The 72,089-nt window shown below is 43.1% G+C and overlaps 2 protein-coding genes across 2 annotated transcripts in view; one reads left to right on the top strand and one right to left on the bottom strand.

Annotated features, from left to right (window-relative positions):
• The first annotated feature begins 6,518 nt into the window (after window positions 1-6,518).
• LOC311230984 (natural resistance-associated macrophage protein 2-like) lies at window positions 6,519-57,128 on the top strand. The gene is made up of 17 exons (XM_084317444.1): window positions 6,519-6,651; window positions 21,919-22,014; window positions 30,530-30,669; window positions 31,106-31,225; window positions 34,054-34,173; window positions 34,724-34,830; window positions 35,764-35,834; window positions 36,097-36,164; window positions 36,809-36,964; window positions 38,150-38,308; window positions 38,872-38,958; window positions 41,985-42,104; window positions 42,783-42,932; window positions 43,589-43,662; window positions 44,387-44,540; window positions 45,357-45,410; window positions 56,870-57,128. The coding sequence occupies exons 2-17, from the start codon at window positions 21,981-21,983 to the stop codon at window positions 56,945-56,947; spliced, it is 1,692 nt and encodes a 563-aa protein (XP_084173570.1). The 5' UTR covers window positions 6,519-6,651; window positions 21,919-21,980; the 3' UTR covers window positions 56,948-57,128.
• A 12,442-nt stretch (window positions 57,129-69,570) lies between these two features.
• LOC311231138 (HIG1 domain family member 1A, mitochondrial-like) overlaps window positions 69,571-72,089 on the bottom strand; it is an 8,923-nt gene continuing 6,404 nt past the window's right edge. Inside the window, exons 3-4 of the mRNA XM_084317641.1 lie at window positions 71,909-72,043; window positions 69,571-71,736 (exon numbers count right to left, since the gene is read on the bottom strand). Of these exons, the coding sequence (XP_084173767.1) occupies window positions 71,672-71,736; window positions 71,909-72,043 (200 nt within the window). The 3' untranslated portion in view covers window positions 69,571-71,671. The remainder of the gene's footprint in view (window positions 71,737-71,908; window positions 72,044-72,089) is intronic.

Consider the following 72,089-nt stretch of genomic DNA (forward strand, 5'->3'; position numbering starts at 1 on the left):
CTGCCGATACCCCGCGACGCCCGGGGGTTAAACGGGAAACTACTTACGCGGATTACTCGCCACACCGTACCCCTTCGCCTTCTGCTATCCGGGAATCACAGCGAGAGTATTCGGTTTCACGTTACCAACTCTCCCCACAATCCCATTGTCCTTGGCATGCCTTGGCTCAAGTTACACAATCCCGTTATCAATTGGCCTACCGGCCTGGTGACCAGCTGGAGCGCCCACTGTCACGTCGCTTGTCTACAGTCGGCTCGGCCGCCACTAGAGGGCGCCGGTTCGTACCCCCCCAAAGAGAACATAGATCTGTCTGCTATTCCGCCGGCCTACCACGATTTGAAGGCAGTTTTCAGCAAACAACAGGCTCTCTCCCTGCCTCCCCATCGCCAATACGACTGCGCCATTGATTTACTCCCCGGGGCGCCACTCCCCGCTAGTCGCCTGTTCAACCTCTCGCGCCCAGAGAGAGAATCAATGGAGAAGTACGTTCACGAATCCCTGGCCTCAGGCATAATCACCCCCTCTTCCTCTCCTGTCGGTGCAGGATTCTTCTTAATTTCCAAGAAGGATCGTTCCCTTCGCCCCTGTATCGATTACCGGGGTCTCAACAACATCATGGTAAAGAACAAATACCCCCTACCTTTAATCGACTCTGCTTTTGAGCCCCTGCAAGGTGCCACCATCTTCACAAAACTGGACCTCAGGAACGCCTACCACCTTGTCCGCATGCGGGAAGGAGACGAGTGGAAGACGGCCTTCAAGACACCACTCGGCCACTTCGAGTACAAGGTAATGCCTTTCGGTCTGACCAACGCCCCTGCTGTCTTCCAGGCCCTCGTCAATGACGTTCTCCGTGACGTACTCCACCGCTCCGTATTCGTCTACCTAGATGACATCCTGATTTTCTCCCGCTCCATGGAGGAGCATTTCCAGCACGTCCGCCGGGTCCTCCAGCGTCTTCTAGAGAACAAGCTGTTTGTCAAGGCGGAGAAGTGTGTGTTCCACGTCTCCTCCATCGGCTTCCTTGGCTACATCATAGAGGGCGGCAAGATCCGGGCGGACCCCGAGAAGATCAGAGCGGTGTCCGACTGGCCCCGTCCCACCAACGTTAAACAGCTCCAACGCTTCCTGGGATTCACCAACTTTTATCGGCGCTTCATCAGTGACTACAGCCTGGTCGCGGCGCCTCTCACCCAACTCACCTCGCCTTCGGTGCCCTTCGTCTGGTCCGACGCAGTGGACTCCGCCTTCGCCGAGCTGCGCCGGCGCTTCACCACCGCTCCCATCCTCGTCCAGCCGGACACGTCCCGCCAGTTCGTGGTGGAGGTGGACGCCTCCTGCACCGGAGTAGGGGCGGTTCTTTCCCAGCGCTCTGCCACCGACCAGAAGCTGCACCCCTGCGCCTTTTTCTCACGCCGCCTAACCCCAGCCGAGGTCAACTACGACATCGGGAACCTGGAGCTCCTGGCGGTCAAGCTAGCCCTGGAGGAATGGAGGCACTGGCTGGAGGGATCGGAGGTTCCCTTCCTGGTTTGGACGGACCACAAGAACCTCGCCTACGTCTCAACGGCCAAGCGCCTGAACTCCCGCCAGGCTCGCTGGGCGCTGTTCTTTGCTAGGTTTAACTTCACCCTGACCTACCGGCCTGGTTCCAAGAACACCAAGCCAGACGCCCTCTCCCGGCAGTTCGTCCCTGAGGAGGGGTCCACACACCCCGACACCATCCTCTCTACCTCATGTCTGGTGGCCACCGCCACCTGGGAGATCCAGTCCGTCGTCAGGGAGGCACAGCGTGCCCAGCCGGACCCAGGTAACGGTCCACCTAACCGGCTTTTTGTCCCTGACCTCGTCCGCTCCCAGGTGCTCGAGTGGGTTCACGCTTCCCGGTTCGCGTGCCACCGGACATGAGGTATCGACCGGACACTATCTCTGCTGAAGAGGCACTTCTGGTGGGTCACCATGAGAGAGGACACCCGCGCTTTCGTCCTGGCGTGCACCATGTGTGCTCGTGCGAAGGCCTCCCACCGACCGCCCGCCGGACTCCTTCGTCCACTCCCAGTCCCCGGTCGGCCCTGGTCGCACGTCGCCCTGGACTTCGTCACCGGCCTTCCCCTCTCACACGGTAACACTGCCATCCTCACCATTGTTGACCGTTTCTCAAAGGCTGTGCACTTCGTTGCTCTCCCCAAACTCCCCTCTGCTGCAGAGACTGCTGACCTGATGGTACTCCACGTCTTCCGGCTCCATGGGATCCCAGCTGACATCGTCTCCGACAGAGGCCCTCAGTTCATATCCCAGGTCTGGAGGGCTTTTGTCGGGCTCTGGGGGCCACGGTCAGCCTCTCCTCCGGGTTCCACCCTCAGACCAACGGCCAGTCGGAGCGGGCCAACCAGGACCTGGGATCCGCACTCCGCTGCGTGACAGCCCGGGACCCCTCCGGCTGGAGCGCCTTCCTGCCGTGGGTGTAATACACCCACAATTCCCTCTCTTCGGCGGCCACAGGTCAGTCCCCCTTTGAGTCATCTTTGGGCTACCAACCCCCGCTGTTCCCTGCCCAGGAAGAGGAGACCGCTGTGCCGTCGGTGCAGGACCATCTCCGTCGCTGCAGGACGATCTGGGAGGAGACGAGGGCTGTGCTGCTCCGGACTGCGGACCAGAACCGGCGCTTCGCCGATTGCCACCGGACCCCGGCTCCCGCCTATGTACCAGGTCAGATGGTATGGCTCTCGTCTCGGGACCTGCCACTCAAATCCGTCTCACGAAAGCTAACCCCCCGTTTCGTGGGGCCCTACAAGATCCTGTCCCTCATTAATCCCTCTGTTGTCAAGCTCCAGCTCCCCCCCCATATGCGCATTCACCCTTCCTTCCATGTCTCCCAGCTCAAACCGGTGGTCTCCAGCCCCCTGTCTCCCCCTGCTCCACAGCCCCCTCCTCCGCTGGTGATAGACGACCACCCGGCCTACGTGGTCCGGGAGTTGCTGGGTGTGCGGCGACGCGGCCGCGGCTTCCAGTACCTGGTCGACTGGGAGGGCTACGGCCCGGAGGAGCGGAGCTGGATCTCCCGGCCAATGATCCTGGACCCAACTCTCGTCCAGGACTTTCATCGGGCTCACCCTGACAAGCCTGGGCCGCCGGGAGGCGCCCGTCGAGGGGGGGGTCCTGTCATAATCACAGCACGGGCCTACTTCACTCCCCCTCCTTTTCCCCTCACGTCCTCCACACGCTCCTCTTCATCCCCCTCTATCCACTGCGCACTCCTCATCATCCTCTCTTTCTTCAGTCACCCCTTCCTTCACCCTCATTCACCCAGCTGTATTCCATCCCCCTAATTCACACACGGGCAAGCACCCCACTCTCCCCAGCTGCACCCTATCCTCCCCTGATGAGGGGACTATATCTACACCTCGACGCTGACCAGAAGCTGTTGTGGTATTAATTACCACTGTCCAGGTACGACGTCTCTGCCGAAAGCTCTACTGCTAGACACCCTCCGTGTATTGGCTTACTCTAACCCGTTTCTCTCCTGTGCCCCAAAGGACCGCTGTCCCTGTCTGGACGTCACCTGTTCCCGAAGAGGAACACCTAATCTCCTGCTGCCACCCAGCAGCTCCAGCGTCCCTGTCTGGACGTCACCTGTTCCCGAAGAGGAACACCTAATCTCCCGCTGCCACCCAGCAGCTCCAGCGTCCCTGTCTGGACGTCACCTGTTCCCGAAGAGGAACACCTATTCACCCGCTGCCACCCAGCAGCTCCCCCGACAAGCACCAGGACCGCTTGCTCGCTCACTGCCGCCGTGGCAGCCACAGGACAGAACATTAACCCCGTTCTATTTTCCCCCAATTCCTGTGTTGCTCAATTTCCATTAAACACCCTTGAAACCGCTCCTTTCTCTTCTCGTGTATTCAGCAATTGGGCTGTGCTCCAGACTCCAGTTCTCACATATATTCTCTCCCCACCGTATGTATATTTCTCTCCCACCCACCCACCCCCTCCTAATGTACAGTCCCCTCCCCATATATACTCTGTCAGGATCTATGGGTAACAGACAGTACTGTATATTTGCATATCGTATATGTCACAAATGTAACAGTATTAAATACCTGTATGTCATGTATGTCCCTATGCCATAAATGTCATGTATGTTGTGTATGTCATAAATGTCACTATGAATTGAAAATGAGGGACCCTGATGTAAACAAGACAAACGTCTTTTTCTGGTCTGCATCCCCTTAATAATTGTGTGTATTGAGCCGTACTGTATTGTACCCATTCTGCAATCTGTTAAATAAAGTTTTCATTCATTCATCTTCATTGAAAAAAACAGTGGAAACAGGAGAAGAAGGAGGAGAAGAAGGAGGAGGAGGAGGTGGAGGAGGTGGAGAAGAAGAAGAAGAAGGAGAAGAAGGAGAAGGAGAAGAAGGAGAAGAAGGAGGAGGAGAAGAAGGAGGAGAAGGAGGAGAAGATGAAGGAGGAGAAGGAGAAGATGAAGGAGAAGATGAAGGAGAAGAAGGAGGAGAAGAAGGAGAAGAAGAAGGAGAAGAAGACGAAGGAGAAGAAGGAGGAGAAGAAGGAGGAGGAGAAGGAGAAGACGAAGGAGAAGGAGGAGGAGGAGGAGGAGAAGAAGAAGAAGAAGAAGAAGAAGAAGAAGAAGAAGAAGAAGAAGAAGAAGAAGAAGAAGAAGAAGAAGAAGAAGAAGAAGAAGAAGAAGAAGAAGAAGAAGAAGAAGAAGAAGAAGAAGAAGAAGAAGAAGAAGAAGAAGAAGGAGGAGGAGGACCCAGAACCTCATCTTGGCATCCATCCATCCATCAGTGGTAAGATGCTCCATTAACATACATTCTAAATAACAACATACATGTTATTATTAGTATGATGCTACCATTATAATACAACCAACTTTAGACAACACTATTTGGGACAGACCACACAGGCTATTTCCATATTATAGGCTATTACTTCACATAAAATATCATGTCTAAATGAAATGCACAAAACTAAAAATGTATATCATAACGTTACCCTAGTATAGATCTGTATGCCTGGTCTACAAGATACACTACACGACCAAGGTACCCATGTACATGTCAAAATACTTCCCAAAGGTCAGTGAATACCACGATCACAACACCAGAGGGAGCTCCACAAATCATGTTAAACCCAGATTCGGCTCAAACAAGGGACTAAACACGTTTCGCAATTATGCCACATCAATGTGGAACGCCCTACCCAAAGCTGTTAAGGAATGTGAATCACTACCCACTTTCAAAAACACTCTCAAAGAACACCTATACGGGAGACTGCAATTCGAAACTGGCCCCTGTAAATGTCCTAACCCAACCCCCTCCAATGTACAGTAAATGACCTAACCCAAGAAGTGCAGAAACGAAAAACGAACTATCAAAACATACACGGACCCGGTACAACACAGGTGTCTACTACTGTCATCTCAAAAGAAGAACACGAGGAACCCTATCTATATGAATTGAAAATGGGGGACCCCTGATGTAAACAAGACAAACGTCTTTCTCAGGTCTGCATCCCCTTAACAATTGTGTGTATTGAGCCGTACTGTATTGTACCCATTCTGCAATCTGTTAAATAAAGTTTTCATTCATTCATTCATTCACACCCGCCATTAATTCCAAAGACGAAGAAGAACTAGATTGTACATGGCAAAATACTTCCCAAAGGTCAGTGAATACCACGATCACAACACCAGAGGGAGCTCCACAAATCATGTAAAACCCAGATTCGGCTCAAACAAGGGACTAAACACGTTTCGCAATTATGCCACATCAATGTGGAACGCCCTACCTAAAGCTGTAAAGGAATGTGAATCACTACCCACTTTCAAAAACACTCTCAAAAAACACCTACGTAAGACTGCAATTCGAAACTGGCCCCTACAAATGTCCTAACCTAGTTGTACAGTAAATGACCAAGTAAGGCTTTGTCAGTATTCCAATGTACAGTGTAAAATGTGTGTGTGTCCCCTACCCAACCCCCCCCCCCCCACCTCCAGTGTACAGCCCTCACCCAACCCACCCAACCCCACCCCACCCATCCAACCTCCTCCAATGTACAGTTTCTACGCCAAATGTATATACACTCCTTTTCTGGACACTTTTGTATCACAAACAGTACTGTATTTGCAAATCTGATATGTCATAAATGTATAGATGTAGCAGTACTGTCTATCTGTATGTCATGTATGTCATATGTTATGATGAATTGAAAATGGGGGACCCTGATGTAAACAAGACGAAAGTCTTTCTCTGGTCTGCATCCCCTTAACAATTGTATGTATTGAGCTGTACTGTACTGTACCCATTCTGCAATCTGTTAATAAACTTTTCAATCAATCAATCAATCAATCAATCAATCAGTCTAACAGTCTAGACTCTAGAGTAGACTGCCGGAAATTCACAAGAAGAAGAAGAAGAATATTTCGCCCGCTGACCAATGAAAACTGCCAGAGCTGTTGTTAGCGCACGCCCCCTCTCGGCTCGCGACCAGCAGCAGCAGGTGACATGGAGAGCGACACACTTCCCCGGCAGCAGTTAGCTCGCTCGCTAGCTGTCTCCACACACTTCACCTTGCTGTCTACTGTCTAGTTATATTTCATCCGTTATTCTCGCACGTACCTGCACCCAGGTAAGACGAACTTTCACACTCGGATCTAGGTTAGCTAACGAGGTCGGCGAAGTCACTAGCTAACGTTCTGTAAACTTTGTTTTCCGCCTTACTTAGGTTTATAGCTAATATAGCTAACTTATCTACTCTGTATGGAACATTAGCTAGCATCGTCTCTAGTCAACTGTTATCAGTAGTAGGGTCAATGTGAAACATGATTGTTGCCACGACTGCTCTCCAGCCATCCAGAAATGATTAGCTTTCCCTTGGCAGACTAACGTTGTTTATATATTGGCCACATCATCAAGTAAAGTGAGGCTAACGTTACTATAATAGCTAACCTGCACGGAGGGAGGTCAAGCGTTCTGTTCTGCTTGTTATCACATTGTTGTTTGTGACGTGGATCAAAACCATTCGCACCAGAATAACCAACAGCAGGTGAAGAAGGTACCACGCTGAAATGTAAATACTGAAAAGCATTGCCGTAAATGACATTTGGTGCCTAATCGTTGTCTTAATAACCTGCCAGTTATTTGTTAAGTTTAGGGTAGTCATCATCAGGGTAGTAAGTATCACAAACAGTACTGTATTTACAAATCTGGTATGTCATAAATGTATAGATGTAGCAGTACTGTCTATCTGTATGTCGTGTGTGTCATATATGTTATGATTAATTGAAAATGGGGGACCCTGATGTAAACAAGACTAAAGTCTTTCTCTGGTCTGCATCCCCTTAACAATTGTATGTATTGAGCTGTACTGTACTGTACCCATTCTGCAATCTGTTAATAAAGTTTTCAATCAATCAATCAATAGTAGGTTAGTTAGCATAGTAGTAAGAGGAATTGTGAGCCAGAGAAGACTTGCATTGCCTCGCAAGCCAAAAAGAAATATTGTATGAATTCACAACGTTGTAAATGCATGCTGCACAATTTACCCTGTTTTGCGAGGCTATACGATTTCCTGATTAACGTCAAAGAACGTATAGGCTACTGCTTGGTTAACATAATTTTGAATGAAATTCTTCAATACATGATGAATTGAAAATGGGGGACCCTGATGTAAACAAGACGAAAGTCTTTCTCTGGTCTGCATCCCCTTAACAATTGTGTGTATTGAGCCGTACTGTATTGTACCCACCTGTCCACCACCTCCTAATAGACAGTCTCCTCCCCACCGCATGTATATATTCCCTCCCCGCCGTATGTATATTTCCCTCCCACCCACCCACCCCCTCCTAATGTACAGTCCCCTCCCCATCATATGTATATACTCTGTCAGGAATGGATCTAGGGGTAACAGTACTGTATATTTGAATACCGCTTATGTCACAAATGTATCAGTAAATACCTATATGTCCCTATGCCATAAATGTCATGTATGTTGTGTATGTCATAAATGTCTATATGAATTGAAAATGGGGGACCCTGATGGAAACAAGACAAACGTCTTTCTCAGGTCTGCATCCCCTTAACAATTGTATGTATTGAGCCGTACTGTATTGTACCCATTCTGCAATCTGTTAAATAAAGTTTTCATTCATTCATTCACCCATTCTGCAATCTGTTAATAACGTTTTCAATCACTTAAATGGGTCTTATGAAAGGTGCTATATAAAACGAAGTTATTATTATTAAATATATAGGTTAGTCCTGTTGAGATTAAAATCTTCAAAATTCAAGAGCGACCTGGCCAAGAAGGGCATCTGAATGAATGATGAATTATTTAACAGATTGCAGAATGGGTACAATACAGTACGGCTGCTCAAAACACACATTTGTTAAGGGGATGCAGACCAGAGAAAGACGTTTGTCTTGTTTACATCAGGGTCCCCCATTTTCACTTCATAGTGACATTTATGACATACACAACATACATGACATCATGACATTTATGGCATAGGGACATACAGGTATATAGTACTGTTACATTTGTGACATATGATATGCAAATATACAGTACTGTGTTACCCATAGATCCTGACAAGAGTATACATATGATGGGGATGAGACGAGACTGTACATTAGGAGGGGGTGGGTGGGAGAGAAATATACATCCGGTGGGGAGAGAATATAGACTGTACATTAGGAGGGGGTGGGTGGGTGGGAGAGAAATATACATACGGTGGGGAGAGTATATATACATACGTGGGGAGGGGACTGTCTATTAGGTGGGGGGGTTTGGACATTTACGGTGGCCAGTTTCGAATTGCAGCCTCCCGTAGGTGCTCTTTTGAGTGCCAGCCATTTAACATTGAAAACCCCGTTAAATGCCAGCACGGCAGCACCCACTTCAATGAACGCATGATATTCTCTCTCTTAAATTATGGCTATGTGTCTAATCTGCCTGTCGTTTATCAATGACTTGTTTGCAGTCAACATTGTCGAAACGGATTGTTTTTTTATCGGTTCATTTTCGTTTTATAGCATTTTGAAAAGCTGTCGTTTTCAAGGAAAATATATAGATTCTGTGATAAATTACTGGAATATTCTAGAATACACAAACGTTGTAATTTTTCGGCCTATTTATGAATAGTTTTCAAATAAACGCTAGATTATCGATAGTATGTGTACTTATGCACGCTATAGAGGCGGGCTGAAAAATCGATTCTCTCATTTCCTGATTAATGTCCCCCATGGGCCACACACGCATAGGGCAAAAGCTTATATCTCCGTGGAAACAGGTCTGATTATCCTAAGACTGGTAAAATAGATTCCTTACCTGAGATCAGATGTTATCCAAAAAGATTATTCCAATTCCTGATCGCCATTCCAAATATCGATCACATTTATTGATTACAGTGTTGGCACTGTAAATACATAATCGTCACTGTTCTGAGAGTGATTGATCACTTGGTCTCTTCAGATGCCTTGACGGAAAAATAAAATGAGCAAACTAACCACTCCCCCTGCATCAGTCTGAAGTAATGGGGTGCAGTTACACAGGGAGAGACGATAGGGGGCGGTATCTTCCCAATTGAGCTCAGAGAGACTCTGCAGCACTAACCCGAGGCTTGATTGATGAAATATGAATTCAAATCGCCAATACAAAAAAACGGCAAACAGATGCTATATAGCGTCGGGGGCACTCAAAGGTCGGCATGAACTAACGACTTATAGCGTCCGTGGCATCCAATGTGTTAAGAGCGGTTTTGAATGTGGGTAGGGATTCACATTCCTTTACAGCTTTGGGTAGGGCGTTCCACATTGTTGTGGCATAATTGCGAAACGTGTTTAGTCCCTTGTTTGAGCCGAATCTGGGTTTAACATGATTTGTGGAGCTCCCTCTGGTGTAGTGGTTGTGGTATTCACTGACCTTTGGGAAGTATTTTGACATGTACATGGGTACCTTAGTCGTATAGTGTATCTTGTAGACCAGGCCCATTGCAAGTTGCTGTACTCTGTCTGTCGTCTACTCTAAGCCATCCTAGGTAGTCAAAGTGGGCAGGGGTGAGGTGGGTTCTAGGAGTAAGGTCAAGTAGTAGTCTGACAGTTTGTTTTGTGAGATGTTTGTAATCTTGTTTTTAGCGCCTTTGAGGTGCTTTGGTACCATGAGGTGCAAGCATAGTCGTAGTACCCTTGAATGAGTGCTCCTGCCAGAGTCTTCAGGGTATTCTTGTTTACCAGAGAGGAGATCCGGTACAAGAATCTAGTTCGTTGGTTGACTTTTCTTTATTACCTTGGATGCCATTTTGTCACAGGAAAGATTTTCCTCTAGGATGGAACCTAGGGCATAAAAAAAAATATTGTTTGGTTCCTGTTGGTTGTCAGTTAAGGCCATGAGTAGGTAGGGATTTTTTTAATTTTATCTCTTCCCACGGCGACTATGGATAGGGAATTTCTTTATTTAATTAAAATGTTCACGACAACATGGATGCATGTACTCTGCCAGCATGTTTAATATCCATAATACTAAAGGTTTTACTAAGATTTTTATGAAACTTTATTGTAAAAAAAAAATATTTATTTTTAATATTTTATTTTTTAACTCATAAAATAAATTGGGTCGCACCTAAATCAAGTTTCAAGTTTCAAGTTTCTTTAATAGTTGTCATACAGAAGTACAGAATACTTTCATACAAAATGCTTCTTACTGTTACGCTCCAGAGACTGTGCTAGACAAGATAGTATCAAATAACATAGTATAGCATGTAATTTAGAAGAAGAAAATGAGGTCACAGTGTTCGGTATAGACATATGTACAATGTTCTGAGTTACCATATAATATACAATACTATGCAGTGTACTAATGTACAGTACTAATGTACAGTAAATCGGCAGGGTCGGTCAGCAACCGGAACCAAACCATTATTTTTGTTAGGCCCAGGTATGTAATTTCATCTTTCCTTGTAACAATATTGTCACCCACTGTAACTGAGAAGCTGTCGGTCTTGCTGAGTTTGTTATTTGATCCGAATAGAATGGACTCTGTTTTACCCAGGTGTAATGATAGTTTGTTATCAGCGAGCCAGGTGCAGATTCTGCCGAGTTCTAAGCCGAGGGTTTTTTCAACCTGTAACTTGTTCTTGTCAGAGACCAGCAGGGCGGAGTCATCCGCGAACAAGAACATGTTGCAGTCACAAGCTGACGACATGTCATTTGCATAAATTAGGAACAGTAGCGGTCCTAGTATGCTTCCTTGTGGAACACCACTAGATCTCAAGTGATAATTGTTTAGGTAGTCCAAACAAAACTTGATTCATTAATCAGTTATATAGTCATTAATATCAGCTATACAACAAAACAACAACCAAGTAATAGTCTACTGACAAATGGCCTATTTGTTATGGAAATTGTGTTATTATTGGCATATGTCATGGAAAAGTAATAGAATTTGAGTAACAGAAATATAGGCTGGAGGAACCCTGAATTTTATTAATTTGCTCTTCACATAGGCAATGTAATATTGAGAGCCTTTTCTGCTCTAGATTTGCAAAGGCCATTTAGGTCCTAGAACCCATTTTGGGTGTGACATCATTCGTTAGGGAGGTGACTGATTTGGAGTGATTGGGTGAGCTGTTCCATACAGATTAGTTACGGTACTTGCTGTTCTTGGAAGCCAAGGTTTTAGGGGAAGTTGTCTTGGATAACCTTTGTTTAATTCAGCCTTGATAATGTGCTTGTCCAATTCTGACTTAAGAGGTGGCTGAGATCAAAATCAATTAGAACAGGTGTAAATGGTGGTTTACATGAAATACATTTGTTCTGTGTTTTAGACCTTTTTATTATTATTATTATTATTATTATTATTATTATTATTATTATTATTATTATTATTATTATTGTGTATTCCGTTGCTATGGGAACAGTTTTGGCAATATATATATATATATACCGGTATGTATATATATATATATATATATATATATATATATATATATATATATAGGCAATACAATTATAGTAAAGATAAAAATAAGCAGTGTTAATAATATAATTAACTCTGAATATAAGCATATGAGCAAGTAAACAGTGCAGATGCATGCAGATGAGGGTTATAAATATGGTCAATAACAATTAGAATCTGAATATATACTAGTAAGTAATTCAAATTGTGTAGGTGGGAAGCTGTGTCTGTTTCTAGTTCAGTAGAATGATCTGCTAAAAGGGTTGTGAACCTCGCCACAGAGGAAGTGGGTCCTCTCAGAGGAATGTCCTGTACCAGCACAGCGAATACAGCCATATATTAGAATATTTTTAAAGGTGCATTTAGCTGATTTTGAACCTGAATGCTATCGTTCTGTTGTGAGGAGGACGTGTGATAATCTGACATAGGCACAGGTTAATGTCCCCATGGGCCAGACACGTCTTCTTTAAATAAGTCAAGAAGAAACATCACAATAAGTCAAGAACAAAACAAGAACACCATAAAGTCCAAAAAATGTAAAATAAATGCAACACTCCCAGACATACCCCACGCGAAGGTAAGGAAAAACTCACTAAAACCTAGCAATAGGAAAAAATGCACCACAGGCAATGTGGAGGAGAGAAACCTTAGAAGGGCCATTTAAGGGGGGATCTCCCTTCTTAGATGTCGGTGATAGTAGTGTTGCAGTAAAACAGGCGAACAGTTGGTAAGCATGTACTCATATGTCTAGTGAAACACAGATAAGTGCATGCGATAGCAACTAGGGGTGGGGGGAAAAAATCGATATGTAGTAGTATCGCGATACTTTGCGTGGCGATACTGTATCGATACAGGCACGCCAAGTATCGACATTTAATTATTCATAAATGTAAAAAAATATAAAATGTGTATAAGGAAGTTGCATTGTTCATTTCAATAACTGTAATAGTACAGTAGTCCACACGCACACATGTGCATTCAGTTAAGTTGGAATATGACTGTAATACAAACAGTTCAGTTTGTCAGGTACATGCAACACAGATTACAGTGTTGACATCTGTCTGCTTGAGAAAATACCATGTTCTGCAATAAAAATGATTGAAGTCAGATGAACGGACTGAAAACTTTATTTGATTAGATAAAACATGTTCACAAAGTTTTACTTTGCAGTTGAAAAAAGGTAATAAATCGCAATATATTGCAATATATTTAGTATCGCAATACTATCGTATCGTGACTCAAGTATCGTGATACTATTGTATCGTGAGGCCTCTGGTGATTCCCACCCCTAATAGCAACTGAACATTTTGAAAGATTAAAGATAGAGCTGATAGCGATAGCAACTGAACATTTTGAAAGATTAAAGATAGAGCTGATAGCGGATCTATTTGAGGCAAAGGGGCGGCGCAGAGAGGGTCGCATCCTCATATCTTCAACTTTCCTCGTGTTGGGCCTCGAGGAAACAGTTTAAAATAGTTGAGGAAACGGGCGGCTACGTGGCGTAGTGGGCAAGGCGCTCGCCACGAATGACGGAGACGCTGGGCTTGCCTGTTCGAGCCCAGCGCTCCACATTGCTTTCAGTTTAGCTGGTCGTTCATACTAATACATATTGGCCGTATTAGGGGGTGGGAAACTGATGGGTGGGGATCGGGCGTTGTGGACAGCGACTCCTACAGGTCGGTTGGTGCGCCTGCGCAGTAGAATCAGGAAGTGTCGGGGGCAGTGTGAGCCTCCCACGCGTTACTCCTCGCCACTGAGAGATCGAGCTGCGCAGGTGAAAAGATGCGACTGCTGTTACCTCAAGTACCGGAGGGGACTTGTGCTATGTATGACTTAGTCCACATTGCAGCCGGCTTGTGGGAGGCTAGAAACAGCGTTCGTGACAGGGGAGGGTTGAATTGGATGATACGAAATTGGGATGGGAGAAAATGTAGAACATGGGAGAAAAAGTGGATAAAAAAAAGAAAATTGTGAACAAGTCAGCAGGAAGGGTACAGCAGCTACAGTAAGGGACAGTGGCATTGTTCCTCAAATAGTGTAGAACTTGAGAGGTACACTCTGAGTGCATAGTAGTATAGACATATTAGCATGATAGGTAGGTAAGTATAGCATAGTACATAATAGTAAAAAAAACAGTAAGAACTAGTAATATGTCTGTTAGCAATTAGGGCAGAATTGGTACAAATCTGAAAGGAAATATTGTTCAAAAGAATCACTATTGTCCCAAATTTGACAACAAAATGGGCCAAAGGTCAAGGGGGCTGCGTTCCATTAGTCGTTTGACCTGCCCTTCCTGACTTTCCCACAGCCCTTGGCACTCATGTGATGCCAGTGGATCACTTGCAGAGCGGAGGGGCAGGGTACGAGGGGCAGCGGGGGATTGAAATGGAATGCACTTGCCCTTAAGCAGACACCCGGGGAATCTAAAGCCCTAGGGGAGGGGGGTCACATTGAAGTAATGAGCCAGACGATATCACAGATAGGTTGATTATTGTCTAGGATTATTATACTTATCCTGGTATTGTTTATTTACACAACACTTGTTTATAGTTTGTTTAGTCATTGGTTCTAGTACAGGAAATTATATAAAAAAAAACGCAATGCATTCTTGCTCAAATATGCCTCTTGAGTGCACATCCGCTGTTGATGTGCTCCCTTGAAGGGTCGATCTCACAAAGTCTATTTGAGTTTTTCATAGTAATGAAACAGTGCTTACAGGGACACTTTGCAATTCTGATTTATTTTGCACACAAGCTCTCATACATCCAAAAACAGTATTTAATATTCTACTACTATGCTTTGTAAAAGAAGACTGAAATAAAATCATTCATCATCATCATCAAAATATGATCACCACCCAGTGATGTCATCGGGGACAATGAATCCTTGTGTCGTGTTAATTACAGCATTATGTGATGTAGATGAAAAAATAGCAATACCTTGTCTTATAGGCCGGGACTGCTACCTTATCATTTCAGAGCTGTAATTAACACAACACAAGGACTCAAATGTCCCTGATGACATCACTGGTGGCCATATTCAAACTGTCAAACTAAATTAATGTGTGCAAAATGTTTAGAGATTTTGGATGTGTGTGTGAGATTATGTGCAAAATAAATCTGCATTGTTTATTTTGGTGACGTGCCCCTTTTTAAGACTGCAGCGGGGATTCCGTCGAGGAGAAGCCAGCGAGGACATGTTGTCCATAGTTTATGTCTTCCCAAGACAGTGAAAGCTTGGGGCCAGTTTATACCTTTTCTTTTGCCACAGTGACAGCCACCCTACAGACCGCCCCTCTAGTTCTGACTCTTCACCATCTCCTTGGGAAAGCCCTGTGATTATAGTCTTTATTATCGATATTAGAAGTAATATTTGTTATTAATTCATCTATTTGATCCATGAAAAGAAAAAAGAAGACTTGGGATCAAACTCATAGCGTTTCCTGCACATTGCGTCCGATGTCATTTTTCAACTTGGACATAAATGTGTGTATGGGTCCAGGATAGGTATTTACTCTGTCACCACAACCTACACATCTTTTTCTCATCTTAATATGGCGTTCCGTCAACGTGATTGCTTTTATAAGTTCTACAAAATGTATGTAGAGTCGTGCCCACCCACCTTGTTTTTGTTTCTGGGTTGGATTTGGTTAATTGGATTCCTTCTGGTTGGTCCTGTGTAACTGGTTGTTAACGTGTAATGACGTGTTTTTAGAAGAGAGATTGTGTGCTCGTTAATGTTTCTATGAGCCTGTGTATCCTCAGTGAGGATTCCTCACCCAGCATGGCAATATTGTTATCTCGGGTTAATAGGTACATGACCTTTACCCAGGCTTTTTCTTCAATGTGTGTGTGTGTGTGTGTGTGGGGGGGGGGGGGGTGGTAGATAACACGTAGAGAGAGACATGCTGTAAGGAAACGGTTGCACTTCCTATTAGGGATGTTCGATATTGGCTTTTTTACCGATATACCGATATTGTCCAACTCTTAATTTCCGATACCGATATCAACCGATACCGATATATGCGGGATTTCCCCCCCCAAAAACACAACATTATGCATACTTTTCACAATAAATAAAATAAGAATTAGCAAGCAAGTACATAATAAAAGACGGTAAGAACGAAGTCATGGAACCGAATTTATCATCAATTATATTCATCAATATAGGTTTAAGATAGGGCTGGGCGATATGGCCAAAAATCTTATCACGATAACATTTTTCATATAGTTCGATATCGATAAAATCTTTATTAGTATAAAAAAATATATATATTTATTATTATTTAAACGACAAATGTATGTTTATTTTGCAGCAATTCTTTGTCGTTGCCGCCATCTTTAGTGTTACAGCACCTCACACTCCAGTTCTCAGGCTGCAGCTGGTTTGAAAGTGAAAGTAGTGTACCAAAAAAAGTGGCTGTGGCTCCAGGGGAGTTGAAGAGTTCTGGCTCTGCTAGTTTCTTTTCTATCTTTTGGCGCTTTTTTGGTGGACAAACCACTGCACACATGCACCGTGACTCGGGACTGGAGACTAGCTCTGCTAGCACACATAGCCTACTGTGTACAGACGGTTTCAAACTGTATTTTAAATGAGAAAGCAAACAAAATAAATGGACAAGAAAAAAATAAATCTCAATTTGGTCAGTATTGTCATTTGGACAAGCAAAGCCATTACTTTAAGTTGCAGGCAAGAAAGACAAGTCTGTCCACTGTCTCTGGTGCCCTGCTGCCCTGTTGCCGGTCACAATACAAATATATATATATTTTTATTATCGATATTATTTTAATTATCGATTATTAGAATATATCGTGATAATTATCGTTATTGTTTTTATCGCCCAGCCCTAAGTGAAACTCGTAGTACAAAGTACATTTAGGCTAAATGAGCTTGGGCTAAGAGGAGTGCTCTCATCCTGGTTAGGAGACACTGAGGTGGAGAAGGGGATCCAGCTCTCTGTCTCTGGGTCATCACAGTCAGCTCTCTGTCTCTGGGTCATCACAGCAGCTCTCTGTATTCTCTGGGTCATCACAGTCAGCTCTCTGTCTCTGGGTCATCACAGTCAGCTCTCTGTCTCTGGGTCATCACAGTCAGCTCTCTGTCTCTGGGTCATCACAGTCAGCTCTCTGTATTCTCTGGGTCATCACAGTCAGCTCTCTGTCTCTGGGTCATCACAGTCAGCTCTCTGTCTCTGGGTCATCACAGTCAGCTCTCTGTATTCTCTGGGTCATCACAGTCAGCTCTCTGTCTCTGGGTCATCACAGTCAGCTCTCTGTCTCTGGGTCATCACAGTCAGCTCTCTGTCTCTGGGTCATCACAGTCAGCTCTCTGTCTCTGGGTCATCACAGTCAGCTCTCTGTATGTCTCTGGGTCATCACAGTCAGCTCTCTGTATGTCTCTGGGTCATCACAGTCAGCTCTCACTCTGTCTCTGGGTCATCACAGTCGGCTCTGTATTCTCTGGGTCATCACAGTCAGCTCTCTGTATGTCTCTGGGTCATCACAGTCAGCTCTCTGTATGTCTCTGGGTCATCACAGTCAGCTCTCTGTATGTCTCTGGGTCATCACAGTCAGCTCTCTGTCTCTCGGTCATCACAGTCGGCTCTCTGTATGTCTCTGGGTCATCACAGTCAGCTCTCTGTCTCTGGGTCATCACAGTCGGCTCTCTGTATGTCTCTGGGTCATCACAGTCAGCTCTCTGTCTCTGGGTCATCACAGTCAGCTCTCTGTATTCTCTGGGTCATCACAGTCAGCTCTCTGTATTCTCTGGGTCATCACAGTCAGCTCTGTATGTCTCTGGGTCATCACTAGGGGTGCACCGATATATCGGTCGGGTATCGGTATCGGCCGATAAGTGCCTTGTTGACTGCTATCGGCCTATCGGCCGATAAGCTCAAATGTGCCGATAGCAGTCGCCGATAAAGAACCATCAATTTGTGTAGCGTCAAAAGGCAAAAAAAATTAAAGTTCACTCGCGACCTACCTGCACAACGCCCGCCGTCCCCCACACACACACACAAGCTACTGCATCACAGTTACTACTTGTGATTAACAAGGCATTCGTTTTGTGGCATTAACGTTATATAGTTAGTGTTACACGGACAATAACATCAGCATATTATTATTACCCATAGCAGCAAGGCATTACTCCGAGTCCGTTCATAGCTCAGTTCCATTCCGTTGCTCATTCCGTACCCAACTACCCACTACTAGTTAGTTAGCACCATCCAGGCATCAACGTGAGCTCCCGGTACGGTAGCTACTAGTTAGTTAGCACCATCCAGGCATCAACGTGAGCTCCCGGTACGGTATCTAGTTAGTTAGCACCATCCAGGCATCAACGTGAGCTCCCGGTACGGTAGCTAATAACGTTATATAGTTAGTGTTACACGTTCAATATAACATCAGCATATTATTTACCCGAACACAGCAAGTAAGCAAGGCATTATTCCGTTCATAGTTCAGTTCCATTCCGTTGCTCATTCCGTACCAAACTACCCATTCTGCAATCTGTTAATAAAGTTTTCAACCAGACAAATGTATAGAAAGGCTTTGTTTTATTATAACATTTGTTGCAGTAAAATCATTATGTCTCTTTTGGTCATGCTGTGGAGCGCTGGTCGGCGGGCCGGGCAGCTAAGGTATTAGCTACGTTAAGTTTGTTGTGCTCTCGAGTGAGTCGCAAGCAGATCAATGGCGGCATGCCCGAAAGTAGAAAATGAATAAACGCTTGCCAATTGGTGGTAAGAACAGCAGGAGGTGGGTGCTAGCGGTGTGGCGTAATTGGCCGAATCGACTGTCAATCAAAATGGTTCCATTGCATTGGTTGAAAGCTCTGGTTGAGAGAATAGTATCCCGCTGCAGGCCGCCAGAATGGTTCCATTGCATTGGTTGAACGCTCTGGTTGAGAAAATAGTATCCCTCTGCAGGCCGCCAGACGATACTGGGAGAGAGATAGTGATACCATAAACATATTTCTTGATGTTTCCTTTTTTTAAGTAAGTAAAGAGGCCTACAAATACAAACATACACATACAAATATACAGTAGTTTCATAAAAAAATAAAAAAATAAAAAAAAAAATAAAAAAAAATTACAAATACTTATATACAAATATCGGTATCTGTATCGGCCGATAGTGTTAGTTGAACAATCGGTATCGGTGGCCAATTTTCATATCGGTGCATCCCTAGTCATCACAGTCAGCTCTCTGTATTTCTCTGTGTTTCACTCCCACCTCAAGTTGTCTTTTTGAGTCACAAGATTCCATAAGTCACATGCTTTAAGAGACCCTGCCCCCCTTTAAGCCTCACTTCCTCTGGTCAGTAACTGCAGTAGATGTCTTAGCGGGAGTAAAGGTGCAAAGGATCAACCGAGATGTTAGTTGAAATGGAGTCGAGGAATTAGTTGTTTAATTTAACAATGATGATGATGACGACAAGAAGAAGAAGGCAAGAAGCTAAGACTGGGCAGTATGGTCAAAATATCATATCACCATGTTTCTTTTTTTTTTATCCACTTTTTCTCCCATTGTCTATATTTTTCTCCCATCCCAATTTCGTATCATCCAATTCAACCCTCCCCTGTCACGAACGCTGTTTCTTGCCTCCCACAACCCGGCTGCAATGTGGACTAAGTCATACATAGCACAAGTCCCCTCCAGTACTTGAGGTAACAGCAGTCGCATCTTTTCACCTGCGCAGCTCGATTTCTCAGTGGCGAGGAGTAACGCGTGGGAGGCTCACGCTGCCCCTGACACTTCCTGATTCTACTGCGCAGGCGCACCAACCGACCTGTAGGAGTCGCTGTCCACAACGCCCCATCCCCACCCATCAGTTTCCCACCCCCTAATACGGCCAATGTGTATTAGTACGGACGGCCAGCTAAACTGAAAGCAATGTGGAGCGCTGGGCTCGAACAGGCAAGCCCAGCGTCTCCGTCATTCGTGGCGAGCGCCTTGCCCACTACGCCACATAGCCGCCCTATATCACCATGTTTGTCTTAGTTTTTGACAGTATAAAGGTATTTGACTATTTCTTTTTCCAGTACAAATTCGATTAGATGAGATTTACAGAGAAGCTGTAGTTGAAGGTGGGAAATCTGAAGATTAGATCGGATAAAAAAAAAGTATACAGCACAAGTACAATACAACAAAAAGAAGTGTCCAGCGGTCGAAGTTCAGTCTTTGTTCTGAGCGAGCCAGGTAGCTTTAGACGGGCAGCGTAGTCTATATTCCATTTTATTCTACCTTTTTATAACTTTTGTATATACCTTTTTATTCTAAATTTTTATTTTATTCTACTGTAGTTGTCTGTCCGTTAATGTTGCACCAAAAACGACCAAATCAAATTCCTTGTATTTGTAAACTACTTGGCAATAAAGACCTTTCTAATTAGAAAATTAGACACATGATAATTTCAATGAAAGTCATTAAAGTATGTTTTTCCAAGTGTCTGTTTTTACAGAGCGAGAAGGAAGTGAAACTTGGTTGCAGTACAGAAACTTTGGCCATCAAGGTCAATGCCAAGTTGTTGAAAGGTCTCACTCCTGGTCTCACTCCTGGTCTCACTCCTGTGGTGACTGATAAGTGGAGACCGTTTCATGTGCTTTATGTTCTGCTGAGTCATGTCTCATGATGAAGCTATTTTGTCTAGTCATTGTCAACATGGCCACTAGAGTCGGGTACTCAGGCCTCGATGGAAAAAGGAAACCTAGACTGAAGGGATTTCTACCAAATCAAATAGGCTTCTTAAAATGAGTGGAGTATCCCTTTTTAAAGACTGGCCTATTTCTTACCAAGTATAATCTTAAAGGCAGATCATATTAGGCAATTAGCATATTGGAATGTACACCATATCTCTTAGTTCCCTCGTGTTAACGCTACCTTTGGTCAATCCTCCTTCTAATGTGCTGCTCCCAGCAGTTGGAATGAGATGCAAAGGACTTTGAAAATGGACAAATTGATCCCCCTCACTACTTCTGAGGACTCTTATCACAGAGTAGTTTACACACACACACACACACACACACACATACATACATACATACATACATACATACATACATATATACATACATACATACATACATACATACATACATACATACATACATACATACATACATACATACATACATACATACATACATACATACATACATACATACATACATACATACATACATACATACATACATACATACATACATACATACATACATACATACCATACATACATACACACACACACCTACAACTGTCTCCCAGCCTTTTAACTGTAATTAGTCTGTTCTGCTTCATGTATTACAATACATATACATACCATGTCATTTTATTTGTTTGATGTGTTTTAATTATTTCCCTTGCCTCTGTGATGTAAATGCAGTACTCTGCTTTGCAGTAAACATACATTTCTTTTTCTGGTATCCCTTTCTACTTTATCCAATCAGGAGAGAGAACCATAGATATGTTTTACTCATTTCAAGAAATCTTGCCAAGCCAGATTTACTTACTGCACTGGATGATTAATGATTATGTTACCTGTTTAAAGCACATTATTTGCTTAAAACTAGGTTTTATTTCTTATTTTTGTCGAGACCATTTTCTTTCAGTGTGGAGTTCTCTCTCCTGATTGGATAAAGTGTATTTTGTGTTTACTGCAGAGCGGAGGGACTGGGAGACTCATGTTAACGACCAAAACACTTCATCAGTGATGGCTGTCTGAATGTAAAGCTATTATTTGAACATGTAGACTACTTATTTTAACAAATAAATACACGTACAGCACCTTTTTAAGTCAAGGATAAATAAAACAAAGAATGGTGTTTTCATGTCCAGCCTATATCGTGGACGAGACTAAATATGAAAGAATGATTTGGAAGTAATTAATGTCCTCACACCGATCTTGGCATTATCTTACTTAAGTGTCTTTGTCTTATTGCAGGTAGACATTCATTCCACAAGCTTTCAGGGACCCACCCCCCTCCCTCCCCCCCACCTGCCCTGATGAAGGCTGAGCAAGATGAAGACCTCCTGGAAGGTAACGGCTTCTAATAACAGAAACATGAGCATCGTAGCGCGGACACTCCCTGTGTCTTACAGGGATAATAACACTGTGATAGTTCTGGTGTGGAGGCCCAGGGTTCACATTCACAGAGGAGCTTAAAGCTGCACTAATATGTAGTTGAAGATTAGATTAATCTGAAGATTAGATTAAAATGTATTGTCGTTATACAGCACAAGTACGACGAAAATAAGTTTGGCATCCAACCAGACTGACTAGCAGTAAAGTGCAATAGCAAATAGCAATATACAACATACAGGTGATTAAGCTGGGTATAAAATATATAAATTAGTACTACTGAATAATAGTGCTAATCAGATGTATGTTACAGTATTAACCTTGTGAAAGTAAAAATTAATAAATAAATAAATATCACATTTATTGTATTTTCATAGCTGAATAGTAGACTATTATATAAAGAGCTATCCTCTAGGTTGATGTAATAAGACAAAGATATCTAGGTTGATGTTGATTTATAAGACAAAGAGAAAGCCTCTAGGTTGATGTTGATTTATAATACAAAGAGGTATCCTCTCTAGGTTGATGTTTGGTTCAGTAGCCTATTTATAATACAAATTGTTATCATCAAGGCTGATGTTTGGTTCAGTAGCCTATCTTTATAAGACAAAGAGGTATCCTCTAGGTTGATGTTTGGTTCATAGCCTATGTTTATAATACAAATGGTTATCATCCATTTACAGGTTTAAATGACTCTACGGACATACTGTCACTTTTATAGGCTAAGTAGATTACATTATAGTATTATTATTCTTTGTCATGCATTACTCAATGCTCTTACATTGTTGTTTTTTGATAATTGTTTTTTGATAATTGTTGGTAATTGTTTATATTATTATTGATCTATTCTATTATTGACTCATTTCTTTATGTTGTTATAATATTTTGAGCTTGTGTGTATATATACTTATATAATATACAAATTTGTTTTTCTATTTAGTATTATTGTTTATTACATGTCGTTTTCATATTCGCCGAAATGCTTGCTTGTGATTGGTCAATAGCCCCCCGACAGCGGTCATTATTTTTCAATAATGACCGCTGTTTTTTCAATAATGACCGCTGTGCGCAGCTGTTCGCAATCAAGCCCACTGACACACACTGTTTCAGTGCAATTAGACACTGGCGGTGTTCTGCTGCCGGCGATGACAGGGGGCGGAGCGACGAGCAGAGCCAGAACGCAGCCAGAACCAGTGTTGCGAGTCGATGTAAAATGAATTAGGTATATTGTTAGTAAGTTAGCCATGTAATAAGCGGGATAATGTCCCACATCAGTGCAGCAAATCAGAGAACACCTGCCGCGGCTGCACTGACAGCGGAGTGTGTGCAGATTACAGCGGAGCCAGAACAGAGGCTGCCCGCGATAATAATAATCACTTTATTTGGGCTGACAGAGCCACAGAACAACTGCGATTTGTCAAATGAATTAGGTATATTGTTAGTAAGTTAGCCATGTAATAAGCGGGATAATGTATAGCTTTACTCGGTCATTGTCGCAAAATAATTGACCTTCACTGACGTTTAAAACACCTCGCCGAAGCGGCTCGGTATTTTAAACTACGTGTCGGTCAATTATTTTGCGACAATGACCTCGTAGCTATACATTATCCCTTACATATTTACTTCAACTCAAGTTGAGAATGTTGCTTTGCCTTCATTTAATTGGGACCAGCTGTCCCCCATTGTAATTAGTGTCTCCCTGAGTTGTGTGTTTTTTCCTTTTTTCCTCTATTTAGTCACAGTATTGTTTTTGTCACAGCAACACCCTGAAGAAGGCCATGTAGGCCAAAACATGTTGGACTTTTAAAAGATTTTTCTAAATAATGTAAGCCACTTATTAAAGGCTTTTTAAAAACTGTAGAGCTGCCTTGGATCTCAACCTTTCTTATATAAGCGAATCCTACCCCGGATTTAATCCAAAGAGCACCTACCTGAAACAAAATAAGAACGCTGAAGCCCTCTCCATATCCTTTGTTCTGGTTATCATCCAAGTTGATGTTTGCTTCAGTAGCCAATGTTTATAAGACAAAGAGGTATCATCTAGGTTGATGTTTGGTTCACACATACCAGAGATCGAGATGATGGCCCCACGGCCCACACTGACTCAAAAGGACTTTGTTGTGATTTTACGATGACACGATCTAACGGTAAGATTCTGAAACGATTGTCCTATGACTAATTTTGTCTTTTCGACCAATAGCCTGCTGCCAGGCAGCGTCTATGTGTCCATTCAGGATGTCATAAATATTTATAGATCCCATTGCTTGCGCTAGTTGTGTAATTCTTGTGGCTAGCTTGGTGTGTGTGTGTGCGTGCATGTGAGTGACTGCATGTGTGTCTGGGATGGAGGGTGTCATGAGATTCTTCCACATTTACATACAGGGCAGGGCAGGTCATCTTTGCGCGTGTGTGTTTGTGTGTGTATGGGTGATGATGCAGCAGTTTTTTCTTCTTCTTTTATTACACAAACTCATGTCTCTGTTCTCTTTCCCTGAGTCACTTTTAGAGACAGGAACTCATTGTCACGTTGAGTTTCATTAAAAAAGTTAAGACGAGAAGAGGCGAAGACATTATTAGGTATCGGTGGAATTTAGAGCCTGCGTTTAAACTGTCCTCTTAAAAAGAACTTGGGACATGGAGAAGCAGAGCGAACACTCCAAGCTCCGTGAGTAACACCAGTCGTTTACAGGCCGAACAAGCAAAATGTGTGTCGCTTTGATTGACTTTTGTTTGACTTTTAACACGTTTAGGTCATGACACCGTTCATTGTAATCTAAGTGATTTACTTAAAACATGTTTTAACAGGCTTTGTGTAAATGCTGTGTTCCTTATTGTGGCCAAAACAGAAGAAAACCTGTGTTGGTCCTCTTGAGGTGCATGTTATTAGTGGTAGGCACAGTAGGCTACTTCAAGTCGGTAAACAATACCGTCTTTGGCTAAATCTCTGCTATAGCATTTGTAGTTTTGAATCTGATTGGAGAGCTATGACAGCGCTGATGTTCTTCCGCAGTGTCTGCTTTTAGATCCTCTGACTTTCTGGGAGAAATTCCTTTGGGATTAAAAGTACAGGCCGCCGCTTTACAAGTCAAGTGTAGCCGTCTTCAATTACAAGAAATTGTTAGTCGTCTACGTCACGGGATTATATTGATTTAACGGCTATTAAGCTTGTTGGTTTAGAAGAGAAATCTTCAAATTGTGTTTCCCACACCAATGGCGGTAATACAATAACGTGAGAGGACCTCTTTAAATCTAGTGCAGACCAAAGCACATTGGTGAATATTCCCATGACGCCGGTGACATTTAGAATAGAATAGAAATCCTTTAATAATCCAGAGGGAAATTCGGCACTACAGATCGCTCACATTGAACAACAATAAATATTTAGGTAGTCAATAGGACTAAAATAACAATAATATAAAAAATAAGAATAAAATACGGTCCGGGATGTACATTCTGGTATGTATACATTCCAGTGTTTCCCCTGATTTTTTTTTATGTAAATGCTGTGCCGCACCGCTGCTGAATGCATATAAGGGAAACACTGCATTCTAAAATCTTAAATATACAACTATCCAGCCAAAAATATACATAAATATACAGTAAAATGTACAGTGTAAAGTGTCCAGGAAGATTGTGAGAAGTGTAAAAATGTTAAAGTGTCCAGGAAGATTTTGCCAGGCTGTACTGTCACCCTGTGCTCAGTGATGGAGCTTAGCAAGGCTCCTCCTCTCTGACACCACCACCAGTCCAGCTCCACCCCGACCACGTTACTGGCCTTCCTGACCAGCTTTTCCAGCCTGTTTGTGTCCCCCGCTCTCAGTCTGCTGCCCCAGCACGTCACAGCGTACAAGAAGGCGCCCACCACCACCGACTCGTAGAACATCCTCAACGTCCTTGTACAGATGTTTTTTTTTGTTGATCTACTTTTTCTCCCATTTTCTATTTTTCTCAATTCGTATTGTCCAATTCTACCCTCCCCTGTCTCGAACGCTGTTAGGACATGCCTCCCACAGGCCGGCTGCAATGTGGACGAAGCCTTGCAATGCATCACGTGTCCCCTCCGGTACACGAGGAGGCAGCCGTCGCATCTTTTCACCTGCACAGCGCAATCTCTCAGCGGCGAGGGTCTGCGTGGGAGGGACACGCCGCCCCTGTTGCTTCCTGATTCTACTGTGCAGGCGCACCAACCGACCTGTAGGAGTCGCTGTCCACAACGTCCGATCCCCACCCACCAGCTTCCCACCCCTAACACTGCCAATTGCGTTAGTATGAACGACCAGCCAAGCTGGTAGCAATGCCGAGAGCTGGGCTCGAACCCAGCATCTCCTGCATTAGTGGCGAGCGCCTTGCCCACTGCGCCACTTAGCCGCCGTCCTTGTACAGATGTTGAAGGATCTCAGCCTTCTGAGGAAGTAGAGTCGGCTCTGGCCCTTCTTGTAGAGTGCCTCTATGTGTTTTTGCTGATAATTTTTGAGAAAATAACCTGTTTAGCTTGAAGAAACCCCCACAACAGTTGACCAATCTCGAGCTCCGCCTGGTTTGTCAGAGGGGAAGCAACAGTTGTTGTTTCAGTTTCAGTTTTTTTTTTTTTAAAAGGACAGTACACATTGATAAACATTTCTGTAAATGTGTCAGTTTTAGCCAGCTGGCTAATTCGCAACTGTAGTCCTTTTGGCAAGATGTTATGAGACCGACATTACACCTAGAACAGAAACATTAAAAGTACAACACAGTGGCGGTTAGGTGGCCGAGCGGAGATTGCGTTCGTCACCAACCCCGGAGCTGTGAGCTGGATTCGCCTGTTCGAATCCAGCTCACAGCTCCGGGGTTGTCACCAGCTTGGCTGGCCGTCTGCACTAATACAATTGGCTGTATTAGAGGGTGGGAGAAGCTGGCGGGGTGGGTCCGGGTCGTTGTAAACAGCGACTCCTACAGTTCGGTCGGGGCGCCTGCTAAGCGTGGATAGGACTTGAGGGGGATAGTGTGATCCTCCCACACGCTACGCCCTCACGATGAGAATCCGCGCTGCCAGGTGAAAAGAAGCGGTGATTGGCTGGACGTGTGTCGGAGGAAGCACGTGGTAGCCTCCACTCTCCCAGATGATCTGACTGTGGGGGGTAAGTGCGCAGCGACCAGGAAGGGACTGGGAATTGGCATACGACTAACATTGTGATGGGAGAAAATCGGAGGAAAATGGAGGAAAAAAAAAAAAAAAAAAAAAGTACAACACAGTATTTACAACATAATCCAACATAATAATAAAAGCAATAATAAAATACACAATGAAATGATTAAAAGTGATTACATGTTTGATTGGTTAATAACCACGTATTGAGTTTTTTTTTAAAGGTGTGGTAGGTAGCACAGTGTCTTATTTCAGTATAGGGTGTTCCAGAACTGAGTGGCTCTGACTACAAAACAGGACTGACTGAAGGAGCTGGACCTACCCTCTCTGGGTAGATCTTGGGTAGATCTTGTGGACCTATTATAAGATGTTTTTTGTTTGATAAAAGTACTGAGGGGTGTGGGGACCTTGCCATTTAAGATCTTGAATAGTAGGCACTGGCAGGCATCAGTGTATTTTGTGAGGTTTTCCCAGCTGAGGATTCTGTACTTGTTGAGGATGTGACAGTGGTGGTAAGTATATGGTTTTCGGTCCAGCACCTTGAGGGCCTGTTTATACAGAGAGAGAATGGGTGTCATGGTTGTGTTTTTTTTGCATGGGTCCAGCTAGTCATACAGTACATGAGATGGGAAATGATCATTGCGTTCTAGGGGTGTAACGGTACACAGAAACCACGGTTCGGTACGTACCTCGGTATTGGGGTCACGGTTCGGTACAAGTTCGGTACAACAGATTTTTTTTTAATAATTATTATTAATATAATATTTCATTTTATTATTATATATATATATATTTTATTTATATATTATATTTATTATAATTATTATTAAATAGAATAATTTTCTATAGGAAAAGTATGTTTATTTTTTTTATTTGATCAGCTGTGCCTGTGAGTCCGGCAATGCTGCGGCACTGCAGATTTACCCTACTCGATTCCGGCGGGGGAGAATGTTGGTGTGTTTGTTGGTGTGTTTCTTTCCATTGGTTTCATTTGGTTAACATTATTGGGCGTCTGGGCGAACAAGAAAACGAAAGAAAACTGTAAAATTGTAATGACCAATGTAATGTTCCAATGTAAATGTGCCTTTCTCCGTGCACTTTTGCCCGCTCTGAAGTCGGACTCTGTGTGCCCGGCCACGCGCGCTGTTCTCGCACGGACCTCGCAAGTGCCTGCATGTACGACTGGTGTGTTTGCGCTGTGAGGCGTATTCTTCGTATGGCTGCACGTACCGCACCGTGACGGCCGTACCGTAAATTCGCGGGACGAATACACGTACCGTTACACCCCTATTGCGTTCATATAAAGAAGGGCAGCAGTTCCTCATGAATCTGAAATTTGACAAATTATATTTGGCAGTCTGGGTTACTCTTTTTACCTGCTTTTTGAATGATAATTGTAACTGAGGGGTTACAAAACCCTGACTGTATTAAAGATTGTGATAGATTAAACCACTGCTAATTATGTACTTAGTATTACTTGCCAGACAGTACAACTAATTATGGCAGACACTCATAATAACACGGCACGGTGACAAAGAAATATCATTGAGGGTATTTATTATTATGCAGCAAATTGTACAGATATGAGAATTAAGGTCGCGCTTGTATGGCGAAGAATATGCATAAGTCAGTCAGTAGCAAAAGTCAGTGGGAATAGAATAATTCCTACGATGGGGTACTAGGCTAACGCCGCCTGGCGTAGGATGGCAATTATAGGGGGAAACGCTGGTACCGCTGGAGACAAGGGGTTTCCTCCCAGAGATGTAAGCTCTGGAGGGAAGAAGAATGTTCGGATACTCAGTCTGTTCAATTGAAGAAGAAGGGGGTTCACGTACAGAATCCAGTCCTTGTAATCCAAATGCTCAGCAACAAAGCAATAACTGTAATCCAATTGCACGATAGCAATGATGATAGCCAGCTAGCCTCGGTCCACGAAGCCAGCCCGAAGTATATCCTCACGGTGGTTAAATCCAAACGACAGTGGGTATTAACGATGCTCTTCTCCAAGGGTAGTACGTTCCACAATCACTATAATCCAACCAATACTGGTTCTGCAATCGCCGCCGTCGGTTCCAATATGCACATGTCCGGTAGGTTCTCCGACTAGGCCCTCCTCGTATACTGGCACCAATGTATTTAGTCCACGCACACTGGCTAAGGTTCCACTAGCTAAACGAACGAACTGCTGGGTAATGCTGCACACGAACGAACTGCTGTTGGCACGATACACAATAATTAACGACTCTTTACTTCACATTAAGCTAAGTCGAACTTGACGTTACTGCATTAAATCTGACACTTTTACTATTCACTTCGCACGTGGTTCTCAACGCTCTGTTAGACGAACTGCTTCTCACTACATTAGAATCACACTGAACTTGATGAACAGCTACTGTTCGCACCTGCCACGCTATATATACTTAAGTGGCTTTCTGGTGCCGAACCTCAGTTCTCGTCTCGAATCAATGCGCCGTCTCCAGGCATGTTCCAACATGCCGCCTGGCGCCGAGAACGTTATCCAATGAGGAAAGTGAATATTACTGGGATTCAAACGAAGGCTTAAAGGGATATAACGTGTATATATAAATAATATACAAGGTATATAAAACAATAAATGTAGATTCTCAGCCTTTAATCTGGCCCTTCACAACAATAATGTAGAGTCAAGGATAATACCAAGATATTTAAATTGTGAGACTACTTGAATTGGCTCTCCAGCAACAAACACTCCAGGATTTTCTCCAGGAGGTTGTGGTTGGAGGATCGAGAGCTTGAGATGGGTCAATTGAAAAAGTCTTAGTTAACAACTGATTGGTTGAATATTTCCCCTGCCCCCTCTCTAGTTTAGAGCTGCCCCCTCTCTAATTTAGAGCTGCCCCCTCTAGTTTAGAGCTGCCCCCTCTAGTTTAGAGCTGCCCCCTCTAGTTTAGAGCTGCCCCCTCTCTAGTTTAGAGCTGCCCCCTCTCTAGTTTATGGCTGCCCCCTCTCTAGTTTAGAGCTGCCCCCTCTAGTTTAGAGCTGCCCCCCCTCTAGTTTAGAGCTGCCCCCTCTAGTTTAGAGCTGCCCCCTCTAGTTTAGACCTGCCCCCTTATAGTGGATTAATGGGTCGGTTTTACCGCTGAATGACTTGACTGGTGAGAAGATCTCTGTTAAGCACTAGATTTATAGGTGTCCTTCTGCATTATTGCATGTTCAAAAGGATGGGATCAACAAATCGACAAATTATATGACTATTAGTCAACTACAACTTCCTTTCTCCTAAAACTTTGCTCTAAGTGGTATTAAAAAGTCTTAATTTGAACTTGTTGAAACCAGCACATGATAAATAAACCCTCTCTGTTTCTGTAGAGGCGCCCCCTCCAGAGAATGGCGTCATCCAAGCCACACAGTACAGCTCCATCTCTCCGCCGGCCTCGCCTGTGGACCAGGATGAGCCCTTCTCCACCTACTTTGAGGAGAAGGTGCCCATTCCAGAGGGCGCCAGCCAGGTACTGACGACCGCCTCCCATGGATCTGAATTGGGTGCCCCATTAATGACGTTCATCATTATCCACATACCTTGTTGTGTCTCGTGTAGGAACTATTTTCTACCCGACTACACCCTCATTCATTATTATAGGGGGTGTACTTCGGTAGAAAATAGTTCCTGCACGAAAGGTCTGTGGATTATCTTGAGTTACCGGGTCATGAGTTTTTCAAATGTATTTTTTTTAATTGGTGGTTTGAGCACCACAAACCAAGTGCTGTCAATGGCAGATATCTCCAACTATGCAAATCACAATCTGGATCGATAGATGGCACTCTGGGGTAAGAGGGTGGTGGGGAAAGAAATATATATATATATATATATTAATATATATATATATAGCCTGGCTTGAACTTCCTAATTATAAAATGTAACACAAAATTCTGTGATCCTTTCAGATATTCAGTTTCCGTAAACTCTGGGCCTTCACTGGACCGGGGTTCCTGATGAGCATAGCCTACCTGGACCCAGGGAACATTGAGTCTGACCTGCAGTCCGGAGCGAAGGCAGGCTTCAAGGTGATTTTATAGAGACACAACAACAATCTCATCAAACTAAATATGTATATTTAAAGTTGCTATATATAATATTCAGCCGCTAGATGTTGCACTCGAGCACCAGCACACATGTAAACAACAACATTAATTTTGGACCGCCAATATTTTATAAATGATTCATTAATAAATAGTTTTTAGGGGGGAAGCAATACTTTATTCCGCAGCTTTCGAAAAGCTCTGGATGTAGTCTTTATTTTAAAATGATTACTAAACAATAAATGATCTATAGCACCTTTTAAATGAATATATTTATTTTTATTTACTTCCATTTCATTGGTTGTTTTTTTCATTTTAATTGTTTTTATTCATTTAACTTTTTAACTTTATTTCCTGTAGCACTTTGAGATTTTCACAAATATAAAGTGCGGTACAAATTGAATTTATTATTATATATCCTAAGACATATACATAAGGGCGACAGTGGCTCAAGAGGTAGAGCAGTCGCCTGGTAACCGGGAGGTTCCTGGTTCTATTCCTGCTCCTCCTGGGCAGCGTGTCGAAGTGTCCTTGAACAAGACACACTTAACCCCTAACTGCTCCCGATGAGCAGGTTGGCACCTTGCATGGTTGCCTCCGCCGTCGGTGTGTGAATGTGTGTGAGGAACAGAAGGGCTTTCGATAAAAGCGCTATATAGGGGACTTCCGGTTTGCGACGTTCTGGTGAGCAGCCACATGAAAGAGCTCCCGGTCAATGAATATCAAAAAAAGGAAGTAAAACGATTCAAAACGAAATAAAAAGTGAAGATTCGAGGACAAAAGGAAGAATGAACACGAGGACAAATGAAAGAAAAGCAACCCCAGATGAAGTAAATACACCGATGGAAAAGACTCAACACGAGGCAATGATGCAACAGGTAGAACAAGCTAGCGGGACACTGAATGTTAGTGCAGAGGAGCTACAGGCTAACATACAAACTAGCTTACAAGCTAACATAGAGACTAACCAGGCCACCACGCAGATTGGATTAGGAGCAATGCGGAGCATACAATGTAACACTGAAAAATCCAACGGAGGTGGCAAGGAAACGTCGGAGCTATGTAGAAATAAAGAAAATTCAGAAAAAGAAAGGAACCAGGTCCCAACAACGTGCAGGAGGCGGCGAGGGACACAGCGTGGAGACGATGGAAGGAGCCGGGAGGGGAAGGAGAGAGGCCTACGCTGACTCAGAAGATGGAGAGGACGCACAGGTGGACCAGAACCGAGAGACGAGGAGAGGAGGACGGGAGGAGGAAAAGAGGGGACCTGAACCGATTCAAAGCAGATCAACTATGAAGAACGACAAAGGGCCACGAGAAAGGGGCATGAAGGGACACTGTGATCCAAGGAAAGATACAAGACAAAATCAACGTGGAAGAGTACCCAATACAAACATACACACGGGACCTGGGGATGAGAATAGATACAACAGAGAAAAGATAATTGAACAGTTACCCCAAGTAGTATAAAACTATAACACCAGCATTTAGAATAATTAACACTGATTTACAATACACACGTTATAGACAAACTATTTGAAACGCTGATTAGGAACATATTGGGGACTGGTATGAAGGAACTACAGGATTACACATGACGCACAATACAAATGAACATGTGCATAAGAAAGACAAATTCAGAACATTGACCGGGAGCTCTGAGGCCGTCCACAGAACGAATGTTGGACTTATATAGTGCGCATTTCGCCACTAGTGGGAGCTCTCTCACTAGGAGAGCCATTACTCCTCACCCTTCCAACGGGGAACAGAGGGATACGATTAAGATCCTCTTAACACCATGGGAGCACCAATGTTGTCTTTTTTTGTTGAGTTATGTTAGAATCTGAGTTATGTTAGAATAGCAGTTGCTTTAAATGTGCACATGGACATTTGTGAAGGACAAGAATTCAAAATGTTGGACAATAATAGAGGCTTGGGGAATCTCCATTGGGGATATCTCCGTCACTAGGGAGGGGGGGGCTTCTCCCTAGAAGAGCGATTTCCCCTCCAAACCGCCAACGGGGGTAAAAAGTGCTAACCATATAGCTTATTTAAATTTCAGTTTTATGTTTCCATAAATGTATATAGTGATATCAGTGACATGGGAGGTACAGAAGTGGGCAGGCTGAGTTCAGTGGCGGGGAATGTCGGGGGGAGGGGCCATCGTTCCGGCGGTTTGACCCGGGAGAGGGGGGGGCCTTGCGTGTTGTGGGATCGGTATGGGTGGGGTGGGGTTTCCTCTGGCCCTCGGCCGCCTTGGCCTGGGCGGTCTGGTCACCGGGCCGGGGGGACACCGGGCTTGGGGTCGCGGGGGGGCGCATCGTTTCCGCGGTTTGGCCCGGGAGAGTGGGGTCTTGTATGTTGTGGGGTCGTTGTGTGGGGTGGGGTGCTTGGTGACATGGGAGGTAGCGGGCTCGGTGGGGTGGGGGTACCACCCCTCGCTCCTCTACTGAGCCTGGCCCAATTAAATTCAAGGGACCCGTGTCGCTGAGTGCTCGGCCCCGCGTGGGACGGACCTGGGATGTGGGGGAGCCCTATTTCTAGGGGTGGATGGCGGGAGGGGGGGGGGGTCCCTCTTATGGGGGTCTGGGAGGCTGAACGCAGCCGTATTCAAGGGGCCCATGTTGGTGTATTGTTGTGCTATTGATGTTGTAAGTGTTGTCTGGGTGTTGTGTGTCTGTGTATGTCAATAAGAATTTAAGTAAAAAAGAAAAAGAAAAAACGCTATATAAATTTACATGAAATCTATCATTTATATATGTATCCGTTTGTTGTTCTTCCCACCGTGCTAAATGTACTGACTGTCTCCTCAGCTCTTGTGGGTGCTCCTGGCATCCACCATCATCGGGCTCCTCTTGCAGAGGCTGGCTGCACGCCTGGGCGTCGTCACTGGGATGCACCTCGCTGAGGTCTGCCACCGCCAGTACCCCACTGTGAGTCATGACACGCCACTCTCCTCCTCAGCCAGGTCTATACATCCACTCTTTTCTCTTTGGCAAAACCTCCACACACTACAACGTACAGCGTATTATCATGCCAGTTAGGGTACCTTGTGTATATACTGCACCTTGTGTATACCGTTTACTTTTACTCATAGTATATATTCAGATTCAAATTCTTATTATAAACGTATAATATAACCGATAGGCCATACAGACCCTCATCTGCACCTTTGTTTACACTGTTTATTTTCCTCATATCTTTATATTCAGATCAAATTTGATTGCCTATATTTATGTCTTTCTACTATTTCTACCCTGCCCATATCTGTACCCCCCCCCCTCCCCATGCTGCTATGACCCCAGAATTTCCCCAAGGGGATCAATAGAGGAATATATTATCTCATCTTACCATTGTCTATAAATTCACAGTTTTCCTCTTCAGCCTGGTTTATGAATCACCACGCCACTAATTGGCATTGGATTTTGTCAACTAATCAATTAGTTGAATCTTTAAAGTTGTGTCTTATCCTTCTTTTTCCAGGTCCCTCGTATTCTCCTCTGGATTATGGTGGAACTGGCCATCATTGGGTCAGACATGCAGGAGGTGATTGGCTGTGCCATAGCCTTCAACCTTCTCTCCGTGGGCAGGTATGGTAGTCATGCTCCTTCTCTCTGTGGGCAGGTAGGGTAGTCATGCTCCTTCTCTCTGTGGGCAGGTAGGGTGGCCATGCTCCTTCTCTCTGTGGGCAGGTAGGGTGGCCATGCTCCTTCTCTCTGTGGGCAGGTAGGGTAGTCATGCTCCTTCTCTCTGTGGGCAGGTAGGGTGGCCATGCTCCTTCTCTCTGTGGGCAGGTAGGGTAGTCATGCTCTTTCTCTCTGTGGGCAGGTAGGGTGGCCATGCTCCTTCTCTCTGTGGGCAGGTAGGGTGGCCATGCTCCTTCTCTCTGTGGGCAGGTAGGGTAGCCATGCTCCTTCTCTCTGTGGGCAGGTAGGGTGGCCATGCTCCTTCTCTCTGTGGGCAGGTAGGGTGGCCATGCTCCTTCTCTCTGTGGGCAGGTAGGGTAGCCATGCTCGTTCTATCTGTGGGCAGGTAGGGTAGCCATGCTCCTTCTCTCTGTGGGCAGGTAGGGTAGCCATGCTCCTTCTATCTGTGGGCAGGTAGGGTAGTCATGCTCCTTCTCTGTAACCGATGGCTCTAGAGACCAAGTCAGTTATGCAGAGGCATCACATGGACTTCTTTTCTACAGTGCTTAATAAAATAAGAGGTTCTTGGCAACATAACGGTTGTTTGTATAGTTTATTATTATGGTGGCGTTTGTCAAGCACTGTAACTGGTCACACTCCCTGTTGAAGACCAAAGCTGAAACTGTTTTCTATGTAAGAGATAAAACCCAGACGAGCTGTAAATATTTTACATATTTGAATGGATCAGGGGGAGGTGTGTTTCATCCTTTTGATAACCCTGAACCAAAGAGCACCTTTATCAGCAGTATTTATGTTCAATAAATTTACCCAAACGAAGCCCCCCCTCTACCCTCTTTACTTGTTCCTACCAATCAGCTGTCTCTGTTTGACCTGCAGGATTCCGCTGTGGGGAGGAGTTCTCATCACCGTCATCGACACATTTGTGTTCCTCTTTCTAGATAAGTATGGTAAGTGCTTTTCCTGTACATACATACTATACATATATAGTGTTATGGAAACATAAATACCGTAAACACTTTGTTTCCAACGGGGTACTTGATGTAAGACATGACGAAACAGACAAAGTTACAAGGAATCGTAAAAAAAAGATATATATATATATATAACCATTTGTTGGTAATGTAGTGGTCCGTTATTCTATAGAATAATAGCTATTTAAATAAATGCATGCAAGCGTCTGTTTATTATATTGTGTGCATCTCTTGGCAGGGCTAAGAAAACTGGAAGCCTTCTTTGGTGTGCTCATCACCGTAATGGCCATCAGCTTCGGTTACGAGGTAAGAGTCACTCTGATACATTTCTCTTGACATTCAGATGGTTGTGTAGAGTTAAGGAGTTCTTTTGTCATTTGATGTAGGACTCTAATACTATTATTACTTTCAATGGGATTATACTGTGATGAATTGCAGATAATGTGGGACATTGATGTCTGAATTTATAACAAGTAAGGTCGGGAGATAATTCAATTCAATTGACATGATTTTGCATACATGGACATAAAGATTGCCTCACAATATTGTGATTTTAAATATTTAATAACGTATATTCTTTTTGATAGTTTCAAATGAGGACCGTGTCCAGAGGTGGTCCTCATTCCATCGGGCCAACAACGAGGACCTTGTGGACTTGACCACTAAATGACCTGCTTATTCCACGTAATTGTACATGGTTGAAGTCTACTAGAGATGGACATTTGAAGGCATATCAATAATAGAATATTCCATAATTTATTTTTTGTTAATTTGTAATAAACAAAACCATCAGCTATAGTCGAACGCCTACGTCATTTTTAATATTCGAATAACCACACTCGCCACTAGAGTCCACAAGGTCCTCATTTCAAATGATGGAAAAAGCTCTGCATCTTTCACACCTCCACGTCGCCCCGCCCCTTAACCATGATGTCACGGTGCGTCCGCAGTATGTGTTGGTGAAGCCGGACCAGGGGCAGGTTCTGAAGGGGATGTTCCTGCCCTACTGTGAGGGCTGTGGTCCCATGCAGCTGGAGCAGGCCGTGGGCATCGTGGGCGCCGTCATCATGCCTCACAACATCTACCTGCACTCAGCCCTTGTCAAGGTGGGACTCAAACACCTGCACACTATTATTTGTTATAAAATAATGCAAATATTCTACAGATGATTGATTTGAGAGACATTTGTAAGTTTGTTGTTCAAAAAGCTAAGAAAGGGATTAACCCTTTCACCGCCGCACTACCAAAACGGTTAACACTGCGACAATTCACAGTTTCGCGTTGCAGCCTCCCGTAGCCAGGTGCTCTTTGAGAGCTCACTTTGATTGCACTTTGAGGCACATTAATGTGTATATATATTATCTGTAACAGCAAGGCATAAAGCTATTTCAGCCTGTGTCAGGCCTTGATTGAAGAGATATGTGACGCGGTGATCAATATCCTCCTGCTTAGCCCCTTTCGTGACTGTGATGCACAGAGTGCATAATAGTCACGAACGGGCCTACCTGCTCCTCTGACATTGCGACACTGAATGATGTTTCCTGCAGTGATTTAATATATAGACTATCGTTTCGTTTTCTCGATCTCGAGAAAATCATCGCGTTATCACGAGAAAACAAATTAAATTAACTCGTTATCACTGGAAAACGGAGTAAATAAAATGTATGAATGTACGGCCTCTTAGGGCTTCCGTAGATTCCATTTCTTTTTGTGCTATCCAAGCTACTGTAGTACAGGCAATGTTGCTCAGCAAGTTGAGAGACTCGTTGGGTACAATGTTAAATATCTCAGAAACTGCTGGCTCAATATGAACACATGTTTTTTTACACAAATATTCAGTCATGCAAAAATAAAAACATACAGTATCCTGCTAAATCTAGTATATTTATTGAGGGTGGGGGCGGTCATGGGCTTTGTATTGATGTTGTGGGTAAGTTAACCTTGTATTCTCATACAGCCCATGGATTGAGTCTTAGGGCCTTATTTCAACTTGTAAGACACTGAGGTTATCCTCATTTACAGTGACAATGAGCTTACAAGACAGTTTATCAGCAATTTCATACATATAGGCACAATAAATAAGAATAAATAATAAGTCTGCTACAAGTCGACACTGGTTGGAGATCATCCTTTTAAATGCAGCAAGAGAAGGAAGAACTTTCAGCTTCAGAATCAGTCGGAGGGTATTCCTGGTGTTGGAAACACCAAAGGAAAAAGCAGCAAACTCCAGGAACCCTAAGAACCAACCAACCTTTAACGTGTGAATTTCCGTGTCCTTCCTCATATTCTAGTCTCGGCAGATCGACCGCGGTAACAAGAAGGAAGTGAAGGAAGCCAACAAGTACTACTTCATAGAGTCCACCATCGCCCTCTTCATCTCCTTCCTCGTCAACGTCTTTGTCGTGGCGGTGTTCGCCCAGGCTTTCTACGGGAAGACCAACATCGAAGTGGTGGGTACATGGTGTTCAGCAGGTTCTAAACAGTTCTATGGCCTGTTATTGTTTTATTGTTTTATTTCTGAAGTAATGTACAGGGTATCTGTGGGATATTAAAATGTATTAAATTAGTAATTCACATTCTCATTTTAAGGCCTTAAAAGGTATTACATTTAATTTGCACAGGCGGGGCAGTTGGGAGATGAAATAATATTAAATATATGAAACGTTTTTGTATTCAAGTCGTTTTTTGCTGGGCTACCGGGAGCTTGGTGTGTCACTGTCTGGTGAGAGCTTGTATGGAATGCGCAGACATTTTAATTGGCGTGCACTGTATCGCTATGTTTTTTTTTGCTATTATGATCGTGAAATTGGTATCGGATGTGTGGTATTAAAAAGTCTTAAATGTAACTTGTTGAAACCAGCAGATAAAGTGAAGTAGCCAGAATACCAATGTGCTCGAGTATTCCTTCTAAATTCAACATTAACTTCCTCCTAAGGTGCGCAAACTGGGAATGAATTGTCTTCATTTGTGAAACGATGCAGTGAGAGTGTTGAAAGCGTCCCTCTCGTTACAGAATGAACAGTGCAACGCGTCGGGCAGTCCTCACACAGACCTCTTCCCCCTCAACAACAACACGCTGGAGGTGGACATCTACAAGGGGGTGAGTCTTTTTTTTATTTTTATATAATTTTTTTATCTTTTTATAAACAAACCATATACAACAATAATAATAGTATTAACAATAATAAACATAACAATATCAAATAACAACAATAATAATAAAGTAATAACAATAATAGAATGATAAATGGAGTAAAAAATTATTATATATATCAAAATAGAAATATAAATAAAAAACAACACAAGCCCTACAAAAGACATTAGACATTTCCTCCTCCTTTTTTATCCACTTTTTCTCTTTTTCTCCCATCCCAATTTCGTTGCGCCAATTCTTCCCTCCCCTGTCTTGAACGTTGCTCGCATATGCCCCCCACAGGCTGGTCATACAGTAGGGAGGATAGAAGCCCATCACATGTCTCCTCCGATACATGTGGAGGCAGCCTGTCACATATTTTCACCTGCCAGCGCGGACTCTCATTGGCGAGGTGTAACGTGTGGGAGGCTCACACTACCCCCGCCATTTCCTGTCTCTGATGTGCAGGCGTCCCCCAACCGACCTGTAGGAGTTGCTGTCCACAACGTCCAGATTACCACCCATCGACTTCCACCCGCTAACTCTGCCAATTGAGTTAGTATGACTGCCGGCCCAAGCCGGAGGCAACGCAGACGCCGGATTCGAACCCGGTGTCTCTTGCGTTGGTGACAAGTGCAATGTCCGCTGCGCCACCCAGCCGCCATGAGTTTACAAATCCTATGACTATTAGTCGACTAAGAATTCCTTTAGTCAAGGACGGCCCTTTTTATTACTACATCATAAATACATATCATCAGCATACATGCATACATAGTTGATTTTGTTAGACAAATCACACCATGGCGCTGTGCTTAGCAAGAAGGTCCTGGGTTTAAATCCCAGCAGGGGGGCCTTTCTGTGTGGAGTTTGCATGTTATCCCCGTGTTTGCATAGGTTTCCTCTGGTTTCCTTCCACACCATAAAGACATACATGCTAGGTTTCCTGCCGTTGCCCTTGACCAGGGGACTGGCATTACAGCTGGAGTTGGTTCCTGGGCATCGCACTGTGCGACTGCCCACTGCTCCTAACTAGTTAGGATGCGTCAAATGCAGAAGATGAATTTCCCCAAGGGTATTAATAATAAGTATACAAAACAACTAAAAGGTTAAAGTTCTAATTGTTATGAACTCGGGGGAATCAATACATGCGTTTGCCCTGTGAAAAGCCCATCAATGGAGCATGTTTCTTTCCTCCCTGCTACAGCTTTCAAAATCCCCTGCTTAGGTCATGAAAAATGCACTTCCACATTTTTGGTGAATGCTAGGAATACACGTGGTTGGATCTGGCAGACGGTTGCTAGGATGACGTGTGGTTAGATCTGGCAGAGATCCATTGGAGATATTTTTAGTGGTAAGATTTCTATACATTGAGCCCACATAAGCCAAATAATAGCTAAACATCAGAACATTAATGTTCTAGAGTTCTACTTTAACGTGGGTGTAATGGATCCACCCAGGCCACCCACTTATATTAGTGGTCCAGCTAACTTTGCAGTTTTCTACCAGTCCTTAAGCAGTCTGTAGTCGTTACCATTAAAAGAAAGCAGTCTTTACATCTTAACATTTTACAGCCTGGTGACTGCAGAGGCGGCCAAGTGTTTAAAATCCGACACCAACATTGTGACATTGTAACAAAAACACAATGGATATTTTAGTGTTGTTTCTTTTCCACAGGCAATTTGAAAAGACGTGGTTTGGATAGGAATTTACAAGTGTGTGCCCTGCCAGCAAGCTGTTCACCCTCAGCCCTCTTTCTCAGTGTCTGCCTGCCTACATAGATTCTCTATAGTTGCTTTCCAGAAGGGCGTCTTACGTATGAATTAAGAGCTTGGCATTCCTCATGGAAATGCAGAACCATATATTTTTTAAAGATATTTTTAGGGCATTTCATGCTTTATTGATAGGACAGTCAGAGTGAGAAATCGGAAGAAGAGATGGGGGAGGACATGCAACACATGTTCTGGGCTGGATTCGAAGCCAGAACGTTGTGATTACGCAGCATGCGTCTTGACCTGGTGCGCCACCAGGGCACCCCCATATATTTATTTAAAGAATTTATTTAAAAAAGTCAAATAAATAAATAAATTAAATGAGGACGTTTATTCATGGGGGTCCTCATAGCTGAGCCATCCGCACGGCCAGTCTGGTCAACCTTCCCCTTACCAGGCCCCTTGTTGCATGTTTCGAGTTTCTGTCGGTCTATATCTCACCCTTCATAGCATAACCAGATTACATGACTAATGAGATCAGCATCACATTGAGTCTTTTGATAGTAATATAAAAGCAAGCTAACTGTACATTTTGGGTGACTGTGTTTTACAATGCTGCTCAAATCTGTGCACTCTTTTGTCCAATTCACCTGCCTCACTGTAGTCTACCTGCCAAAACTGAACAAAATCACTTTTTACCCATATGGCCTGTATACATATTTATTTTTAGTCATTACTTTACAAAACACATAGTTATGTATTGTTAAAAGAGGAAGAAGCTGCACCATGCAATTTGCGGACACTCCTTAAAATGTCATGAGAATGTCTTGAAGTGAAACACGATACGACCACATAATGATAGTGTTACTGCGCATGTCCAACACGGACGTAACGAGCACCGTTTCAAGTTTAGTTTTATTCGTCACACATAACGTACATTACAGTGAAATGCTTGGTTCTGTATGAGCCTCCTGAGATTGTGCTTCATACAGTAAAGAATTGTCACTGTGTATATTAACCCTCTCACTCCCGTGTTCAGGGGGTGGTTGAGTCTCTGTGTATATTAACCCTCTCACTCCCGTGTTCAGGGGGTGGTTGAGTCTCTGTGTATATTAACCCTCTCACTCCCGTGTTCAGGGGGTGGTTGAGTCTCTGTATATTAACCCTCTCACTCACGGCGTTCAGTGAGTGATTGAGTCACCGTGTATATTAACCCTCTCACTCCCGTGCTCAGGGGGTTGTCCTGAGTCACTGTGTATTTAACCCTCTCACTCCCGTGTTCAGGGGGTGGTCCTGGGCTGCTTCTTTGGCCCGGCGGCCCTCTACATCTGGGCCATAGGGATCCTGGCAGCGGGACAGAGCTCCACTATGACGGGGACTTACTCCGGGCAGTTTGTCATGGAGGTAGGAATGCATTTTGGTTCTACAAAATAAATATATAGTAATAGTAGTAAAAAAAACTAAAATGATTGTATTATGTGCCGTTACACGTTTCTGCGCTGCTGCTCAGTCAAAACTGCTACTCTTGTACACAACTCTTATTACTTATTCAGTATTATAGTTTTTGTATATGCATCTGCTATGTACATGTAACTTGTTTTTTGCACCAACCTAAATATATTATGTCTTTGCACACTATGTGTATATTATTTGATTGCATAACTAACTAAATATGACTATAACCTTGTATTTACTGTTACATTTTATACCTGCTAGAGATCTGCAGTCCAGTATATCATCGATCCATAGGCTTATGTTATATTTAAATGTTTGTTTTTGTATCTTTTTTTTTGATAAAATATTCCTTTATTGATCCCCTTGGGGAAATTCAGGTGTCATAGCTGCAGGGGGGGGGGGGTACAGGTATGGGCAGAAATAATAGTAGAAATACATAACGATTGAATTTTATCTGAATAAAAAAAATATGAGAGGAAAAAAATGTACTGTGTAAACAATATAATTAACTGTATATAAAAATACGAGAAAAATAACCAAAGGTGCAGATGAGGGTCTGTATGCCCCCCATCTGTTATATTATACGTTACAATGGATGCCTTTCTCAATTCCTTCTGGTCTTTTCAGGGTTTCCTGAACCTGCGTTGGTCCCGTTTCGCCCGCGTGCTGCTCACCCGCTCCATCGCCATCACCCCCACCCTGCTGGTGGCCATCTTCCAGGACGTGCAGCACCTGACGGGCATGAACGACTTCCTCAACGTGCTGCAGAGCATGCAGGTCAGAGGCTACTAGTACTGAAAGGGTTAACCATCCATTGCAAGTCAACACCCCCCCCCCCCCCTCCATCCATTAACAGTTAATGTAGTATCAATGTCCCAATGTCCTCAATAATAATAATATACACACCAATGTCCCAATAAATATTACAGTGACAGTCCAGTTGAGTTAATGATTAACTCAACTGGACTATCACTGTAATATTTATTTATTTGCACTAGCACTATTGCATTATTATTATTATTGACATTATTATTTTGCACATGTTATATTCAGTATGCTTGTATGCCAGTGGTGATGCTACAAACTAAATTTCGTTGTACCAACAATGACAATAAAGATTCTATTCTATTCTTTGCCGTGTGGCAGTGAAAGGGTTAAAGGTCCCCCTCCACTCAAAGGCACTGCTTACCTTATCATATCATTGAGCTGTAATTAACGCGACACAAGGATTCAATGTCCCCGATGACATCACTGGTGGCCACATCCAGACTCATTTACTGTCAATAACTGTCAAACTAAATTGTGTGAGTGAATGGGTGAATGTGAGGAACACAATTGGATGTGTGTGAGATTATTATACTCATAATACAGTGGCCTGAGTCTCTACTAAAGTCTGTCGGAGATGCATTAATGTTTTTCTTCTCATCCAACAGTTACCGTTTGCTTTGATCCCCATCTTGACCTTCACCAGTCTAACGACTATAATGAGTGACTTTGCAAACGGAATGTAAGTGGAACTTTTCCCTCAATAGCTCTTTTCATAAACTGTTTCTTCCCCCTCCCTCCCGTTGCATGACATTTATAGTTATGCAATGTTTCGTCCTTCTTTAATACACATTGGTCACATTCCACCGTACACTCCAGGTGGGACTGAGCTCTATATTGACATCACCAGTAATCATAATCTCATACTATAGTCTACCCATATAACTCTGTATGATAGCATGTTCAATAATGCTGTCTGTTCACACCTGCATATAATCCTTTTACCGGTAAATATCTGTAGATACAATATCTATATTATCTGTATATATCACTTACCTACTCTTACTAGTTACGCTGCTGGCCAGTATGACTTACTACCATAGTGTCTTTATACCTGTATCACTGTACATATTAATACTACAACTCTGTACGTACATCTGATTAGAACTATTACTCATTAGTACAAATTTATATGCACCTTGATTCTCATATATATATATATATTTTTTTATCAAATCTGATTCTCATATTTTGTATATTCAAAGTTAATTATATTATATTTACTAATTTTGTTTTTTATTAATAATTCTATTGCCTATATTTATGTCTTTCTACTATTACCTTGCCCATACCTGTACCCCCCCCCCCCCCCTCCTCCTCCATGCTGCTATGACGCCCGAATTTCCCCAAGGGGATTAATGAAGGAATATCGTATCTTCTCTTATCGTCTGCCTTTTGGCCCTCAGGGTGTGGAAGATAGGTGGAGGAATACTCATCTGTCTGGTCTGTGCAATCAACGCGTACTTTGTGATCGTCTACGTGACGGCCCTGAACAGCGTGCTGCTTTACGTCTTCGCTGCCCTGCTCTCCGTCGCCTACCTGTGCTTTGTTGGCTACCTGGTGAGTGATGATCGCTACACACACAGGATAGTAGTACCGGTAGTGTTTATTTTTCTCATGTTTTTAGATTCAGAGTTCATTATATAGTTTACACTGTTTATCTTCTCGTTTTTATATTCTGATCTAGTTTAATTGCCTATATTTATGTCTTTCTACTATTACCCTGCCCATACCTGTACCTCCCCTCCCCCCATGCTGCCTATGATGCCCCAAGGGGATCAATAAAGGAATATATTATCTTGGATACAGTAGAACCATGTTTATCACAGCTTGAGACCTCCAATTTGATTATTGTTAGGTTATTGTGCATATTATGAAAGTACTTGATGTTCCATTGAGAAATATTTTATGGTGCACAATTCTATTAATTGATCAATGTAATGTGCAACAGAAGAACTTGCATTATTTGATTAAATGGAAACCACTTTTGCGGGTACCCGTCATCATTCGATTGCTTGGCTGTTGCTGTTTTGATGGCTTGGATACATTGTAGCATTATAATTTACTGGCTAATGTTGGCTAAGCTTAAAAAGGTTTTAGCCAAAGACTATTTGTGTGAGGGAAGCAACAAAGAATCCTCCATCAATTGACTGATGCTGACAAAGAGAGTTGTGTGTTTTAAAATTGCCACAGTTTCAACGCAGCTTATCTTTAATTATAATGAATTCTAAATTATTTTTAGTAAACTAAATATTTACTCTTGACAATTTTAACAAAAGCAGTGCTGGGTGGGGCAACCATGCTCTCAATATCCATCGATGAGAAAACATTCTTTCTTGACCACAGCCTTGTCTTTCTTTCTCTCTTGTTTCTTAGAGCTGGCACTGTCTAATTGCCTTGGGGGTTTCCTGTCTGGACTTTGGCAGCGGGGTAAGCAATAGACCTGCTGTGTTGATAGAGGAGCAGTCCGAGTACGACTCATAGACCTGCTGTGTTGATAAGAGGAGCAGTCCGAGTGCGACTCGTAGACCTGCTGTGTTGATAAGAGGAGCAGTCCGAGTACGACTCGTAGACCTGAACAGGACAGTTAACCTCCGCCATTCCTCTTTCACACTCCGGAGATGTTTTTAACTACTGCTGCTCAGAGAGGGGCTTTGTTAGTGCTGCTATCGAGTACTAAGCACATGTTTATGTTGTGTTTTTAAAAGCTTTTGTTTTTGATAATTTAAATCCACATTTCCACAATTACCTCAAAAGTACCGCACCCGCATGTACCGCTCTCGGGAGGCAAGTCTTCAAGCGATATTTCACTTTGGTAGAACATTAAGGGTATACTTTGTTAACTCTCATAATGTGATGCAAATGGCCGTCACAACTACTGCTTCCATGGGACAAACTTTGCAAGCAACAGTTGCGATTGGAGGCTCAAGAAAAGAGGGCAGGGTTTGAGATGGATCAATGAATCAATTGTCAACCTACGACATTGCCCCCGATAACCAGTAGTGACCATCAGCATGTACAGTAGGTTGCAGGCTCAGCATGCAGACTTCTTTCATACAGAACTGGATAGAAATATGATTTTGGTCACACAGTGCAGTAGTTCAGTATTATATTTGTATTATGAGTTTCTTTTGGGAAGTGACATCATTACAAATACCCATAAATGAGGAATTTTGTATTTAAGATATGTATATGTAATTACTTGCATATTTTGTCATTCTTGCATTTTGCACCACAAGTCATGTAATTTGTGTACATTTACGTCATAAATCATGTTATTTGTTACGAGGTACTTCTGTGCAGTATTTGTATATTTAAAAAATACCAAAATCCTAGCTCTCATATTTTAAATTAAGAAATGGCATTTAGCTTTTGCTGCTAGTTGAACAGCTTAATTAAATCAAAACAACTAATTAAAACAAGCAAATGATGACACGGCTAGGAGCACGTCATAAGACCTGTTCTTGGGCCAGTGGAGTATGTATAATTACACACCGGGGAGATGACACGAGATATACGGCTGAAGGCATTAGAGAGATGGGACGACATGTTTATCTCACAATATGATTGGATACAAAATATAGGGTTCACAATTTGATACAACCACGATACTTCATCACGGGAAACCCTTAAGTGCTGCCACAAGGGCTGGGTATGGGCACTGATTTAATATTGATTTTGATATTGATTCAATTCGATAATGATTAAATTACGGCGCTGATTTCAGGGGACCAGCACCTGCCATTGTTATCAAAAGATGTAATTTGGTGAACTGAGTTTGTGTAGGTGTTCAACTGAAAACTAGAGACATCTGCTGGACGGGAGGCTAGAAACATGTAGAGAAAGTCTTATTCGGCCTCATGCCTCACTGATGGTTTCAGTGCAGACGTTCCCAATCTCTACCACCACCTGCTGTCATTTCTGAAGGAGCTGGTGGTGATGTAATGTTACCAGAGTATTGGTATTGGATACAAAATGGTAATTGTGCCACCCTTTAATTAACGGGTGATGGAGAGCTTGTAAAAGTCATCTTAATTTTTTATTACCACTGTACCATGGCAGAATGAAATATAGTTTGTCTGCCCCATGTTATGTATAGTCACTTTTTTTAATCATTTAACATTTTGGGATAATTAAAAACCTGGAATCTAAATTATTATCATTACAGCACATCCCATAATGTATACACATTTTCTAATTAGGCAACAAGGAAGGCATTTTACAGTTAATATGATGTCTGTTCACGTTCTCTTGTCAGTTGCCCTTTTTTGATTTTTTTGCTTAGTACAGTATGAGACAGTGGAATGGGTTTTATTGTATGTTTAGAAATCACCATTTCAAAGATGTATTTTGAAAATATATTATTTTGTAGTTCATTGTGATGCCACCAGGGGGCGACAGGTACTCGTGGTTGGCGTAACATGAAAGCATTGTAGTATACACCCTAAAAGTGAAAAAGTTCTACTAAAGTTAAATAACGTTTAAAGCCCTCTCTGAATGGCATCAGTTTCTATCTAGGTTCATCACGAAAATCACACCTCATTATTACAATAATTGTAATGGTTCATTCATTCTGATGATTTTAGTACCAGAGGTGAGATTGGAATTATCATGCGACAGAATCTGTGGAAACACTAGACTACTATTGTCCCATTCATTGGCCAATCGATCCCCAACTAGTTTTCACACTTGGGTTGTGATCCATCCGGTCTCTGGGCAGATTATGCACCATGAAGACTAATGGTTGGCCCTGATGATCATAGTGGGATCATGTTTAGGACCAGTGTTCGCGATAACGTGTTATTAAAGGACTACTGTTCTTTCTCTCCTTTACAATGTTGAGGCTTTGCAGAGAGAACTATTATAAATATATATTTTTTGGTACATCCAAGCCAGAGATATGGCACCTTCCATCACTATAGGGGCTTCCCCGCCCCCAAACAATAAAACTACAATACCCAGAGTGCTTTGCTCTGTCCTCTCCTCAAATTAAATTGTCCCCTCAGGTGGAGTGACATACAATTATGCTGAATAAGCGAGAGAGAAAAATTCAAATGACACTTAACGTTTGGCCGTGGCAACAAGCCAATGAGTCGGTCAAATGAATGAATGGTGATAATAGTGTTGTTTTAGGTTACTGTAGCATTCAAATTATTTCTGCCAGCCGTGTGCTACTTTATAGATGCAGTATATTCCTCTTTTGCCTCGTCAGTGAAGAGGCGGAAACATACAGATGTACATTAAAGTTCTTGTTAAATGTATGTTAATGGTAGCAGTTAAAAGCAGGCACAAAATGTTATATGATCAGATTGAACTTCTGTGATGACTATCGCTTGTTATTCCTAATGACTATTGGCTGTAAAGCTCCTTGTATTGTTTTGCCTGTCTCATGATCAAGGAACTGTGTGATTTTGAGGCTGGGGAGCCATGCATGCACATTTGAGTTGTTAAGTGTGTGATTTCTCAGTCTTGTCTCATCGCCTAATGGCCTTTCTGATGCCTTTAGGGAAGCGCAATAATCTAGTGTGAACTGACCTGTTTTCACCAACCGTTTGAGATTTCTGATCTGATCCGAAAATCATACCATCAGGGCACCGACTAGGTAGCCTAAAATCTTAATTTGAACAAACACGAGGCATTATTTCTCCACTTCTAATCTGGTGATCCTCACCATGTCGTTGTTCAAATTACAGACACGACTGCTCTGGAATAACAAGTAGGTTGTTTCAAATGGATTTGGAGAAAATGATTATTATTATGATAATGGATCATCTGGAGAGGTCTCTTCTGTTATCTCTTTGGCACTGTGTATATAATATATCAACATGTGTATGTGTTCACAAGGGGGGGGGGGTCACTCACTCGTGTAGTTTTCATGCTTGAGTATTGAGTATTAACCCTTGTGTGGTGTTTTTTGTTATTCACCCAATGTTCACAGGTCTGGTGGACCCATCATTTTGTGATTTTTAAAATGATAAAGCTGTAACAATTTATGTATACAAAAAATGTAATACTTAACGGATGTTAACATTATTTCAGTTCCAAGCAACATAGACGGCATATACTGTATGGTTAATATTTACCATTTACCTCTGCTAGATCACATTTATCCATTCACCTTTTTTTTGGGGGGGGGGGGTCAAATGTGATTCTTGTCAAAAGAAAATACATTATAATCAACAAGACATGGATGGAATAAATCATATTTATCTTGGAAACAAGGTTTTCAAAACTACAGTTTTTACCGTATTTACTTTCACCTACAATTTCCACACTTTCTATTGCCCTCCACATATGTAATATAAAGGAATAGAGCAGAAAATGAGCCAAGGCCAATGAGTCGGGTTGAAAAAAATGATTTATTGTATAATTTCTCTTTTAGTAAACATTAAAAACGAGTCCCTCAGACCCGAACGCCACACAAGGGTTAAGACAGTTCCTTATCGCTTCATATTTGTCTTGTTATTTCAGTAGATGCTACACTCCAACTCTCCAGCCAGCTCTTAAACCATTAAAGATCCACAGTTGCCATCCCAGCCAACTTTTAGACCAGTTGCCCTCAATGCCTGTGCCGTCGTAGAATTGAAGCTTTATTAGAATAGAATTTAGTTTATCTTGTAAGAAACGTGTATAAATGATCAATCATTTCTAGCCATCAATGGATGTAGAATCGAATGTGAAAGGCACTTCTTGAGAGCGCAGTAATGCAGCCACATGTTGTAATGCCCTCCCGTGGAATACACGGGTTACCTAGGATGCTTTTCATACTATTACAGAGTAGAGAGATGCACCTCTCTGTTTGCCGGGCCAGGCATTGACCAGTGCTCGAGTACAGCCCATTTCACAGCCCCCTCTCTCTCTCTGTTTGTCGGGCCAGGCATTGACCAGTGCTCGAGTACAGCCCATTTCACAGCCCCCTCTCTCTCTCTGTTTGTCGGGCCAGGCATTGACCAGTGCTCGAGTACAGCCCATTTCACAGCCCCCTCTCTCTCTCTGTTTGTCGGGCCAGGCATTGACCAGTGCTCGAGTACAGCCCATTTCACAGCCCCCTCTCTCTCTCTGTTTGTCGGGCCAGGCATTGACCAGTGCTCGAGTACAGCCCATTTCACAGCCCCCTCTCTCTCTCTCTGTTTGTCGGGCCAGGCATTGACCAGTGCTCGAGTACAGCCCATTTCACAGCCCCCTCTCTCTCTCTGTTTGCCGGGCCAGGCATTGACCAGTGCTCGAGTACAGCCCATTTCACAGCCCCCTCTCTCTCTCCGTTTGTCGGGCCAGGCATTGACCAATGCTCGAGTACAGCCCGTCTCGCAGCAATGGAAAGAAAATGACACCAGCGTTTCTTGTATACATTACAACTGTGACATTAGATTGTGGTCTTAAAAAAATTGGCTTCTAATTGCACTCTGTAACTTTAAGGCTTAAGTGGTTCAAAGAAATCCTGTAGTGAGCGTTCAGCCAAATGTAAACTCCTCTCTCCGATCTCATGTGAAAAAATGCGTTTGGTTATTTCCTATTGAGCAGAAATAAACTGTTGAGGGTAGAATTTCCATTAATAATGTGGCTGCTTAAAACGCGATCCTTTTAATGTCAGCAAACAAAGTTATGAGATCTTTATTTCAAACATTGAAATATTAAAATACGTAAAACATTTAAGAAATAATAAATAGCATCAACAAACCAAAAGAGTTAAAACAAATAAACAATATTAACTTAACATGTCCAAAAAGGAGTAGGAAGAAGTATAAACATATTTAATCCTACCTCTTCTCTACTACTCTGTGATTGTGAAATAAGTCATTCTAAGTCAAAATACATATATTCCTACATATCCTCCACATAAATGCACATTTATTTTGTGGTTGGCCCACCCTTTTCAAATGTAAATGTAGGTTCTATTTTTTTTTATCAATGACTCCGGTTATAGTCCTAGGTTACATACTGAGCTTTATATCCATGGGAATAACTCATAATACTGAATGGTACAGATACTTGATACTTTGATCATTGTCTGCCAACAGATGCAGTGACTGCATATGTACTCAAATGTATGGTTATCTTGGTAGAGGGATACTATGTACTTGAACTAGGTATATTGGTAACCTGTCCATAATTTGTCTAATATTTTATGGAATGGACCAATTATAACTAGCAAGGACATGAGGCACAACAAGGAATTGAAGTTTAAAAAATTGTTTATTGACATACTTTTTCAGATTGCTTCCCATATCTATTGTCATACTGTAGTAAATACCTGTTTGAAATTATATGGACACTGACAATAACCCATTTGAATTGTTTTGAGTGTAAAAGTCAACATTGACCATATTCACATGGTGGGCACCTTGGGTGGGAATGGAATGGAAAGGAACCCAAATTGGCCGCTGTGTGAATTATGGTCAATGTTGACTTTTACACTCAAACGATTCAAATGTCCATAGTATAGCCTACGAACTGACATGTCTTTGTTATTTGCTACTGAATGAACAAGTGTCTTTCCTTTGCTACTGACTGAAACTTCCCATGTATCCAAAATAAAAGGAAAAATGTGGATATATGGACATTTGATGGCGTTGTGTCTTGAATTGTAGAAGGGCTTGTGGATTGATCAGTATATTATCCTGGGGTTATTGTTGTGTACGTTAATAGATGGAATAATAATTATGGAATAAGTCAAATCTTATTTCCAGTTGCTTTCCTGAAGAGACCATAGATGCGAGTGTCATAGATGCAAAGCCTTCCAGGCTCTTTGTACAAAAAGGGTCATGCCTGTGAACCACCACTAGGGACAGAGTGGCTAACCATGAGTGAAGTCTTAACGCTACGTTCACACTGCAAGCCTTAGTCTTCAATTATAATTTAATGCTTTGATCTGATTTATTTATTTTTGGCTGTTGACATTATTTTTTAAATGTGGCCAATGTCAGATTACAGTGTGAACTGGTCCCACGCGCCTGAACTGACCCCCATGCGCAAATTAACAATAACGAAAACATTGTGACGTAAAAGTCGCTTGAAAGTCACATGACTGTTCAGACTGAGGTTGCATTGCAAGAAAATCACACCTGTATTTGATTTAGAACCACATATGAAAGTGGCCCAAATCAGAATGGAAAAGATCAGATTCCATGTGATTTTGTTTTCACAAATTTCACAAAAATCTGATCTGAGTCACATACAGTGAGCAAAAGAAAATCGGATTTGGCCCGCTTTCGCCTGCAGCGAATGAGATGGAACATTGATCTATCTCAAACCCTGCCCTCTTTTCTTGATCCTCCAATCACAACTGTTGCTTCCCCGAAGGAGCTCAATTGAAATCCTCTCACCCCGGCAGATGTCACTCTTCTTCAGAAAATAGGATTTCTTGAATAAAGCTTGAAATAGAAAGAGACACCACAGAATATCTAATTTAGCAGAGTCTTATAGGTGAATGTGTCGTACTACAGCTTGGAAATCACTCGCAACGCTGTGCAGAAATGTCTGGTTTTGGGAGATTTCAAGGGTTCACTGTCAAAATGACATTATCATGCATTATCATGCCATAAATGCCCTAGGAATGATGGCGTTATTGTACACTTCCAGGTTGTACATCTTGATGACATCACATACATTAAGAGTTTTAGTTTTCTGGTTTATTAGCTTTGAGAGAGCATTGTGTTTTGTTCTGTCACAGGAATAATAGCTGTATTTTTTTTTATCTTTTGATTTGTCAGTGTTGCCTTGGACCCTTTAATATAGAATTATAAGCCAGTTATGCCTCTTCCCTGGTGTCGCAAGACAAACATGTCAGGATGCTATATAATATTATATATAATATAAATAAGAAGCTCTGGTTCCAAAATGTGACTTCATCTAAGGTGAGCAGGCTCAACGCACTACCATTCATCATTAAGAACAAGTCAACATTTTGTCAAACACATCAGTGATTGTCTTTTCCTCCTTCTCGTGAAAATAAATTATTTTGAACTCTTAATTATTCAGCCTCTGAAGACGTGATGAAACAAACAAACAAAAAAAAGGTGAAGCACTCTTGCTTTTAGAGCTGGAATCTGTTGAACTACTACTTTGCACCAACCAGAAGGAGATCCCATCGGTGCGAAGCAAGTTCTCAACACATAAGCAAGCAAATGATCTGAGGAGGAAAACTAGTGGTCTGTGAGGTAATGTTCTTAAATGTTCTACCAAAGTGAAATATTGATTTAATGTAACATTGAACTGTATTGTTTTAAAGTTTTGCTTTAGAACCTTTATGTGGAGTAACTCCATTAGGCACCAGAGAGGCACACCGTTTAACAGTCATGCATACCGTCAACCAATCAAGTAGCAGATCCAGTACAAAGCCCACTGTTCCAACTCTCCATCTTCAATGAGACTGAGCTGTACGCAACAACATGCTGTTTAACCCTTTCACTACCACACTACAGAAGGTTAACCCTTTCACTACAGAAGGTTAACCCTTTCACTACCACACTACAGAAGGTTAACCCTTTCACTACCACACTACAGAAGGTTAACCCTTTCACTACCACACTACAGAAGGTTAACCTTTCACTACCACACTACACAAGGTTAACCCTTTCACTACCACACTACAGAAGGTTAACCTTTCACTACCACACTACACAAGGTTAACCCTTTCACTACCACACACGGTTATCCGTCTTTGTGTGGTAGTGAAATGGTTAACCTTTTTTTTTTTTTTTTTTATTATTATTGCAAAACAAAATTGTTAAGTCAGTACTCAACACACAATGCATAATGAAACAATTAAGGTGGCTAAAATGACATGCAAGTACAGAAACAGAAAACAAAAAAAAGTATATAATAATATTTTACCGTATACAGTGTATATCCAACGAAATTACCAATTGTACCAATGTCTTATACAGGATATACTCCTAATACCTATTATCTAAAACCCTACACACATATGCTCCAGCTCGAACCCCCCCCCCTCCCGGACCCCTCCTTGGATAGTACCTCCATTATCCCTCACTCCTAACCAGACACTACCATTATAAGCTAGCTTTTATTCTCTCCACCACTTCTAACCACATTGACATTTTGGATTCGTTGAGTCCCAGAATTCTTGCTGTAGATATTTCTTGATAAATCACATCGAGATATGTAAGAAACCAAACCTTCCGGCACATTTTTTCCGGTTGAAACCAGGGTGATGCGATCAGTTTTTTAGCTACTGTGATACCCGATAAAACCAATCTCTTTAGCTGTGGATTTACTGCAAACTCAAAAACATCATTCAATAGTAATACAGAGGGGTGTACTGGTATATTCCAAGATACGAGTTTTGATAATTGATGGGTCACATCTTGGTTAACAAATGGTTAACCTTCTGTAGTGTGGTAGTGAAATGGTTAACCTTCTGTAGTGAAATGGTTAACCTGTAGTGTGGTAGTGAAAGGCTTAATGACTTGTCTCAGCCTACACTGGATGTTGCTGACGGCCACCCCTGCATTACCATGTGCCTGGGCAAAGAACATGGGCTACGTTCACACTGCAAGCTTTAGTGCTCAATTTTGATTTATTTCTCAGATCCCATTCAGATTCCAGTGTGAACCGGTCACACGCTCCTGAACTGACCCGCACGTGAAAATGAACAATAACGATGATGGATGTAAACATGGAGGACACTGAAGTCTTAATTTACAAGTTGAATGCAGTGGAGGCCGGCTAATTAAAACAAAATCAGACCTGTATCTGATTTAGGAACAAGTGGCCCAAATCAGAATTGAAAAGGTCAGATTCCATGTGATTTGTGCTGTTCACACTGTCAGGTTTGGGCCACTTTCACCTGCAGTCTGAACGTAGCCGTGGTTACTTGGGTGACACTAAGATGACTTCTGCATGGCGATGCCGCAGTTCGTATTTCAACTGGCCGGGTGGATGACCCAAAGCAGCGCTGGATGCTGAGGCCGCTGACTATATCAAACTACTGTATTCTGGCTCCTGCTCCATCCCCTCTGAAACGGATTCCCCCTTGAATGCCTTTCCCCCACCTGAGGGACGGGGTGGGTGAGGCGCGAGGGAGTGCTTACTGTTTGACGTCACCACAGAATGACTTAACACTTTCACTACCACACTACAAAGGGTTAACCCTTTCACTACCACACTAGAAAGGGTTAACGCTTTCACAACCACACTACAGAAGATACAAGATACTTTAATGCCACACAACGATGTTTGGTGGTAATTGTTTGTTAAGAGCACTGGGACATCAACATGAAACATCAGACATCAAACGCCCCCCTCCCACCTCCCAATCCCCACAATAGATACAGATACATAAATACATACAGGACGGTCACATAACAGTGTCAGTCAGTGACGGATGCTTGCCCGTCTGTGCAAGGAGGGGGGGGGGGGGGGGGGGGGGGGGCATGCGCTGGAATATGTGGTGTGCTGGGTGGGAGGGATAGTTGACTATTTTACCAGAGCGGGTGGAGTCCAGTCCACCCTTTCACTACCACACTACACAGGATTAACGCTTTCACTACCACACTACACAGGGTTAACGCTTTCACTACCACACTACACAGGGTTAACGCTTTCACTACCACACTACAAAGGGTTAATGCTTTCACTACCACACTACAAAGGGTTAACACTTTCACTACCACAGTACAAAGGGTTAACGCTTTCACTACCACACTACAAGGGGTTAATGCTTTCACTACCACACTACAAAGGGTTAACCCTTTCACTACCACACTACACAGGGTTAACGCTTTCACTACCACACTACACAGGGTTAACACTTTCACTACCACACTACAAAGGGATAACACTTTCACTACCACAGTACAAAGGGTTAACGCTTTCACTACCACAGTACAAAGGGTTAACGCTTTCACTACCACACTACAAAGGGTTAACGCTTTCACAACCACACTACAGAAGGTTAACCCTTTCACACAAAGGGTTCACTTTTCATTGTACTGAACTTGACAATAATGACATTGTCATGTCAATGTCACGTATAATGACGATTAGGGGTGTAAAGGTATCCGTACCATACCGAACTGTTTCAGTGTGTACCGTACCGAACGAATACAACGGTATGTTAACCACTAATGACAATTCACAATCTAATATAATTATAATATTTAAACCCGTACCGAACCGTGACTTCAAAACCGAGGTACGTACCGTTACACCCCTAATGACGTTACATTTGAATCGAATCTAATTGAGCAGCTCCAGACTTGATGACATCACAAGTTTGACTTTAGTTTTCGGATCAGAGAGTCGTTTTGGCCTCTCTAATATCTTTGGACCGTCTTAGACCATAGGAATAACATGTACCGGTATGCATTTTTTTTTTTACTTTTTTTTTTTTTTTACTTTTTTCTCCATTTTCTATTTTTCTCCCATCCCAATTTCGTATTTCCAATTCTTCCCTCCCCTGTCTTGAACGTTGCTATACTATGCCTACCACTGGTTGGCTGTAGTGAGGATAGAAGCCTTGCATCACGTGTCCCCTCCGGTACACGAGGAGGCAGCCTGTCGCATCTTTTCACCGCAGCAGCTCGAACTCTGTGGCGAGGAGTAACGCGTGGGAGGCTCACGCTGCCCCCTTCACTTCCTGTTTCCGCCGCACCGGCGTCACCCAACCGACCTGTAGGAGTGGCTGTCCACAACGTCCAATCCCCACCCACCGCCGGGCTTTCCCACCCTCTAACACTGCCAATTGTGTTAGTATGACGGCCGGCCAAGCCGGTAGCAACGCCGAGAGCTGGGCTCGAACCCAGCGTCTCCTGCGTTAGAGGCAAGCGCCTTGCCCACTGCGCCAATCAGCCGCCCCACATGTATGCATTCTTAAATTTGGGTGTAGTTCCCCTTTAACCTTGCGATCTCCACCTCTTCTCTTCCAGATCGGTCCAGGACTGTCGGGACACGCAGACATTTACTTGTTGAACGACATGGACAATGATGAGCCGGGGGAGAGATAGCGGGACGCGTTAGAGACGCGTTAGAGACACGTTAGAGACACGTTAGGGCCGGAGTTTTGAACGGCGGTACAGAAGCTAGAAGGAAACGCAGAGACGGCCCTGTTGAAGGTGGGGTCTCGGCCAGTACACACTTCCTGTTGTGCCTTTCAGCGTTGATGCCTTTTTATTTTTTTTATATATATATATATATATATATATATATATATATATATATATATATATATATATATATATATATAAGTGCCCTTATACCCTATAAAAAAGGGGGAGTTCAGATTTTGTTTTTATTTAACGCAATAGAAAATCGTGCAGCTTCTCTTTTTTTTTACTGCCATCGCAGGTTTTGAGAAAGTTACAGTTTACAACGTTTGCCTTTATGGATCCGAAGGGGAACTTGGGCTACGTTCACACTGCAGGCAAAATCGGCCCAAGACAGATGTTTCTTTGCTTATATGTGACTCAGATCTGGGGGGGGGGTTCATGACTGTGTGAACAGCACAAATCGCATTGAATCTGATCTTTTCAATTCTGATTTGGGGTTGATTGATTGATTGATTGAAACGTTTATTAACAGATTGCAGAATGGGTACAGTACAGCTCAATACATACAATTGTTAAGAGGATGCAGACCTGAGAAAGACTTTCGTCTTGGTTCCATCAGGGTCCCCCATTTTTAATTCATCATATGACACACACGACATACAGATAGACAGTACTGCTACATCTGCACTTTCATGTGTGGTCCTAAATCAGATACAGGTGAAATGTTTTGCAATGCAACCTCAGTCTGAACAGTCATGTGATTTTTACATCACTCTAGATTGACATTTGTCACAATTTGTTACGTCCATCTTCTTTATTGTTCATTTGCGCATGCGGGTCCGTCAGGAGCGTGAGACCTGGAATCTGATATTGGCCACATATTTAAAAAATGTTGTGAACAGCCAAACATGATCTGAGCAATAAATCAGAATTGAGCACTAAGCTTGCAGTGTGAACGTAGCCCAACATGCTGGCCAACACCTATGCTGGAAGGTGGTCCAAAAAAACCGAAACCTAAAACATTTGAGAATGACTTCCTTGTTTGTTTACTGCTGTTAAACCCAGTGAATTCCAAAGGTAATGACACCACCTTGATACTTTTCTATGACTTTGATGGCGACCAAGTAGTTTCATTCTGAAACCTTTTTATATTAAGATATATTTATATTAAGGATGTCCTTCACGCTAACAAATAATTAATATTGTGATGATATTTGTACAGGTATAGTCGCACTTCTGTTTCATAAGTTAATAGTTTTTGTGTCCTCTCCAGAGCTATTATATATTGACCAGTTCATTGTGTAAATGTATGCATTGTTTTTTAGAATGAGGGAATTTATGTTCTTGGAAAAGTCCTGTACACTATTTTGTATTTAACTAAAAGAGAAAAAGTATTTTTTAAAAGACTTGGTCATAATATATATGATGTAAGAAAATTGTAAATGTATACATTAACCTATTTGGTTACATGTGGGATGGTAAATGTGCACATTTTCTATAGTATATCTGTGTACATCTTCCACAAAGTTTCATAAATCCAGTGGTTCTCAACCGGGCATCACAAAATAATTTTGGACTGTAATTAGATGTTTCCAATATAACCGTAAAAGATGCACTACAGAAATAGGCCTAAACAAAGCGGAGGATGACAACATCCCTGCCTTAGCCCTTTCAGTCAAACTAAGGCGTATAATACTAGTACAACCTTACTTTGTAGGTTCTCACGTTTACACTAAGGCTTGTAATGATTGTTGGTACAAACTTGTAAGTTGTGTCATTGCAGGATAAGACATGTTCACATGCACCCATTAGAACCAAACTTTAGATTTTCACGATATACTTGACCCAACAGCATGGACCAAATTTTATGTAATTTAAGAGATTTGGAACCCATCTGAAATTCATTGGGTAATGGCCATATTGTTAATCTGATTGGGCAGGTTTATAGATCATTTGTGTGCGTCTGATGATATAATGTACCAATAGGTACAAAATGGAAAGCTGAATTTCCCCCCACTGAATTTTATACATTTACCATTTTCACACATTTACTGTAACATACAGTAGTTTCCTTTTTTGTGGGAAAACAAGGATCAACATTTGACTGTTTTATTGAAACTATTTTGTACAACTGAAATGAAAAACCATGCCAAATAAAAACCAAATATTTGTACTAAAGACAAACATTTTATTATGTCACACCAATCGCCTAATAAATACCTTACATCTTTTCAGAAATGGCAATGCAATTTAAAAAGTGCTCAGTGAACTTCCCTGTGTGATAAAAGAGAAGAAAAGGTGATTCGAAAAGTGTCGATGTGATGCTGGACAGTGGAAAAGAAAAGTCAGACTTTCTCCATGATGATTAACTTTGACTATTATGTATTTATCAAGCTGTTTGAAGACGTTAGTCTTATCAAGTAACTTGCTTTTTTTTTATTATATAATTTTCCGTTGTATTTTACAGACTGGACATATGACACATATTCCAAACATTCACAATACAATACAAACACGTATAAACAAACACAAATGACATACAAAAGAACACAACAGCATATGTGCACAAAAGCAAACAGAGGAAATGGGGAATCAATAAATAAAATAATATCTTAACTTTTGTTTATAGATTCTTCCTAGTGTTAGAATTTCTAAAAGAGCAAAATTGTCTTAATCATCATGCGATAAAATAATATAAGTATGAAAACTAAATATATTTAAATGTGCTTATTCATCCAAAAGATTCAAATCACTGAATTGTTTCAAGAAATAGTAATACAATAAGAGCTCATCTTGAAACAAGAATGTGAATCATAAAACAAGTTAAATCTCTTGGACCAAGCCAGTTGAGCAGCCATTGCTGTAAACTATCTTCACTGAAATTATTATTAATAATTTAATAAGCTGATCATTCTAAAAGTCAAAATAAAATGGAATGTGCAGTGTATGTTTAACAAATGTCTAAGGCACTAAACAAAATGACACACTGTACATAACTACATAACTGGACAACTACAGTATCGGCTAAGGTGGTTGGTTGGGCAACAGACGGGTGTCTGGCACACATGCTGAACTCTACCTATTTAGACAGTGACACATTTCCTGTCCGTCATACATAATTACCGTACATTGAATCAGAAATTACACAATGACCATGAGGCCAAAGTACAGAATGTCATCTCTTTAATTTTAGACTATAGTCCATCTCCCCCCATACTATTTCCTATGTGCTGCCAATGGCTTGTATGTGAAACCAACTACGGAGTGCCACTAGGTAAATGGTAAATGGTGCATTTATAGCACTTTGATCCAAAGCACTTTACAATTTTGTTCCTTACATTCACCCATTCATTCACACACTGACGGCAGGGGGCAACCATGCAAGGTGCCAACCTGCTCATCGGGAGCAATTAGGGGTTAAGGGGTCAAGGATACTTCGACACGCTGCCCGAGAGGAGCGGGAATCAAACCGGGAACCTTCTGATTACCACGACCGCTCTACCTCCTGAGCCACTGTTGCCCCACTAGATCTGCTTATAGCTTGAATGCGTATGAGAAAAAGCACGCCATCTTGACATTAGATGCCATTACAAGACGTGCCCGTGGCTTGCATGTCAAAGTAAAAAATTTAGAATGACAAAGGTGTAGAAAGGAAGTGTTAGAGTTCTGAAAATGAAATGCCAGTGTCTGTGATACACTACAGTACCTTAAATTTCTATTACCGGTAAACATTTTATATTATAGGCGAGACTTCATCTTTAGGGTGTAGTTCCAAAAATGTCCACAACAAATCTGATATAGTGCACAAACACTTACAGGAATTCATACACCCAGAGAATTAAACCATGATGATTTATCAAAAGGGACCCTCGATTTTAAGACAATCTTTGAACTAAATTATAGGAAGTGCTCTCTCCCTCTACGCCTAAACGTCAGCTATAAAGAGGGAGTGGCGCCCCATTTCAATCAAAGATGATACAAGGCCTTTGTATTGACCAGGTTTTCCTTGGAAAAGATAAGTTTAATCTCAATGAGACTTCCTGGTAAAATAAAGACTTGATAGCAGCAACGGCATAAACTCATTGCATTTTTGGTGTCTTGTGGCGAGAGGAGGAAACAGTGGTTTGTTATGTGTTGCTACATTTAGCCCAACATAAACGTCTACATTTAGCCCAACATAAACCGCTATATTTACCCCAACATAAACTGCTACATTTAGCCTAACCTCGTTCCCAGTTTTATCTCCTCCGTGAGATAAAGACTGGTAAAGAACTGCGGCCGAAAGTGTGTATGGGGTAGAATTTCCGGTGTACAGTATGTACTTCCCCTGGAAGCTGCCTCCGAACGGACCAAACTTTTCCCAAATCCTGTCGGCAAACAAGCTAGAACGTCCCGGGCAATGTAGTAAATTCTTCAGGCAAAGCCGTTGCAGTGGCTTAAATGAGGAAATATTGTGCACTTCACACGTTTCTATAATTGTTTTGTTGAAATCGGAAAGCCTGTACTTCCTGTACTTCCGTTTACACACTTTAGGAGGCATATCTTGTCCAGCCTGCATTTAGCCCAACATAAACTGCTACATTTAGCTCACAAAGTAGCCCTTATACATATACTGCCTCTTCCGATGTCTTTGTGAGGATTGATTGATTGAACATTTTATTAACAGATTGCAGAATGGGTACAAAACAGTACAGCTCAATACACACAATTGTTAAGGGGATGCAGACCAGAGAAATACTTTCGTCTTGTTTACATCAGGGTCCCCCATTTTCAATTCATCGTAATCTATCGGATCTATACATAATAACCTTCATGTCTTATAATATAAGATCTCAAGTGGATTTTAGGGTATAGTTGGGTGTACTTTGCCTCAGAACATTTAGAAAACCCCTCCAGTCTGGTTTTCACCCACTCCACTCCACAGAAACTGCACTCCTCAAAGTATTCAATGACCTCCTCACCTCTGCTGATACCGGAGCCCTGAACACCTCCTTGACCTGAGTGCAGCCTTCAATACCGTGAGCCACAACATCCTGCTCACTAACCTTGAAGACCTCTGTATTGAAGGCACCGCACTCGGCTCCGGTCCTACCTCTCCAACAGATCACTTAATTTCACTTCACAACCACTCCTGTCTCATCCACTGTCACACAAGGTGTTCCCCAAGGTTCCGTACATGGCCCGCTCCTTTTCATCATCTACATACACCCTCCCTCTGTCAGATTCTCCGCCATTTCAACATGGACTTCCACTGCTATGCTGATGACACTCGGATATACATCGGCAACAAATCCCCCACAACGACTCCTGCCTGTCTGCAATAAAAGCTTGGATGCAACGACATTTCCTCAAACTCAGCAGTGACTAAACTGAACTACTCCTCATCTGCTCCAAGTCCACCCTCAGTAGAATCAACAACCCCATACTCACCATCGATGGCACATCACTGTATTTCTTTTTATGGTAATCAATGGAGACACTGGACAGGAGATATATTTCCAAATATAGTAGCAGCAGGAGGGAGATTTATTTTAGTTAAGGTACCCCCCTGGGTGTACTAAAGTTAGGTTGCTTAACTGAATTTTTTTATTCTATAATTCACTAACTTCTGCAATACCCTCAATCCTAGCTGTGTGATCAAGATCTAAACTACATCTGGCAGCTCCTTCGGGGGAATCTGCACATTGCATCACTTGGACTGTCTCATGGACTGATTCACCAGCCCTTCACCACATATTACACCACAATCGCAACACCTTTCAGGAAACGGATCATTGCAACTTTTGTCTTTTGATTTGCAATTCTTCTCAAGCCTTGGCAAACTTAAAAAGCAGTTCAAGCTTAATGGCAAATGCTGAAAACACCCCTAACTGCCCTGCAAGTTTTCATAAATGCCACCATACAAAGTTATTTTTAATATTTATGTTTATTAAGGATAAAACCACTATAGTCATGTAGGCCTAATTACTAAATGGAATGATGAATGGGCTGCATTTATATAGCGTTTTGATCCAAAGCGCTTTACAATTTTGTTCCTCACATTCACCCATTTACACACCGACGGTGGAGGCAACCATGTAAGGTGCCAACCTGCTCATCGGTAGCAGATAGGGGTCGGGTGTCTTGCTCATGGACACATCAACGTGCTGCCGGGAGGAGCGGGAATTGAACCGGGGACCTTTAGATTACCAGACGACTGCTCTACCTCCTGAGCCACTGTCGCCCCAGTAGTGAAGGATTTGGGTGTTTTTTTCATTCAGGATACAACCACTAGATAGTCATGTAGGCCTAATTACTAGATGCATCATTAGGGCCTTAAGCCAAAGTGTGTATTTTGAGTGTCTCCATTTGCCGGAGGACCAAGACTCCCCTTCTCTACATTCCAGTGCCACATTACATCTTAGTTGGGCTCAGACTGAGCTGCTGCCGCTGTCTGTAAGACTGAGCTTATCAGCCATTGTGAAACGCAAGGTACAGGCCGAAGGTCGAGTCGACCTATAGGCGCCCGTGGGAGATGGATGCCCAGACACCTTGGGGCTGCTATGAAAGGGTGGCAGAGAAGAGGATCTGGGCACTTCGGTATTCAACTGAGTTGAGAGTATCCACTGCTTAGTTTAATGATATATAGTAACTGTTTGTTAATAAGCCTGTGTTACTAAAGAATACAGGGGCCTGTGTCGTGTATCGTATCTCAAGGGGAGCTTTCATTCCAGTGACTTTTCATCAGCACCAACCGACACAATGCAGAGACCTATCCTAAGGAATACAGGGTCGTCGACGAGAAGTAACGAATGGCGCCGTGACCCGGATGCGTCAAGATTCAGGTGAGAGTTCGGGAGGTGAGCAGAGACTGAGTCCTGGAAAAGTTGAGTCGGCTGTTTAGCCCAGCATCCTACAAACTATATGAGATACAGATACACCGTACGTACTTTCTTTGATTTACCTCTAGTTTATGTGGAAATAGACTAGTACTATCTCATTAACCCACGTCCTGTTGTGTGAGAAAGGGTTCACGGCGCAGGAGGTTGGAGTCCTCCTAAAAAGGAAAACGGGCTAATTTTGTCCACAGGGGTAATGATACTCTGTGAATTCATTAACCATACCCGTCACGTCTGTCATAGAGGTGAAGGGGTTAATACGTTTGAGCCCGAGATACCCGAGACGCTTGATGCAGCGCCAGACTCGGGGCTCACAGATTACAGTTTGAAGGACTTGTTGACTCGGGGCTCACAGATTACAGTTTGAAGGACTTGTTGACTCGGGGCTCACAGATTACAGTTTGAAGGACTTGTTGACTCTGGGCTCACAGATTACAGTTTGAAGGACGTGTTGACTCGGGGCTCACAGATTACAGTTTGAAGGACTTGTTGACTCGGGGCTCACAGATTACAGTTTGAAGGACTTGTTGACTCAGGGCTCAGATTACAGTTTGAAGGACTTGTTGACTCGGGGCTCACAGATTACAGTTTGAAGGACTTGTTGACTCAGGGCTCAGATTACAGTTTGAAGGACTTGTTGACTCGGGGCTCACAGATTACAGTTTGAAGGACTTGTTGACTCAGCTCACAGATTACAGTTTGAAGGACTTGTTGACTCGGGGCTCACAGATTACAGTTTGAAGGACTTGTTGACTCGGGGCTCACAGATTACAGTTTGAAGGACTTGTTGACTCGGGGCTCACAGATTACAGTTTGAAGGACTTGTTGACTCGGGGCTCACAGATTACAGTTTGAAGGACTTGTTGACTCGGGGCTCACAGATTACAGTTTGAAGGACTTGTTGACTCGGGGCTCACAGATTACAGTTTGAAGGACTTGTTGACTCGGGGCTCCATGGCAGATTGATCAAGCGGGGTTCTCCCTTAACCGTGTAGAGCCATCAATCAGGTGATGAAAGGCTAAGAGGCGCTTTTCATAAAATATTCCTTTATTGATCCCAATAACAATTATAGTACAGTAGAAAAGTTTAAATAGGCAGTGTAAACAATATAATTAACTCTGAATATACGCATCTGAGCAAGAAGGCAGTGTGATCTAGGTGCAGATGAGGGTCTGTGTGCCCCATCAGTTATATTATACATTACACAATACATATGGTCAATAACACTTAGAATCTGAATATATACTATGAGTAATACAGTATACACAGGTACAGATAGATACAGCAGCCGATAGATACAGTGAATAACTTGCTGATTCTTAGTGTAATATCGATATAGATTGATGGTGCAGATAAATTTGGATAAGCGGGTGAATGCATGTTGTCCGATGGTATAACTGAGAGTCCAGAGCCAGTGTACATGTCCTTGATAAAGAGTCAGTGGCAGAAGGCCGTGTTGATTTATTACATCTAGTAATTCTGTCGATCGCTTCTGGTAACGGCCAGATGGGGGAGACAATATAGCAGTGAGATCCGATCAATACGTTTATCACCGGATCAGAGGGGAACGCTTCCCAATAAAAGAGTGGAGGGTATCCTACTCCGTTAGTGTGTCATAGTCGAGATTGTTGTGGTGCAGCGTGTGGGTCTGTACAATCTTGTATCTCCGTGGATTAAAAGGGAAACGTTTTCCTCGGTATCTCAGTATGGAACAGAGTGCAGCTGGGCTATAAATAGACATCTCCAAACACACATGTTCAGACTCAGAGGAGACAGGCTCAGAGGAAGAGCCCCCTACCTAACCCAAAGTATTTTGAGATCCCTCAGGGCCTAAAGATTACGAGACACCAATACGGTCAGTCAGGGCCTACGACCGATTCTCTGCTCTCTCCTTGGAGCAGCAGGATGCTGGCGATTATTGATCAATATTATTATTATTCTTGGTTCTGTGCAACAACAACTGAGCGTGGGTGGATAGCTATACTGAGATAGCGCAGCCACTCACGGCGTTGCTCAAAGGAGGTCAGCTTGACGACAAGCAAGGGTCAGCATTCCAGGCTCTGAAAGACACTGAGCAAGGCACCGGCATTGGGTCTCCCCAATTCTGAGCAACCTTACACCCTACGACAGGTGTCAGAACGGGAGAGTTACATGACAGCGGTCTTGACTCAGGAGAGACCGGCAGAGACCGGTGGGGTACTGTTCAGCTCGCAGAGACCCGGTGGGGTACTGTTCAACTCGCTGAGACCCGGTGGGGTACTGTTCAGCTCGCAGAGACCCGGTGGGGTACTGTGGGGTACTGTTCAGCTCGCAGAGACCCGGTGGGGTACTGTTCAGCTCGCAGAGACCCGGTGGGGTACTGTTCAGCTCGCTGAGACCCGGTGGGGTACTGTTCAGCTCGCAGAGACCCGGTGGGGTACTGTTCAGCTCGCTCAGACCCGGTGGGGTACTGTTCAGCTCGCTGAGACCCGGTGGGGTACTGTACGCCTCGCTGAGACCCGGTGGGGTACTGTTCAGCTCGCTGAGACCCGGTGGGGTACTGTTCAGCTCGCAGAGACCCGGTGGGGTACTGTTCAGCTCGCTCAGACCCGGTGGGGTACTGTTCAGCTCGCTGAGACCCGGTGGGGTACTGTACGCCTCGCTGAGACCCGGTGGGGTACTGTTCAGCTCGCTGAGACCCGGTGGGGTACTGTTCAGCTCGCTGAGACCCGGTGGGGTACTGTTCAGCTCGCAGAGACCCGGTGGGGTACTGTTCAGCTCGCTGAGACCCGGTGGGGTACTGTTCAGCTCGCAGAGACCCGGTGGGGTACTGTTCAGCTCGCAGAGACCCGGTGGGGTACTGTTCAGCTCGCTGAGACCCGGTGGGGTACTGTTCAGCTCGCTGAGACCCGGTGGGGTACTGTTCAGCTCGCTGAGACCCGGTGGGTTACTGTTCAGCTCGCTGAGACCCGGTGGGGTACTGTACGCCTCGCTGAGACCCGGTGGGGTACTGTTCAGCTCGCTGAGACCCGGTGGGGTACTGTTCAGCTCGCAGAGACCCGGTGGGGTACTGTTCAGCTCGCTGAGACCCGGTGGGGTACTGTTCAGCTCACTGAGACCCGGCCCAGGCAGAGTACCGTACCTCGCAGTCCAGACGGTGCTGATCCTGGTGTTGGAGAAAACTTTTACTGAGCAGAGTCCAGAAGAACTGCATGACTACATGCAGGGGGTCCGCTCTGGGTCCAGAAGAACTGCATGATTACATGCAGGGGGTCCGCTCTGGGTCCAGAAGAACTGCATGACTACATGCAGGGGGTCCGCTCTGGGTCCAGAAGAACTGCATGACTACATGCAGGGGGTCCGCTCTGGGTCCAGAAGAACTGCATGACATGCAGGGGGTCCGCTCTGGGTCCAGAAGAACTGCATGACTACATCAGGGAGTCTGCTCTGGGTCCAGAAGAACTGCATGACATGCAGGGGGTGCGCTCTGGGTCCAGAAGAACTGCATGACATGCAGGGGGTCCGCTCTGGGTCCAGAAGAACTGCATGACATGCAGGGGGTGCGCTCTGGGTCCAGAAGAACTGCATGACTACATCAGGGGGTCCGCTCTGGGTCCAGAAGAACTGCATGACATGCAGGGGGTGCGCTCTGGGTCCAGAAGAACTGCATGACTACATCAGGGGGTCCGCTCTGGGTCCAGAAGAACTGCATGACTACATGCAGGGGGTCCGCTCTGGGTCCAGAAGAACTGCATGACTACATGCAGGGGGTCCGCTCTGGGTCCAGAAGAACTGCATGACATGCAGGGGGTCCGCTCTGGGTCCAGAAGAACTGCATGACATGCAGGGGGTCCGCTCTGGGTCCAGAAGAACTGCATGACATGCAGGGGGTGCGCTCTGGGTCCAGAAGAACTGCATGACTACATCAGGGGGTGCGCTCTGGGTCCAGAAGAACTGCATGACTACATGCAGGGGGTCCGCTCTGGGTCCAGAAGAACTGCATGATTACATGCAGGGGGTCCGCTCTGGGTCCAGAAGAACTGCATGACTACATGCAGGGGGTCCGCTCTGGGTCCAGAAGAACTGCATGATTACATGCAGGGGGTGCGCTCTGGGTCCAGAATAACTGCATGATTACATGCAGGGGGTCCGCTCTGGGTCCAGAAGAACTGCATGATGACATGCAGGGGGTCCGCTCTGGGTCCAGAAGAACTGCATGACATGCAGGGGGTGCGCTCTGGGTCCAGAAGAACTGCATGACTACATGCAGGGGGTCCGCTCTGGGTCCAGAAGAACTGCATGACATGCAGGGGGTACGCTCTGGGTCCAGAAGAACTGCATGATTACATGCAGGGGGTCCGCTCTGGGTCCAGAAGAACTGCATGATGACATGCAGGGGGTCCGCTCTGGGTCCAGAAGAACTGCATGCCATGCAGGGGGTGCGCTCTGGGTCCAGAAGAACTGCATGATTACATGCAGGGGGTGCGCTCTGGGTCCAGAAGAACTGCATGATTACATGCAGGGGGTGCGCTCTGGGTCCAGAAGAACTGCATGATTACATGCAGGGGGTGCGCTCTGGGTCCAGAAGAACTGCATGATGACATGCAGGGGGTCCGCTCTGGGTCCAGAAGAACTGCATGACATGCAGGGGGTCCGCTCTGGGTGAAGACAACATTGTGGGGAAATGACTCGTAATGTTCCAGAATGTTCACACTGGTTGGAAACTGTCACAGGGACAGACATGAGTATTGCTCCATGGAGGGGGAGGAGTTTGAAATTAATTAGGAATATTAAAAGATTTTAGTCAATAAAACATTTATGAAACTGTCACATTGAAACAGTCACATATTCAGAGTTAATTATATTGTTTACACTGTTTATTTCTCTCATATTTTTATATTCAGGCCTAATTGTATTGCCTATATTTATGTATTTCTACTATTACCCTGCCCATACCTGTACTCCCCCCCCCCCCCCCATGCTGCTATGACGCCCGAATTTCCCCAAGGGGATCAATAACGGAATATCTTATCTAGTTAAGATATGAACATTTATGAAACCGTCACATTGAAAAATGTCACAAATATGTAATCACAATGAGCATGAATATGAACAAAGATTAACGGAGATCGATGCCGTTCGAGTCCTCCTCAGGAGAGCAGATGTAGAGTGTCCCATCCGTGAACATTCTTACAGACATCGTCCCAAACATTCCAATTCACAGGCATCCTGAACAAGTGGTGTGAGCCGGAAACCTTAACCCATATTGTGTCACAAGTGGTACTGTATGTATACCAGGTGTAGGAGCCATTATGATGGTGGCATATTATTTATTATTATTTTATATATTATTATTGGACACCTGGTGGTGGGTTTTAGATTAGACAGCACTGGTCATGTATTTAGGGGTCACAGGTAGTGAGGAGCACACCGTTCTTACCAGAAGCTCAGCAACTCAACAGCCAGAAGCAGACAGAGACAGACAGAAATACAGAAGAACAGAGAATCACTACAAACCCACACTGGCATTATAAATGGAATGTTCATCATTACCACTGCAACTTCAACGCAATAAATCAACCTAAACCTGGAATTATGACTGGACAACATCCATCTTTGTTAGTTTCTGTGTCTACTGCGTAGGATCACTCCCATACCATACCTGTGAAGTAACGGGCAAGAGAAAACAGGACATTGGAAGGTAAAATTTGCGGTTACACCAGGTATATTGATTGACTGTAAATCTCAGGAATACAATACAGAAGATCTGTTGTTTTCAATTAAAGTTTATACAGCAAAGGTTTGCAGGCCTATTCAAAACTTAGATATCAATATTGGCCACACAAGGTAGTATCAAGTATACATGAGGTAGTAATAACAGGGTTCCCACAGACATTGCAAAATGAAATTCAATGACTTTCAAGTACTTTTCCAAGCACAATGTTTCATTTTAAAATTGCATTTAAAAGGATACAATTCACTTTTAAATGCTGTTTTTTATAGAAAATATCCAATATTTGTGGCTTAAAACCAATTTCCGACAATAAGTTACACTTAAAATAAAATAATTATATTTCTTGATTCAGAATCTTTTTTTATCATGAATGAACAAAACTTTCAATGTGGATGGATTTATTTTGCTGTTTTCAAGGAATTTCAGGCCTTGACTTTTTTTGTCAAATCAAGCACTTTAAGCACTTCAAGGACCTTGTGCGAACCCTGTAATAAGTATCAAGACAGTATTTTGACAGAGAAATAATCTGTTGTTGTTGTTGGAGGGGTTGTTATCTGGAGCAATTACTCACTGGGGAGGTTCCTTCTGCTATCCAGGTTTTTTTTACTCAGGAAATAGACTAGTGAGATTTGGTTTAGACTGATATACATAACATATTCTTTCATATCGGGATAGAATTCTAGTGGTAACTACATTTTGGGAGCTGGAACCATCTGCTAACATGAAGGGACTACTTGATAATTCACACAGGAGGGACTCCCAACAGGAGGGACAACTCTTAGAGAGGAATGTGTGAATAATACAGTATGTTTTCCACGCAAATGGAACCTGTCCAACTGCTATGTTTTAACATGATTAATTGTTTAGTCATACTATGTGCTTTATCCTACATGTCCATGTTAATTATTCTGTATCTGGGTGGTAAGAATCTAGGGGGGATTGATTACAGTCACAATAACTTTCATAATATTTGCAATGATTACAGAAAATCTAAGAGATTCCAGGAGGGACTGGTTAAGGAAATGTGCCCCTTGGACATGGAAATAGTCTTTCCTGTGGTCTAGAACGGGAAATTATATTCTACAGGTTGCTTCAACGCAGAGGCCTATCCTAAGGAATACAGGACATATACTATAGTAAAAACGAAGACTAACAGTTGCAATGATTACAGAAAATGTACAGAATTCGGGGAGGGAATGGTTATGGGAATGTCATGTTATGGGAATGTCGATCCGACCTGCCCCAGGTGCCATCAGGCTCCAGCCACTCTCTGCCATATGTTCTGGTCATGCCCATCATTATCCCGATTCTGGCCTTCTGTTTTTGAGACCTTTTCCTTCATCTGTGACAGGGAGATCATGCCTAACCACTTGGTTGCAGTCTTTAGAGTGCTCCCTGGCGAAATTAGGGTATCTGTCGCTCAATCAGATGCTGTGGCCTTCTCCTCTTTGTTGGCTAGACGCCTTATTTTGCTTAACTGGAAGTCAGCCATTCCTCCATCACATCGACGCTCTGTCGAAGATGTGATGGGCGGCACACCTAAAACTTGAGACTTAAATACTCCACCAGGGGCTCTACCCAGAAATCTATCAAATTTTGGCAGCCATTTTTAGATTCTTTTAATCTAAAATTCCCGGTTGAGGATGTTTAGGCATAGGACGGTGATTTATTAGATAGGACATTTCTGTATGGCAAGTGACGACCTGTATAAGAACGATGCAATTACATATTATTATTATTTTTCTTTTTCTCTTTGTTTACTGTATTTTTCATTCATTTTAGGTATTGTGTGGTTATATGTAGTCATGTATTGTATGTATATAATGTTGTTGTTGAACCTTAAAAAAACTATTTAAATAAATGTTATGGGAATGTCCCCCTTGTAATGACAAAAGTCCTTCTTGGGGTCTTGAACTGGAAATAATATTCTACAGGTTGCTTCTGTAATAACCCTCCTCCTGTTAGAAAAAGCATGTTGCAACCAAATGGTTACTGTGATGGATGTCCTTTCCGCTCATGTCCTTTCTGTTGCGAGATCCTGGTCCTGTGATATAATATCCCACATATCACAGACAGACTGACCGGCTAGTTCACTTGCCGTCTTGTCCCGGGTCCTTGGGTGCCAGGTATTCTTTGTACATAGTGTAGAGCACACCTACAAAAACAAACAAACGTTTTGCAATGATTAGCAAACGTCATTAACGATGACGAACCCGGTTACACATTTTCATCACGACTTTGACATCATTACTGCGGTGTAAATACGTTAGGAGATGTGAACTGTGTGTGCGTCTGTTTTCACGGTACATATTGGAACAAAGACTTGCCTAATGTAATTGCTCCGACTACAAAGCCTTGGGCTCCGACGCGCATGTGGATGAGGTGGACGGACATCTTGGTGTCTCCCCGGGTCTTGAGCTTGTAGAGGCCGAAGGCGATGATGCCACAACACCCCGCCAGACCTGGAACAAGAGTGCAGTGGTCGTGGCTTTAGCAGATTAAAGACAG

This window comes from Notolepis coatsorum, assembly GCF_963971535.1.
Source record: "Notolepis coatsorum genome assembly, chromosome: 6".
NCBI lineage: Eukaryota > Metazoa > Chordata > Actinopteri > Aulopiformes > Paralepididae > Notolepis > Notolepis coatsorum.

Coding starts and splice junctions, on each gene's coding strand:
- LOC311230984 (XM_084317444.1), top strand. CDS start 21,981: ATGAAGGCTGAGCAAGATGAAGACCTCCTGGAAG. Junction 30,670..31,105: donor TTCCAGAGGGCGCCAGCCAG/GTACTGACGACC, acceptor TGATCCTTTCAG/ATATTCAGTTTCCGTAAACT. Junction 35,835..36,096: donor CCTCTTTCTAGATAAGTATG/GTAAGTGCTTTT, acceptor ATCTCTTGGCAG/GGCTAAGAAAACTGGAAGCC.